The 52,525-nt window shown below is 34.7% G+C and overlaps 7 protein-coding genes across 8 annotated transcripts; 4 read left to right on the forward strand and 3 right to left on the reverse strand.

Annotated features, from left to right (window-relative positions):
* Positions 1-6,000: 6,000 nt before the first annotated feature.
* On the reverse strand, positions 6,001-8,435 carry LOC107632123 (uncharacterized). Its single transcript, XM_016335783.3, has 3 exons — positions 8,064-8,435; positions 7,449-7,600; positions 6,001-6,313 (listed from the first exon to the last, which is right to left on the reverse strand). The coding sequence occupies exons 1-2, from the start codon at positions 8,263-8,265 to the stop codon at positions 7,464-7,466; spliced, it is 339 nt and encodes a 112-aa protein (XP_016191269.1). The 5' UTR covers positions 8,266-8,435; the 3' UTR covers positions 6,001-6,313; positions 7,449-7,463.
* A 134-nt stretch (positions 8,436-8,569) lies between these two features.
* Positions 8,570-11,388, forward strand: FKBP13 (FK506-binding protein 13). Its single transcript, XM_016335782.3, has 5 exons — positions 8,570-8,914; positions 8,983-9,075; positions 9,146-9,206; positions 9,302-9,370; positions 11,201-11,388. Exons 1-5 carry the CDS (start codon positions 8,570-8,572, stop codon positions 11,263-11,265), a joined length of 633 nt encoding a protein of 210 aa, XP_016191268.1. The 3' UTR covers positions 11,266-11,388.
* A 6,902-nt stretch (positions 11,389-18,290) lies between these two features.
* On the forward strand, positions 18,291-22,533 carry GSO1 (Leucine-rich repeat transmembrane protein kinase). The gene is made up of 2 exons (XM_016335781.3): positions 18,291-21,879; positions 21,964-22,533. The coding sequence occupies exons 1-2, from the start codon at positions 18,447-18,449 to the stop codon at positions 22,338-22,340; spliced, it is 3,810 nt and encodes a 1,269-aa protein (XP_016191267.3). The 5' UTR covers positions 18,291-18,446; the 3' UTR covers positions 22,341-22,533.
* A 540-nt stretch (positions 22,534-23,073) lies between these two features.
* Positions 23,074-24,982, reverse strand: LOC107632120 (excitatory amino acid transporter). The gene is made up of 3 exons (XM_016335780.3): positions 24,822-24,982; positions 24,587-24,724; positions 23,074-23,358 (listed from the first exon to the last, which is right to left on the reverse strand). The coding sequence occupies exons 1-3, from the start codon at positions 24,910-24,912 to the stop codon at positions 23,342-23,344; spliced, it is 246 nt and encodes an 81-aa protein (XP_016191266.1). The 5' UTR covers positions 24,913-24,982; the 3' UTR covers positions 23,074-23,341.
* Positions 24,983-27,591: 2,609 nt separating this feature from the next.
* Positions 27,592-30,793, forward strand: LOC107634025 (uncharacterized). The gene is made up of 7 exons (XM_016337609.3): positions 27,592-28,221; positions 28,360-28,475; positions 28,582-29,169; positions 29,254-29,764; positions 29,882-30,038; positions 30,198-30,294; positions 30,398-30,793. Exons 1-7 carry the CDS (start codon positions 27,592-27,594, stop codon positions 30,510-30,512), a joined length of 2,214 nt encoding a protein of 737 aa, XP_016193095.1. The 3' UTR covers positions 30,513-30,793.
* A 2,753-nt stretch (positions 30,794-33,546) lies between these two features.
* LOC148572709 (uncharacterized) lies at positions 33,547-34,101 on the reverse strand. The gene has a single exon (XM_088507709.1). The coding sequence runs from the start codon at positions 34,099-34,101 to the stop codon at positions 33,547-33,549; it is 555 nt and encodes a 184-aa protein (XP_088363835.1).
* Positions 34,102-39,894: 5,793 nt separating this feature from the next.
* LOC107634024 (uncharacterized) lies at positions 39,895-52,060 on the forward strand. 2 transcript variants are annotated; one of them, XM_016337608.3, is made up of 15 exons: positions 39,895-40,015; positions 40,112-40,303; positions 40,571-41,119; positions 41,512-42,714; positions 42,868-43,195; positions 43,540-43,792; positions 43,874-44,090; positions 44,201-44,553; positions 44,631-45,158; positions 45,937-47,125; positions 47,203-47,556; positions 47,870-48,107; positions 48,604-51,215; positions 51,314-51,468; positions 51,589-52,060. In XM_016337608.3, the coding sequence occupies exons 2-15, from the start codon at positions 40,172-40,174 to the stop codon at positions 51,908-51,910; spliced, it is 8,433 nt and encodes a 2,810-aa protein (XP_016193094.1). In that variant the 5' UTR covers positions 39,895-40,015; positions 40,112-40,171; the 3' UTR covers positions 51,911-52,060. The 2 variants fall into 2 exon arrangements, with proteins under 2 accessions (XP_016193094.1, XP_020975609.1); XM_021119950.2 differs by lacking the exon at positions 39,895-40,015 and having other exon boundaries at positions 40,069-40,303.
* Positions 52,061-52,525: the final 465 nt, after the last annotated feature.

Raw genomic sequence — 52,525 nt, forward strand, 5'->3', positions numbered from 1 at the left:
GGACTTCGTTGATCACTATTGGTTGTTAATGACGGTAAAGAAACTAAAACTAACTATATTTTTCAATTGTAAATTTGTAATGATGGTAAATAACTAAATATATTATTAATTTATTATGTACTTACCGAATGAGATTGCACAAGGTACCGCAACACACAAGCACAGAACAAAGATGCAATCATGGGGAGGCCATCGCACTTACGGACTCAGTCTCATAAAGCTGTGTTGACAAGAACCAAGAAGACAACAAGCTAACAATGGTGGAAGAAAAAGTGTAGAATCGTTGAATAAAAATCTCAAAAAATGTAGAATACAATGGGTCAATGAGAGGTTTAGAGTAGTGGAAGAGTGGGAGAGAGCCAGAATTCAAAAAGAGGGGAGAGATAAGTAACCACTTAGGAAGTACAACAGAAATTGAAGAGTTTTTAGTGGGATTCGGGTTGGGCTAGCCAGGTCATCTCAAACCCGCAAATCTTCTTCTTCTGGATTGCCTTTTCTTTGACGCGGTGGAGACGACACGATTGTACGATTTTATGATCTTCCGCGGCGATTCCATGAATTCTAGCTTCACCAGGCGCGGAAGTAGAAATGGGAACGGGGATGACCTGCAAACCCGTAAAATCGTCCGTTTATACGAGTAAAGACGCGATTTTCGCTACCTTGATTACGACTCTCAATCGTTCTCAAACAGCCTCGTTGCCAACTTTCCTTCCAATCTCTACTAATCCAGGCAAAACCAACACAATCACCAATACTAGGATAACTTGTATCACAATTAATCTTAAAAGTACCCAACGAGGGGGAATCCATGAGCCACTAATGGTAGAGGGGATAGAAACTCGTTGCAACATAAAAATATTCCAAATCTCCTTTTCCAAGGACAAAGCCATACTAGTAACCTTTTTTAGGGGCCAAGACTCGTGTGGATGAAAGATCTCATTATTCCTGGAACGCCAAATCCACCATAGACCAGAAAAGAATCTAAAAGGATTTTTTTGCTATGAAGCAAGAACCAGTTCATCAAATTCAGAGGTTGATCAGAAATCTCTAAAGCCTACCAAGCTAGTTGAGTTTTCTGACAATTTCGAATACAATGAACAACCGATTCCTGACCAGAAAAATATCGTGGACAGCTGTCCGTTGGTGAGATGCCCCTCTTGAAACGAAAAGCAGTAGTGGGCAGAGTCTCCCTAAGACTAAGTTAGGCCAAGAATTTATGTTTTTTCAGAACAAGCTGACGCCAAAGTCAAAGCCAATTCCCCTAGTCTTTCCAACCAAACTTCTTTTTACTGAGCCACAAGTAACCACTAAGAGAGTCATAAATCTTTGACGTCGCACTAGACCAAAACTATCCTACCACTGAACCTACTTGCACATCCGAATTATAGGAAAGAATGTTGCCTTGCAAAAACTGGTTTAGAGGAGAATAGATATTCTGAAGGTGCCACTGTCCAGATGACCAAAGATCCAAGATCCGGAGATCCGAATCAGAAATGTGAACATAATCCATCTCCTGGCAAAGCTGCCCCCTCTTTTCTCCAATTAGAAAATCAAAAGTTTTGGTTTAGATCCCCAATACACCAAACAAAGCCATCCTTCAAGAGATCCCAAGTTTTACATATACTCTTCCAAACATAGGAGCCCGTGTCTCAAGACCGACTGAAATAGTCTCCAAGAGAGGAACGGTATTTTTCTGCCAACAATTGAACCCATAACTTGTTTGGATGATGAAAAAAATTGCCAGACTAGCTTCCCAAGAAGAGCAACATTAGCACAAAACATATCTCGAATTCCCAAACCACCAAACTTCTTTGGGGTGACCAACATCTTCTAACTAACCAGATTCATGCCTCTACCATCAGCTTGACCTTTTCAGAGAAAGCTCTGCATCAAGGATTCTATCTTATTGGATATCCTTTTAGGAAAAAAAAAAGATACTTGCATGGGATAAGAAAGAATTACATCCACTACTGAATTGATCAAGCATAGTCTTCCCGCCTTGTTAAGCAATCTCCCTTCCCAGCTGGCCAGTCTCCCCCGAATGTTATCCAAAACATCATTGAACACTGCTCACATCACCCGAGAGTGACTAAGGGTAACCCCTATATACTTGCCCAAGTTCTGGATGAAATTGATGGATGACACCCCAGTAAAAATATCTTTCCTTGTCGCTGAGACATTCTTGGAGTATAGCGCTTTAGATTACTCCACATTAACCTTCATCCTAGAGAATCTGCAAAAGTTATCCATACACAACACAAACAGATATAGTGACATCGGGTCTCCTTGCCTGAGTCATCGGCTAGGAGTGAAGCTATTTAATCTCTTCCCATTCCACAGGATAGACAACAAAGTGGCAGTAACAAAACGCATAATCAGTTTGATTGTAAGGGTAGGAAAGCCAAAAATCCCAAGGGTATGTTTTAGAAACCTCCAATCAACTCTGTCATAGGCTTTCTCCAGATCAATCTTAAAGGCCAAAGTGCTTTTCTTGGACTTTGTTTTCTTTATGAAGTGGAGAACCTCTTGCGCAATATTATGTTGTCAGAGGTTCCCCTTTTTGGAATAAAACCTCCTTGAAGGGGCCAACAATGTCTATGAGATGAGGACGAAGTCTATTGACCAGGACCTTCGTTATAACTTTGTAAACCACATTATAGAGACTGATAGGTCTGAAATCCTTCATGGAAACTGGCCTTTCTACCTTTGGAATAAGAATCAGGAGAGTTTCCATCATTCTTGGATCAATATCTATACTAGAGAACACTTGACTAACCATAGTCTAAACATCAAAACCAATAATCTCCTAATATTCTTTGAAGAAGAAAGCCTGAAACCATTAGGACCCAACGCCTTAGAAGAATGCATACTAAAAATAGTCGACTTAACTTCCTCCAATATAACTGGCATTGTAAGATTACAGCAAGCGTCCTCATTTAGGGAAGGAAGCGATACTTCACCAAGACATTCCAAATCCACATCCTCCTATTAACGGAATAAGATTTTAAAAAAGGACTCAGCTTTCCTTCAAAGGACATTCGAATTCGTTTCCCACACCCCATCCTAGAGAAAGAGACCATGGATTGGTTATGCTTCCTCCGCACCAGAGTATGAACATGAAAAAATTGGTATTTCTATCCCCGAATTTTATCCACTGCTCTTTGAATTTTTGAAACCACCGAAGTTCTTCTTGCACAAGAGTGTTATTGTAATCCTCAATCAACTGTCACTCTTTTTGCTGCATAGAAAAATCTTCCATCACTTCCAGCCGCTTCTGTAAGAAATTAATTTGGTGCTCCAACTCACTTTTCTTAACGAAAATGTTGTCGAACACTTTAGAATTAAACTCTAGAGAATTCTTATGCACTTTTGAAAGCTTGCCATGCACCTGTGTATAGCCAGACCACCACGATTCGGTCACAATATCTGTATACCCCGAATGGGTAGCCCAAGTCGCAATAAACTGAAAAGGCCTATTCTTTTTCGGTTAGGGCTGCCTTTTACAGTGAACTAGAATGGAACAATCATCAGATTGAAGTCTATTTAGTATTTCCGCATAAGCCTCAGGAAATAGAGATAAGCATCCACTATTGATACAAACCCAATTAAGCTTTTTTGCCACCTCAATATAATTTTTCACCCTTCTGTACCAAGAAAATCGTCTTCCGATAGTCTTTAAGTCAAATAGATCGCTATCCCCCTAATGAGGCAGCAAAGCAATTTGCGCGTCGACTTGAAAAAAGACAACCCTTAGATTCACGAGAAAACAGAATTTCATTAAAATCACCAATAATGATCTATGGCCCACGAAAAGATGAGGACTTAGTCACAAGATAATCCCACAGAAGAACTCTGGTATTAAAATGAGGACTACCATAAATATCGCTACACCTCCAAATCACATTATCTAACTGAACTTCCACCGTAACACACTGATTAAAAGCATTTACCCACTTGCAGCAAGCATCCGACACTGTAGAAAGGAACCATATACCCCCTTATACCCTGTTGCCTTCACTGTACCAATAGAATGATAACCAAGCCTTTCCCATAACAGTTTCAAATGTTGAAAAGGACAATGAATTTCAACCACAATAAAAAGACAAGTTTAAATTTCCTAACAAGCTCTTTGCAATTCACCCGGACTAACTTATTAGATGCACCCCTAATGTTCCAAACTATTATATTTAAACTATCCATAATATAAAGATAGAATAATAGAATAGCAGTGAATATAAAATTGGTTCACCAACCTCAAGATGAGACTTGAATCACAGGACAGACTCCCTCATCCTTGCCTTCCCTCATTGCATCATTCGACGGCGAAACTTCCATCCCCGGTGGTACTACCGCTGTAGCAACTTTTGCGGAAGCGTCCACTACCGTGCTTCCATTCTTCTCCGTCGACGAGCTTTGCAAGGACTACATTCTTAGCCGTTTCCGGAGGAAGGAGCCGCGGGGAGCTGGGGTCTAGTGAGAAGACGGCATCGCAGACACATCTCTATTCCTCACATGCGACCCATGCTTCTGGAGCATGGTTTGAGATCCGATCCTAGCTCGTGAAGAAGCGGATCCATCAGCAGAGGAGCATGCAACATGGCCTTGCTTTCCTATCCGAACCTTTGCTTGTGTATTCCCATCTTTGGGCCTAAATTTGCTTTTGGCTCAGCTTATATTTCCCCTTCCTTGATACTTGCTCCCAACCCACTTCTTCATTCTTGCATGCCTCTTCAACGTGAGTCTCATGCAAGTTATTAGTCAATGAATCATCATTCATATTAGGTCTGTGATCCTCGCCAACAACCACGCCTATCACAACATTATCAGTTGTATTTGATTTTTGAATTTTTTTTAATCATTAATTGATGTTGACTTTTCACCAACATGGGTCTTGGCGGCGCTAGGATCAACACTCTTCCCTTCCGTGGTGATCTACCCAAGCATTGTGCCTTATCATTACCATAACGTGCACAAGAAACACATATCATATTTAGACTTTCATACTCCACTGCATGAATTATCCCTTCCACAATAATATTCTTAATCATTGGCAATCCCAGATTTATTTAAACACATGTTCGGCATATCTCTCTCTCTACCAATTTAGTGGCCATGTCCACTTTGATCGGAACACCTATCGCAGAAGCAATACGCATCATAGCCTACTATTGGTAGCACCAGATTGGAAGCCCCAAACCCGAATCTATGCAAGCATTGACCCGAAGGACGTTTCACATGGCCAAAAATCTACATCCCATGATTTTACAACAACATAATGCCCCTTTATCAACCACGGTCCACCAAGCATGACTTTATCCCGATCCTCAACACCATCGAATTTCACTAGGAAATACCCAAATCCCACGTCTAGAATATCAAAGCCACTTTTGATGCGTCAGACCATCCGAAGCTTATATGAAAAAGTTGTATAATTGTAGTTCTTGTCGAAGACCTTGATCACTAAAGCATCTCTATAAGGTTCTACCAAGTAGAGCATTACTTTTTTTGTGGAGCTAACACACGAAAGTTAAGAATCACCTTGTTTACCTACCATCATTGCTATCCCATCCCTAGAAAGAGATCCAAGTGCAAAGGCCTTAAATTTTTCTATACCAATAACTTTATCTCTAAAGGAGACCCTTAAAAAATTCTTCCAAGAAGGACCTCCTTACCACCGGGTGCACACCCATCCTCACTCTCCCCCTTATCTCTTCCAACGACATGGCCGTCATCCTCGCTCCTGCTCTCTCCTTCACCCATTTTTTCCCCGAGTCCAGGAGTACATACTCCCGTTTCGCTCATGTTAAAACGACACTGCAACTGTTGTGAATTTTCATTTCATTTTTGGGTTGACACGTTGCTGTTTTAATTGCTTTTCGGGTCTTATTAGACATTTAGGTTATATTTGATTCCGAGAACATGTTGCTGTTTTAATTGCTTTTCGGGTCTTATTAGACATTTAGGTTATATTTGATTCCGAGAACATGACATGACAAAACATTGACAATAAAACTACAAGAATGATAAAATTCAACAATAGTAAAAGTAAACATCAAGTTCAACTTCCAAGAGCTTGGTAGGTCGGTTGGTACACAAATTGAATATCTACTTTCATGTTCACAACGAGTCTTAAACACTGACTACTACTACACACTAAATTGTATTGTTCCTCACTATTTGAGTGTATAGTTAATAAAAATGTCTAGAGCTCCGAAAGACGAGAGAAGTGAATTGTCTTCGTGCTTGTTCGATCAAAATTTTAGCAGTCTTTCTGAATAGAAAGCCACAGTAATTCTGACTAGACCACTGCAACCTACAAAATCGCATACCACAAGCATAGTAAGTAAACATTAAATCAAAAACAGAAAGAGTATCCGGATATTATGGTTTTAAGCAACTAACAAAAGACCACAAGGATTATAGATTCAGGAACTGGTTTAACAAAAGGGGTAGAGGATATGGTCAAAAGACCAGCCGGTGCCCACCCAGCTACATATCAATCTGTGCTGCTTTATCTGTGAATAACCTCAGGCAGCTGGTAACCTCTCGGCTCCCAGCTTCTTCATCGGGTAGAATTACCTATCAGGCACCAATAGAAGAAAAAGTATTTGGAAGGGCTCATCCTCCTTTTGAGTTTTGATGCATTTAGGCCTCAGGTCAGTCGGGTGACATGACATGAGATCAGGTCTTTTTGGAGATATAGGCATCACACAGGGCAGGATTGACTGACCCTGGACAAACTGGCGGGTGGACAAAGACTTGAAATAGTTAGTACCTGGACATAAACACCGCAAAATTCATTTATGTTTTGATAATTCACTTCTTATTAGACTCCCCTCTTGCAACATATTATCATCTTCGACGTGCCAATTATCGTTTAATACTTATGGTTTAAGGCAATAAGGAGGCCCTTGAGGTGATAATTTGGGATTATTTAGCAGTAGCCTACTAGATATTTTCTTTGTGTTGGGTTTTGGTTACAGGATTAATCTATAGTGAATCTTTTAAATTAAGGAATTGGGAGAATATCTACCCTTATATATTGCTCCCTCACATCTCACATCTCACATAACTATCAATGCTGACAAATTGGTACATTGAAAAACAGTGTATCTAACAAACAAATTGGTTTATTCAAATGGGCAGTTATTGTAGTAAACTATTCATGTCTGAAGGCTCATAGAATTTTAGAAGCTTGGCAACTAGGTTTCAGATTTTACATAAAGCCATTGAAGGTCTAAGAATGAAATCCTAGCTACTAAGCTATATCAATTTCTGGAAACTATAACGGTCATAATTATTTTGCTACTCAATGGATAAAGATGTTTATCACAGTACAATATTTGATTTTCTGAAATCAAAATAAAGATGTTTAAACAGGTGTATAACATGCAGTAGCAAGATACAATATACAAATTTGAGTTGGACTAAAAATGAGATATTATTACCATTCAGTATTCACATTATATGTGACGCTTTTTCTTTCCCTTGCCACGGCGCTTGCTCTTGGCAATCTTCAATTTCTTCTTGAATTTTTTACCTACTCCACCAACAGGCTTTAAGGAAGCTGTGCTTTGAGCGCCGTCAGCCATTTCCACATCTGACAAATGTAACATTTTATACAACACATTAGATCGTGCCATAGCAATTTTATTGTGCAACATTAACATAGTCTTCAGTCTTCACATAAATTTTCAGTTAAAAAACTTGGTGCTCTAAGTGAAATGGCAAATGATAAGCAGGGTAAAAACTAATGGAGACGCCATCTTTTAAACTTAGTTCCAAACAGCTTGCGGGGAGTGCAGTTAGCAAACTAAGTTATCTCCTTCAGAGTTTGGAAGGACTACTGACTTGAATTTGACTCTTCTGAAGTGAAAGCTAGTCTCTCATCGTCTCATCATTCAGGAAAACCACACTCACATATAGTATTGAGATTAATTAACTCCCAGTGTTATTGAAGCAGCATTAATGACAACAAACCCTAATCTACAGTCTGATCTGTTAGAAATCATGAACCAAACCCTAACTAAGATATATAGTGAGAGAGAAGATATGATAGATACCCATATTGGTGATGGTAGCTGAGGCGGTGGAGGCATCCATGGCGGAGTTTGAGGGTTGGCGAACCTCAAGCTTCGGTGCAGCAAGGGCAGCTTCTAGGGCTGCTTGCTTAGCAGCTTCTTTCTTTTCGTAGAGAGGCTCAACAATCTCCCTCCGAATAGCCCTAAGCCTCTTTTCCCTCTTTGACCTCAGCGACTTCGCCATTCTCTTCTCTTCTATTGGGCGCCGAAAGAGGTTGGGGTTTCGCTAGCCTGCTAGGTTATTTAGAACCAGAAATAGGAGTGCATTGTAAAATATTCTTGAAAGCGAGGGTAGAATAGTATTTTCGTTCTTGAACTAATTCTTCAGGCCCTTTCGTGTTCGATATCTGGGTTTGGCGTTTGGGCTTTTAGAGTCAGAAAGACGATGATTGACGGCCCAACCAAAAGAGGATAGCATCATCACATTTGATTGCTTGAGGAGAGAGAGAGAGAGAGAGGCATATCGACGTTAGATTTGTGATTTGTGGATGATGAGTTGTTCAGTAGCAGCAGCACACTCATCAGTTGGAACATGTACATGGATGCGGCTTCACCCGCAAAAGAGAACCCCAACCACTCTTGCACTCTCCTCCACTCATCACAAATGTTCGTACAAGCAACAACAACTAGAACTAGTAGTCACTCCTCCCCTCTTAAAGAGAAGAGATGCAATAGGCCTTGGGCTTGGGCTTCTCCATTCCTTCTTGCAGCCACAGTCCTCATCAGCAGCTGAATCAGCACCATGTGAATTAACAGTAGCTCCTTCTGGCCTTGCCTTCTGTGACAAACTTGTTGGAACTGGCCCTCAGGCCGTTAAAGGCCAGCTTATTAAGGTCAAACATGCATACCATATATCTATTTTCCATGAACTCGTAGATTTGAACTATGCCGGTGGGTGCAGGCACACTATGTTGGGAGACTGGAGAATGGCAAAGTTTTCGATAGCAGCTACAATCGCGGCAAGCCACTTACATTCCGCGTCGGCGTTGGAGAGGTAACATTAATCGATTAATTAAATTAAATGGTTTGAGTATGGATGACATAATAATTGATGAATCTCATAGGTCATCAAAGGATGGGATGAAGGCATTTTAGGAGGTGATGGAATTCCTCCAATGCTTCAAGGTGCCTGCTTCCTCTTCTTTAATTAACATTCTAATTAACAATATTATTCGAAGGTAAAGGATTTTTTGAATTTTCCTTTTTCCTAACATTATTAGGAGGGAAACGTACGTTGAAGCTTCCACCAGAACTCGGATATGGTTCAAGAGGAGCGGGTTGTAGAGGAGGCAAGTACTCCTTCTTTCTCTTGTTAAGTGTTTTATGTTTAAGTTAACTGCTATAAATAGTAACACTCATCACTCTAGGCACAAGTACTGCTTGCTGTATTTTCTGAATCTGCTTCACTTTCAATGCATCAAACTTGAGTCTATTGGCTGTGCCACTAGTTGAATTCATCCAAGGCAAATCCAAGAAGACTTCTTTTTGCATTATGCCTTGGATTTTGTAATATCCCATCCATCTTGTAATGGTTTTTTGCATTAGGTCTTCGACTCTGATATACCCCTCTTCATTTTACAATATTTGTCACTCTGGAATTTGGTATATTCATATCTCAATATATTTGGATAATGGCTTTTTTGCATTGTAAAAACATCTTCTGTTTCACAATATTTGTCATTTAAAAAATTTAGGGTAATTCACGCTAATAAATCGAATGTAGCCATTTACATGTAAATCGAATTCGCTTGCTTCGATTTACTAGTGGTACAGCATATACATAGTAAATCAAATTAGGCTGATTCAATTTACTACTTGTACAGATTATTGACATCTCAATTTACTATGTAAATGCTGTACCACTAGTAAGTAAATCGAAGCAAGTGAAAGTAGTAAATCGTATCAGCCTGATTCAATTTACTATGTATATACTGTACCACTAGTAAATCGAAGCAAGCTAATTCGATTTACTTGTAAATGGCTAAAATTGACTTAACTTGATTTGATTTATATAGATGTGTGCAGGACAGGGCGTGTAACCAATTCTGATTTAGGACATCTGCATAATTTTCAACTCCATTCATTTTATTAACGGGAATTACCCAAAAATTTACCTTATTACCTTAAACTCTTTCATATTTTACCTAATATGACCCATATCTTCTTCTTAGATTCTTATATATTTCCTTTAATGTTATCAGTAAGTAATGTTTTTTGATAATTGGTATCTTGATTATTGGATCTAACATAAATAAACAAGATTGAAACATAAAGTTATCTAATGTTTATAATATTCTATTCTGTCACTTTGAAAATTTAGTACATTCATGACTCAACACATCTAAATAATAGCATTTGTATTATCCCTTGGATTATGTAATGCTTTCTCCGTTTCACAATATTTGTCATTTTAAAAATTTGCCTAAAATTCATTTATATACCACTTAATATGTCCAGATCTTCGATCTTCTTGGCTTCTTAATTTCTCATAAATGTCCTTTTAAGTTATGCTTTTTAATGATCAATATGTTTCATGATTAGTATATCTTGATTATTGAAACTAATTCGAATAATCAAGATAAAACATAAAGTTATATAACTTTTTTAAGTGATCATGATTCATGTAATGCTTAAAAAAATTCTTATTCTTTTTATCCATGTATGGTTCTACAGTCAACATTTGCTCCTCCCACCTCTCATATTAAAACACTCCATTTTCCTTGATACACTCCCCACATGGCTACTAGCTAGTTCTTAATTTTATAGAGAATGGTGAAGGGACATTTGTACAAGAATCATGCCGAGGCATACTCATCTTTTGACACTAAATAACGTTGACCCATGAACACTAGAGAAAGATGAACATATAGCGAATACTGTGGAGAAGCTTGGACTAAGGACATTATATTAAGCTGTCTTAGATTCTGTTTTATTAATGAATACAAATTAGTACGATAGTCAGCACATGGTTATCTGTTTTCACATAATATTAGTAGTGTAAATAATTATGTATCTGCCTAATTTCCTTACATCATTGCGGTACCTTTTTTTTACTTGGCATGACTTTTTCTGTTACCATTTTGACTAATTAAGGAGAACCTTATCTTCATTTCATGCAGGTTCATGTGTCATTCCACCTGATTCAATACTCTTGTTTGATGTGGAATTTGTTAGCAAAGCATGATTTACAAAGCCATTAGCAGTAAAATTACATTCATTTTGGTGGAGCTTGATGCTTACATGTATATTGTTTATTGATAGATCATAAATCATTTCATTACTAAGTGATAATATTTCATCAGTCTAATCTATATATCTATCATGGATGAGCAAATCTAAATTTAATCATTCAAGTAACACTTGCCTCATAAGTGATAAGTTCATGACTGAGTAATACTAATTAGTATGTTGTGTATATGCATTCAGTTTTTAATTTGATAAACACTGTAACTCCAAAGTTCAAATGTAATAACCACATAAAGTAAACAGTCGGTAAAAAAAAAAAAAAAAAAGCTGTCAAAGCACTTTGCTTTTGAAAAGCAGGCAACCAGATATTATTGTTGTTCTTTTCCTTTTCCTTTTTTTTCCTTCTTTAAATTTTGTTAAACAAGCATTTTCAAGAGCCATAATCTTGTAATAAGGCAGTGAAATTGAATCTTAATAATAAGCTTAAGCTGTGTTACTTGTATCCACTATCAATTGACTCATCTCTGCAGTAAAGAATAAATACAAGTAATATACAGCTTAAAGTAACATATTAAAGCAACAAAGACCCCTTGAACACAAAAGTGAAGGCCAAATCATGTGTTCCATGCCTTACAAAATAACATCCATTATATTCGATATTGTATTTACCTAGTGAAACTGGGACCGTGCTACAAACACATCAAAATATGCAAAAAGACAAATTGTGATGATTAGTACTTTATAAATCTAGGTAGCATTGTCCCAAAATTTTGAAAGTCTGAACTAAACAAAACAACCAACAATCCTATACATACATCTACTATCTACTAGACAAAGTGGTGAAAAATTACCCCCCCATAATTATTCCAATTAAGTTTGTCAGTTTCTAATGTACTAGCACTATCTGACATAAAAGATAAACTGCATGGAGACGTGTATTAGAGTCAATGGTTTTGCTTCATTTTTAAAGGAAAGGGACAAAGGGTACTATTGGGATATCCAGAGAGAAATGATGAATGTGGTTTGGGATGTTAAGGGAAAATTGGTTACTATTATGATTATTGACACTACTAATGCCTTGGATGCCAAATCCTTATGAACCTTTTTCACGCAAAACAATGGTGTTTGTGGGAGGTTTCTTGTTCCTTTTTCTTCAACTCCAATAACAAAAGCAACCAAAAACGTTCATGTTGCAAAATTGAATAATCATGTTCCTTCATTTCCTTATTACTTTTTATCCAATAACATAGCACAACATAATTATGACAAATAGTATTGAACCTCATATATGCTCTCATGTTTAAATGATTGGTACATGATCATGATCATGATCATGGTCATGCTATAATCAGCAATTTGTGAAGATAACACAGTCTTCACTGATATCAAACTTCTCTGAAGCTTTAAAAGTCCAAATTACTCGTTATGCATAGTTTAGAAACTGTTTTATGATAGAAATACAGAGATATAAAGAGATCTAAATCTATTTGAAAAATAACTAAGATAGAAAAATAAATAAAAACAAAGACATAGCTTCAGTGTTGTATCTCTGTTTCAATCTCTTTATACTTTTATCTCAAGACACTTGTTAAACTCACCCCAAACCATATAAACAAAAACAAAAACAAAAAAGGAAGGAGAAAAAATAAATATAAAACCTGAAGCCAATAAGCCATAAACCACTCTAGAAGCTAATATTATAATTTTCTGTTTCTTCGTTCTTCTGTCACTGAATTTACTTATTTGAAATGGGATTTGGACCACTGGGAACTTCATGTTCACTGACATTGAAGAACCTGTTTCGCCGTTGCAATGGCGGCCGTGGAGCTCGCCAGCGCCCTTCCCTTGGACCCTGCACTTGAAGGCCTTTGCCACTTTCTCTTAGAGCCATGACCTTACTAGAACTCTGTGTACTACTTCTACCACCTTCTCTTGCTGAAGCAGCTACCATGGTGTTCTCCTTAGCACCCTCTTGGTTAGAACTCAAAGGAGTAGGGAAGCTGTGTTCTAACATGGCCATAGTGAAGTGAGAAACCAAGAGCAAAGAGAAGAAGAAGAAGATCATGCAAGTGGACAAGGAAGAAGAAGGATATGCTGCATCACAAGCCATGCAAAAAAGAAGAGAACTGTCTTATAATTAAAAAAAATCATCAAAGATTGGTGAATCTTTTTGGAGCTCAAGGTGACAAATAAAAAGAGAAAGTGAATTAAGTGTTGGGGGGAAGATGTTGTGGTTTATATAAATGAAGAAAAAGGTTCAGTTATGTATTTTAAGTGTATGAAAAAGGAAAGGAGGGATTGATGACAAGATCAGCATGGACATATTTAGCTTCTTTCTGATAATTGGAAAATGGTATCTACATTAAGCAGTACCAAGAAGGCACATCCTAGAAACAATGCACCACCAATTTAGGATGTTGGGACCATATATTCACAGCTTTTTTACCATGGAAATGTGTTATTTTGACTTTATATTTAAAATAAAAAGAGAGATATTCCTTAATTCACACTCTACTTTTTAACTTGTTTTTTTGCCATTGTATAAAATGAACTCTATTCCACTTTACTTCTTAATTCACACTTCACTTGCATAACGTTTTTTTTTTTCTTTCTCAACCTGTCACTCATTCACACAGTTTGTATTTTCTAAAGTCATAACTGCTACAGCAAGAGGAGGAGATGCATAACATTTTGATGCAACAATTTCAATCACTAATTTATATGAAAGAATAATAAGTATGATTCACAAGACCACAAGTACAAAGTAAAGAGTTTGTTTAAAGCATAACAGAGAATCATCAATCAGTAACCATTGACCCCTTCATCCTGGCCATTGAGAACTCCAACATTGCCAAGCTTTACCATTCACACAGCAAACTGGTGCTTGAAGCTAGTGCAGAAACAATGGGAGAAGTCTTAGGATCAGAATATTTATACTAACTTCTCTTATTATTATATTTTGTATTTTACAAATTACATAAGTATTGAGTATAATTTTGTCTAAATCACAAAGAGAGTTGATATGTAGTTTCAAATAGATATATAAGTGTAAGTAACAAAGTTTTGATTTAGTTAATAATAAGTCAAGGACATTGATGCCTTTGGATTGGAGAAACTCAAGCAAGGAAGTAATGTTTTCATGGGCCATGGGAACCAATTGATCAGGTTCAGTGGCAATGAAGAAGAATCCATGCATGTTTGCTTCCATAGGGAACTGGCCAATTGAACAGTGGCATTTCCATTGATGCATCTGTCAAGAAGTCTGCACATGACACTGTCTTGGGAAAATGCATCTCCAACTCTTCCTTTATATCATCAATCACTTCAAACCCTCTCATTCCTCTCACTTCCATCATGTCCCAAATAAATGATTACCTTATTTAGTTATGATGTACTCTCCCAGTTGTATTAAGATGCTATATTGTTTTAGTATTTACCCTGACAGAACAATCATGAAAATGCAACCACTTGAGAGCTGCATGCAGCTAATTGCTTGAGCTTGTTGTGGAGGATGGACTCAAATTGTGGACAGGTTTTGGTAGCACCAAAGGAAAGGAGATTATCCAAGTTGGTGTCATCCAATGAGGTTGAAGTTGAATGGTTGGACACAGAAGAAGACTATAAGAAATCAAATAAGTGACTAGTGAGAATTTTTTTTTTTTTTGGTTGAAGTAGATACCATCATAGCTAATTTGTTTGGACATGGAATTTTGGTGCTCGCTAATCAAGGTGGAATTCGAACCTCCGACACTTACTTAAGCGGACGAGTGAACTAACTACTCAGACCAGCCAAGTTGGTTTATACTCTATATATTTTAATCGGACGAGTGAACTAACCACTCAGACCAACTAAGTTGGTTTATACTCTATATATTTTAATCTAATAACCGAGTGATAGACTAAAATTTTATCAGTATCTAAAAAAATAAACATTGGACCAAGGCCCATTAATTAATAAAATCTTATTTCACGTAAATATAATCATAAAATACCAAAAAAACATAATCATAGAAGGCTTAAAAGAGAAACAAAATGAACAACATAACCAAGATCGCTAATTAGAGCCCAATTCAAGAACGCTTTCCTGACCAAACACCATACGAAGGCGAAATAAAAATCCTCTCTCTTTTGGACCAAAATGACTCCTTTTTTCTCCGGAAAACTTTTAACAAAAACGTTTCCATGACCAAAATAACAAAACGTTTTTAATTAATTTACGCGATGCAAGTTAAAACCAATATTGTATTTTTAAAATAATGTTACTGTATATTTTACCTAAAAAAAATAATGTTACTGTATTATCACAATTAAGCTATGCGAATGAGGTTCTCTTTTGGTAGGTGAGATGATAATACCAGCTTTATTTTGGATAAAATATTGAGATATTTTTTTTAATTATATATTTAATAAGAAGGGTCAAATTATTTCCAATAAATTAGTTTGTATATTATTATGTGAATAAACTTTCAATAGTCTATCACATTCTGATTGCTTATTTTAAGAAAGGATTTGTCATATTCTCTTGGATAAGCATCTAAAACGTACGGCTGGTTTATATTGAATCGATCATAAGTCATGTAATAATATGCAAAATTGCAATAATATTTTATTTATGTTCTCATGCATTATTAGTCAAATTGCGTGTAAAATTTTTTTAACATTACCTTGTATAATATTTTTCTCCTTAGTATATGACACCAATAATGTTTAAATTCATAAAACTATCCACCCATACAAAAATCAATTTCTAGTCACGGGAGAATATTTTGATATGGGGCGAGATAATCATATGTGTTCTATGACCAACCAAAATGTATATTCCACTGCCATGATTATACTAAAACAAGCCAAACCACCCATCCAATTTTTCTTGTGAAATGCTGAAAGGACGTTAAGGAGCTTTTGATTATTACACTGGTGTTGAACCATACCACAGAAAAAGACAAAATATACTACTTTACAATTAAGATATTTAATTGAACGCAATAATAATAAGCATACGCTCAAATACAGGATATAAAAACTGATATGATACAATGTTCCATACTTCAACTCTCTTTGCTGCAGATTCGTAATTAGCAGTTAATATGTATCATCACAATACTGATCATGTTAGCTATACCACCCATAGAAAGATCAATTGTGTTCCATTTCAAGTAAAACACGGTTTCACTATACACGTATAGTAACAATACTACCATTCGAAATTCCAATCCAATTTGGTTAGAAAAGATGGTTGATTATGTATTATATTAAAGATGACTGTATGTTGATATTTTCATACGGGAATAATTTTTGAAAATTATTAAATAACTTGACATATTTAATTAATTTATTTGTCATAATATATATTTATATTATATATTTCAGTTATAATTTTTATATAAAGATACTGAAAAATATTCAAGACTATTAGAATTTATTATTTTTAGTAATCTAATAATATATTTTTAATTCATATTCTTAAATATTAATAAATAAATATTAATTAAAATAATAAATTTTACTAATTTTTTAAAGATATTTTTATGTGAATAATCAACTTATATTAATATTACAAAGCTTAATTAATCTGAAAAAATATTAAAAAATTATCCAACTTTATTATTTTTAGGCATCATTTTTAATAATCAATTTAATTGTTTTAGTATAATAATTCAATAATATATTTTATTTTATATTTTTAAACATTGGTAGCTAATTGAAAGGTAAAGTATACTTTTTGTTCCTGAAATTTGGTAAAAGTTTCAAAAATACTCTTAAGTTTTATTTTGTTTCAATTTTGTCTCAAAGTTTTCGATTTGTATCAAATATAATTTCGACGGCTAAAATTTCAAAAAATTTAAAGTCAATCTAACAATAATGCATGAAAATTATGCTTGATTTGCTTGTGTTTAGAGTTGTTCTTTTGAAATTATTGTTGAATTGGTCTTAAATTTTTTGAAAAATTAATCATTAGAAATATATTTGATCTAAATTGAAAACTTCTATGGCAAAATTAAAACAAAATAAAATTTATGAATATTTTTAAAATTTTTATCGAATTTCAGAGACAAACAAAATATATTTTACCAAAAATACTAAATCCTGAGAATCTTCTTGTATTCTTCGTATTCTGAACCATCATTTAAACCAAAAAATTAAACCGGAATAATGAAAGTTCACACTCTAGCTATCCTGATTGATTAAAGAAACAAATGTCGTTTGACTTATGAAACCAAACCAAATTTAAAAATTCCTCGTAAGCTTTTGGATTGGCATGGGGTGACAGACATGAACAAAGCAAAAGAGTATAAGAAACATTAATGAACAATATCTTTATGATTAATTTGGACAAGAGTAACATTATTGAGTCACAAAAACAGAAAAAAAGCAGAGGTTTTGGAGTAGGCAAAATGGGTTACGTATTACGTGCAACCAATTAAAAAGACGAATCCCTGCATAAGGACACACCGATTTGGTAACTCACCAAAAATGATTGACAAGAAAACAGTACTACGTATAGTAGTATCCCATTAATATTATACATTTGATTTTATGTCTGAATAAGGAAAAGTGAGCGTTGGTTGAGAGAACTTAACAATTTATGACAACGCTGTTTGACTTTGTAAGAGATTATTAAAAGCTACAAATTTGAAACAAAGTTTTGGAATTTGGAATTGGAAAGAAAGGGAAATTGAACTGCTCACTTTCTTTTTGATTCATTTTGAGCTACGACACTTATAGCAATGCAATTGCAAGCAAACCCACTTCACCTGTTCCTCCTTGCCTCACCCAACCACTGTATATCCTCTTCTTCTAACCCCATATCTTCGTGACTTCATTATTACTATTTTTCAATTCAATATGGGTTCTTTTTGTGTTCTACTCTATTAAGTATCAAAATTAGTTGATAATTTAATGGTTTATTAAAAATTAATGCAGCAGTCAACTACTGTTCCATTGCATTGTTTCCGATATTTATTGGACTCTTTTTCTGGTACATTATATTTCCCATGCTGCTGTATGTTTGACTTTGTGGTCTTCATTAAAAGCTTCCTCTGCATGCTCCACCCATTCTTCATTCCAGTGCTTTCCAGTTTCTGCAAATGCATGCCATGCATCCATCGACATCCTCTGATCATAAACTTTAAGAACACATACAACCCTTTTTCTTTTACGTTGCAAGCTTGATTCAGGATGAGGAGGGTTTCAAGTGCTGTGATGATCCTCTTGTGGTTGTTTTCTTCCACCATGATCATAGGAAACTCATCATCATTGCACAGTGAAACCACTCTCAGAGTGCTTTTGGAAGTGAAGAAATCTTTCCAGCAAGACCCAGAAAACGTTCTGAGTGATTGGTCAGAGGAAAACAAAGATTATTGCAGTTGGAGAGGAGTAACATGCGGATCATCCATTAACTCTAACTCGGAATTGCAAGTGGTGAGTCTCAACCTTTCTGACTCGTCGCTCACCGGGTCAATATCACACTCACTCGCTCTCTTACGAAACCTGCACCACCTTGATCTCTCTTCCAACAACCTCAACGGTCCCATTCCACCTAATCTCTCTAACCTCACTTCATTGGAATCTTTGCTTCTCTTCTCTAACCAACTCACAGGTCATGTCCCCACTGAGTTGGGCTTGCTCACCAGTCTCCGAGTCATGCGACTCGGTGACAACGAACTAACGGGCATCATTCCCGCCTCTCTTGGAAACCTCGTCAACTTGGTCATCCTTGGTTTGGCTACCTGCAGACTCACCGGGTCGATTCCACCGCAACTCGGCCAACTCAGCAATATGGAGAATCTGATACTTAAGGACAACGAGTTAATGGGACCGATTCCGGCCGAGTTGGGAAACTGCACGAGCCTCACTGTCTTCACCGCAGCTAACAACAAGCTCAACGGGTCAATCCCGAGTGAACTGAGTCAACTCAAGACCCTTCAGATTCTCAACCTCGCCAACAACACCTTGTCAGGGGAGATACCGAGTCAACTCGGGGAGATGAGTGATCTCGTTTACCTCAATTTCATGGGGAACCAACTCGAGGGTGCTATTCCACCATCGTTATCTCAACTGGGGAACCTTCAAACTCTCGACTTGTCAATGAACAAGCTCAGTGGCGGAATCCCAGAAGAATTGGGGAACATGCGTGAGCTATCTTTTTTGGTTCTTTCTGGCAACAACAATCTTAGTGGTGTCATTCCAACAAACATATGTTCCAACGCAACAAAGTTGGAGCATATGTTTCTGTCTGATATTGGAATTCATGGTGAGATTCCATCTTCATTGGGCCAATGCCAGTCACTGAAACAACTTGACTTGTCCAACAACTCACTCAATGGGTCCATTCCCATTGAAATTTATGGATTGCTGTGGTTAACTGATCTCTTGCTCCACAACAACACGTTGGTTGGTTCAGTTTCTCCCTCAATTGGAAACCTCAGTAGCTTGCAGATACTTGCATTGTTCCACAACAATTTGCAGGGTCCTCTGCCTGAAGAGATTGGGATGCTTCGGGAGTTGGAAATCTTGTATCTTTATGATAATCAATTGTCAGGGGATATACCCATGGAGATTGGGAACTGTTCCAGCTTGCAAATGATTGATCTCTATGGGAATCATTTCAGTGGTGAAATTCCAAAATCCATTGGAAGGCTGAAAAAATTGAATTTCCTTCACCTAAGGCAGAATGACCTTGTTGGTGAAATTCCTGCCACACTTGGTAACTGTCATAAGCTGAATATTCTGGATTTAGCAGATAATCAACTCTCAGGTGGAATCCCTGCAACACTTGGATACCTCAAGTCATTGGAACAGTTGATGCTCTACAACAATTCTCTTGAAGGTAACCTCCCTCACCAACTCACAAATGTAGCAAACTTGACCAGAGTGAATCTTTCTAAGAACAGACTGAATGGTAGTATGACTGCATTGTGTAGCTCTAGATCGTTTCTTTCCTTCGATGTCACGAACAATGCCTTTGATGGTGAAATTCCTCCCCAATTAGGAAATTCACCCTCACTTGAGAGGCTAAGATTAGGTAACAATAGATTTTCTGGTGAAGTTCCAAGGACATTGGGAAAGATCCATGAGTTGACACTGTTAGACCTCTCAGGGAATGCACTCACTGGACCAATACCGGATGAGCTCTCTTTATGCAACAGACTGTCTCAAATTCATTTACACAATAATTCTATGTCTGGCCAAATACCAACTTGGGTTGGAAGTTTGCCTCAGCTTGGGGAGCTTACCCTTTCCTTCAATAATTTTTCTGGACCAATTCCATTAGGCTTATTCAGATGTTCCAAATTGCTGGTTCTTGACCTGAATGACAATTCTCTCAATGCTAGTCTCCCAGCTGAAGTTGGTGATCTTGCATCCCTTACCGTTCTCAGACTTGGCCGTAATAAGTTATCTGGACCGATCCCTGCAGCAATAGGCAAGTTGAGCAAGCTTTATGAGCTGCAGCTATCTAATAATAGCTTCAATGGTGAGATTCCAACAGAAATTGGAAAACTCCAAAATCTCCAGACCAGTTTAGACCTCGGTTACAACAATCTCTCAGGTGAAATCCCAGCTTCTCTTGGGAATCTGTTGAAATTGGAAGCACTTGATCTTTCCCACAATCAACTCACTGGAGAAGTCCCTCCACAAGTTGGTGACATGAGCAGTTTGGGAGTGCTTGATCTCTCCTACAACAACCTTCAAGGAAAATTGGACAGGAAATTCTCTCATTGGCCAGACGAGGCATTTGAAGGGAACCAACAGCTTTGTGGAAGCCCTCTTGATCACTGCAACAGTGATGATGCTTCCAGCAGAGATCAATCAGGCCTAAATGCACCATCAGTAGTGGTAATATCTGCCATTTCAACTCTAGCCGCAGTTGCGCTATTTATACTTGCATTCAGAGCCTTCTTCAGAAACAAACCAGAACATCTTAAGAGAGACAGTGAAGCGAATTATGTGTACTCCTCCTCTTCATCACAAGCACAGCGAAGGCCGCTGTTTCAACTCAACCCTGCTGGAAATCGAGATTTCAGGTGGGAAGATATCATGGATGCAACAAACAATCTAAGCGATGAATTCAAGATTGGTTCAGGGGGGTCAGGGACAATCTACAAAGCTGAATTGGCCAATGGAGATACAGTGGCTGTCAAGAAGATTTCAGCGAAAGATGATTTTCTGTTGAACAAAAGCTTCATAAGAGAAGTTAAGACACTTGGGAGGACAAGGCACAGGCATCTTGTGAAGCTTATAGGTTACTGTGGCAATAATGCAAACAAAGGAGCAGCTTGGAATCTGTTGATATATGAGTATATGGAGAATGGGAGTGTATGGGATTGGCTTCATGGGAAGCCAGCTACGGCCAGCAAAGTGAAGAGGAGCCTTGATTGGGAGACAAGGTTCAGAATTGCAGTGGGACTAGCTCAAGGAGTGGAGTACCTCCACCATGATTGTGTGCCAAAGATCATTCACAGGGATATCAAATCCAGCAACATATTGCTAGATTCCAAAATGGAAGCACACTTGGGAGATTTTGGACTTGCAAAAGCAATCTTCGAGAATTATGACTCCAGAACCGAGTCTAATTCTCTGTTTGCAGGATCTTACGGCTACATGGCTCCAGGTACTGAACCAAAAACTTATTTAAGAGTTGCTTCAATTATGTTTAATTTCCATCACTTATTTTGTTAGCATTGAATTGCTTCAGAGTACGCATACTCCCTACGTGCAACAGAAAAGAGTGATGTTTACAGCATGGGAATTGTGCTTATGGAGCTTGTTAGTGGTAAAACACCAACAGATGAAACTTTTGGAGCAGAGATGGATATGGTGAGATGGGTGGAGATGCACATGGATATGCATGGCGCTGCACGCGAGGAGGTGATAGATCCTGAGCTGAAACCTCTGTTGCCTGCTGAAGAGTTTGCGGCATTCCAAGTGCTTGAGGTAGCATTGCAGTGCACCAAAACTACACCACAGGAGAGGCCATCCTCCCGGAAAGTATGTGATCTTCTCCTCCATGTATTCAACAACAGGATGGCCCAGTTTGATAAGATGAATTTGGATCAGTACAAATTCAAGTGAAACTTGATTCCAAATATAATGCAGAGTATATGCCTCTGGATTTGGATCGTTGCTTTTAGTGCTTCGGGTTTTTTCCCCTTGTTTTCCTGTTTTTTTTTCCCCCTTATTGTTTAGATGCTCTAGATTTAACAGCCAGCAAAAACCGGTCACATACCGTTAAATTCTACTAATGATTTAGTTTTGCTTAACTTTAGTACTTAAACCAGATTGTTGCATTTAAAAAGCTAATTCCAAATTGGAAATTGGACATTTTGCATTATGTCATACTATTCTATTACGCAGCCTAATATCAATCTTGAAAGCAGAATACCCTTCGCATGATTGAAGTAAATGGAATTAATTTTGCTAAGAAAAACATCATCGGTTATATCAATTGCTTCAAAAAAGAAGAGAAGTGCAAATTAATCAATATCGACGTGGTCCAATTTTTCTTCTTAAAAGTTAAAACAACATCAAGGCAAGTGTTTACCATAACAGCAAAGACATTAACCAACTCCTACCTAGCATAATTTTTTAACCCAAGCCAACCAAAACTTCAAAAAATTACGAATTTAACGGTTTCTATGGCTTAAACAAAAGGGTTTGTCACGTGAGTTAGGAATAGCATATTATTGTAGAACATCTAATGCAGCTTAAAACATTATTTCAGTTCATCTTTTCCTTTTTAAATCCATATCAAGTGCCCTAAACTTGTTAGCAAGACGATTATCAAGAGTCAAATCACAGTAGCATATGGTATGAAAACATCAATGATAGATACTGAAGTCACAGTTACTATGATCCTTACAGCTAAGAAAGTTATTCCGATTGAATTTATTATTCACGAAACCTTCTTACAGGTTTGACTGCTTCCCAAACCTTCTACTCAAAACAGGTATACCAGCATGAAAAAGCTATAACAGCCTTAGAAATAAAGCAACATGAAATCATAAAACAAAGGGAACAGGTCCAACACATTTCTTCATTTTCTTCACAAAAACTCAGCAAACCTTAATGTTGCACTAGTCATCATCTGCATCTGCAATGTAATACCACAGATAAATAAATGCAGTGAGGAAATGACAATCCAGAAACACGGAACACATCATAAGAAGCACAAGAATATTGATTACACAATACGAATAAATGGAATTTCTTGCTGAATTAATCAGTTCTCTAAAACCTCAGACAAACTAGATAAACCAGTGAAAGTATTCTCCACTCTCCAGATTTTCTCCATGATTGAAACAACCACATGTTCAAAGTATCTTGCTTTCCTGTTGTGTCCTAACTCCTAATGTTGCATCCAGGATCTATTACAAAAGAAAAACTCCACAATATTCAAGCTACTATATCCCTAGGGTAATCAGATTCTTTTGCAAAGATGACTAATGTTCCATAATGAACAACATCATGCAGCATTAGCCATGCAAGTTTTAGATTTGCATTTAATTTGCATAATCTCATTTTGGTTTAACTATCTTTATAAATTGCCACACTGCACTGAGGTAATCTTTATCTGAGAGTATCTAAAACAAAAATTTCTTCCCCGGGAGTGTAGTAGTGTACAAAACATAATTCCTACATGAGTTAACTAAAAGGATTTAACATCTTCAAGAGTAACAGAATCCAAAAACCATTTCATACTTTCTTCAGTCGGTACCAAGAGGATCAGGAGGCTGATTCATTAGGATGATTTCAAAATTTTATCCAGATTCCAATAAGACTTTACTCAACATTCCATACCCGCTAAGACACCCCCAAAGTGGTTAGTTGCAGTACTCAAGAGATCAAATCCTTGAAGTCTTTACCTAATCACTAACCCAAGCTCAAAACTGTGGAAATTTACTCAAACCAAAAGAGAAAATAATAAATCAAAAAGAGACTAAAAATTATGGTGTGGAAAGAGGAGGGGGGGGGGGGGGGTTAGGGTTCCTATCTGTGACCCTCTCCACCCCATTGCCTTGAAATAGTTGGAGTTCCCTTTTCCAGTCACACAGCATCAATCCAAACAGCAATCATTATCACTTCAATTTACAAATCCCCTAGGAACAGCGCCACTAGTTCCCACAAATTCAACCCAAACAACAAACACAAATATAATTTAAAATAAAATAAAAAATAGAAGAGAGAATACAATCAAGAGAAAGAAACAACGCAACGAAATTGAAAACACAAATGGTGTATAAATTCAGGTTGGCGGAATGAAGAAAAAGAGGGGAAAACCCTAAATTGAATTGAATGATAATTGGAGGAGATTAAAATACCAATATAACGTCTTTCGTTAGCGGCCTTGGCCTTCTCGAGCATCTTATCGAGGTCTTGTTCGACCTTGGCCTCCCACTTGAAGAGCTGGTCTACAAACAAAACGCCCAGACCCATTCCCAACACGTGCTCCCATGGATCTACAACAACAAAAACAACAACAACAGAGTCGGTGAAAAAGGAAATTTTCTAGAGAGAGAAGGTTTTAGAGGAAAAGAGAGAGGAGAATGTTAATACGGCGCATGTAAGGGAGTTTGCGGAGGGCATTGGAGTACATCTGAGTGCCCAAACCCAATAGGGCTCCGATCGCCGTCGAGCTTAGCGGCATTCTTCTTCTCTTTCTCTGTCACTACTCTCTTCTCTACTTCCCTTTCCTTTGCCTTTCTTATTCTTGGCCACTCTATATTATTACCACTTTTTTCTAATTAGAAAAAAAAAATCAATTTTAATGCACTGTTACTTATGTTAAATCACATACTTTGGAAAAAATTTTAAGTGTATTCCAGTTGTATTAACCGTTGCTTTTAATTAATATATATTATATATTTTTTATAATTTAGATCAACAGTTAAAATAACTAGAATACCAATATTCTTAATACACGTAAAACTCTTCCCTTTTTTACTTGGGTGTTTATGGATCTGGTATGTATATACGTGATGTTTATCTGTAGATATAAAGTTAATCTATAAAGTTATCGAATTATATCCTATTTACGCATTAATAAGATCAAATTGCGAATTTTGTGTAGGTATTCGCATGCTATCCATAAAAGTAAAGAAATAAATAAGTAAATTTTTTTTATGTTTTTTTAAACTAATAATTATTATATATGTTGTATTATTTTAATTTATTATTTAAGAAATATATGTTTAATACTATTTTAAGAATAAACATATTTAAAAGAATAGAAAAACTGAATTTTATTGATATTTTTTAATAAAAATAAGTTTTTAAAAATATTTTTATGTTTTGTGGATATATCTGATATCCGATTCGCAAATATACGGATCGGATCCAAGCTTAAAACTGCGGATATTAGATCTGATCATCCGATCATTTTAATATGGATCGAATCAAAATTTTGGCTATATCCGATTCGATTCGATTCGATCTACATTCACTCCTAATTTTTACGTAAAATTAATAATTAAAAATTAAATTAAATTAATTAAATTATTTAATTATTTTTAAATATTAATTTTACATGAAGATCAATACATATAAATTTATCTTTTATATAATTATTATTTGTTAGTTATAAAAAAAAAACTATTTTTGCTATTGTCTTGAGAGCCATTTGTCTGCTCTCATTTGTTTTGATGATTGAGAGAAGTATTTTTTTAAAAGTAGAAAAATATTTTATACTTGAATATACTTATTAAAAATAATTTTTAATATAATAAATATATAAGTATTTCTTTTATATAACTATAATTATGATTCTGAATAAAAAATTTATTTTGCATATCATGACTATTTTTCAAATAGAAAAAATACAATTACTTTATTATACATGACTTATTAGTATAGAATAACATAATTACATAATTTTTAGTAGAAAAACTAACTATATTATCATTTTAATGATATTTTAATTAAAAATATTTATAACGTCAATGTTATTATTTCTTTCTTTAACTATTTTGCTTTTAATAGAAGCAAGTTCCTATCAATTTCTCAAAAAATTGTAAAAATTGATTATTTTCTGCTTTTCTTTTTTTTTTTTTGTAATACAAAAGAACAACTCAAAAAATAAAATAAATATTATTTTGAGAAGGAAATACTTTTTATTTTAGAAACACAAACGCATGCTGAGATTATTATTAATAATATTTGAGAGATAATAAAAAATTAACTAAAATAGAATAAAATTATCTTATTTAAAATTTAGTAATTGTTACTATAATTAATAAATATTAAATAAAATAAATTTTGGCTACTTTTTTTCTTTTTAGACCGAATTGTTATTTGGACATTAAAAACAAACAACTTATAAATATATAGTAGAAGAAGGAAAAATAAAAAATATAAAAAAAGGAGGAAAAACAACAAAAAAAGCTAATTGATAATAAATGTTAAGAAAAAAAAGTTTGCATTATAGACAGTTTGCTATATATATCATAAGATGTCTATTGATTTCTTAAACTTTTTAAATAATAGTTTTCTTTTTTATTTTTAGAATTTGATCATATCACATTGTTAGCATTTTTTTCCAATATAATAAGAAATATCAATGTATTTTTCATGTCATTATATGAAATTAACTTTTCTATAACTACTAAAAATAAAAGGTGATACAGAGACAAAATACGTTTATTTTACTATTGACAGTGTAAAATATCTTTCAAACTTTCACTAATCATATGATTCATATCCCTCAAAATTATTTCTCTTTATCTCACCCAAAAAAAAAAAGCAAATAATAGACCTACCTACAAAGTACAAACCATCCCAAAATCTCAAAAACACAAAGTCTGACAAACTAATAATAGGGTATTCGTTCAAAGTTCAACCAACATATATGCAAATAACTGTCCGCCAGCATTTCCTCTAATTTTAGGCAAAAGATGCACAAGTTACAACAATAATCAAAGTAAAAAACAAACAAATTAGAAACGAAGCTTGTTTCTTTCCTCTCTAATTTCTCTCTCTTAGCTCATACCCCGTGATGCATACTAAATATAACCATAGTAAACAAGAATGAGTTACACCCAGCTCTAAATTTAACCCTTAACCCCTATATGATGTTGTGGAAGAAACATCAATTCTCCATTACTCTATATACTCTAATACCTTCGTTCTCTCTGATTCAAGCCATTCAGAGTTTTAAGAAATCTTTTATACTGAAGAGATTGAAATAAATACATCTATACTTTCAATATTATTATTGCAATGGATTACCTCTCTTTCTTATAGGGACAAATTAATATAGCCTTTTGATCCTTGCTTCATCTTTGTTTGAAGGTTTAAATAAGGATCAAAGGGGTAAGGCTAAGACAAAAAGATGGCATCATCGCAAGTTCAATTTGCTGCTCCTTTTCAATTTGGTTGTGTTTCTCCTGGTGCTGCATGCCATGAGCACATCAAGAACTTTGAACAGGACAATCTTGATGATTCTTGGGTCTCAAGAGTTTCTAGGAACAACCTTGGAACTCTTGGTTTCTTAAAAAAGAATCATGTTTCAGTCAATGAAAAAGAAGATTCTTCGCTGTCTGCGCTGATGAGCCCAAGGCACTCAGCAACAGTTAAGGACCATCATCATAATAATCATCATAATGATAATCATAAGGAGAATCCTCTAAGGTGTTCAAGTTTTGTTTTGAGGTCCTCCAAATCTTGTGCTCCTAATGATGACTCTTCATCTGTAGCTGATATCTCGCACCTCGCGGCTTCTTCTCTTGTTCGGATATGGGAGAAAAGGCTCCACCATTACAACAATGAGGCTCAGGCTCAGGTTCAGGCTCAGGCTCAGGCTCAGGCTCCAGTATCTCCGGTCCCAGGTAGCCCGCGCATTAGGGGACGCCGCGCATTCAGTGATTTGTTGTTGCAGTTTGAGAATGATCGCTATAGAGAGCTTAAGGACCTTGCATTGAGGGCTCCAGTTTCCAAGTTCACACAAAGAGGTCGCATTCAGGTATATCTAAAAAACCAAAAAAAGAGTATCGTTCCATTGTTTATTGTTCGTTTGGTACTTGATTTTATTGCAAAAGAAGCAGGACAGTGTTATGATTTTTCCATTGCAATTTGTTTCCTTAAACTACTATCAATGCAGTCAGTGCTGAAACTAAGATTGTTACAACGCGGAGTAGCAGAAGCTTTTGATCAATCAGCAATATCTAAGATGAACAAGAACAACCAACCACAAGGATATGCAATTAAGGAGATAAGGTATGACAATCCCTTATCAAATGTTTTGATATTTTGTTGCATTCATGAACATCGTGAGATCCATAAATGAACTCTATAATTGTAATTGTTTCAAATGAAAATGCAGGGAAAGATTTGGCACAGGAATTAAGCATAAATCTCCAGCCCCAACAAGAGTTTCAGATCCAGGAATGAATCATAGAAATGTATCAACTAACATGACAGAACCTAAACAGAACGCAATCTTGCAGGCTAGTTCCAATAACAAGGAATTAGATCATTCAAGTTCATATCTCACATTCCAAGGACAGAGCTTGGATTCTCAAAATGATGATGATGAAGTTACAAAAGAAATTACTATCACGCCTTCACCAATGGTTGATTCAAATGCAAATAAATCTGATCATAACGTAGAGACAAGTGAACAGAAATATTCCCCTACTGCTAATACTAATACTACTGAAGCTTGTCACAATCATACATCAGAAAAGGAGAATGGAATTAACCAGCAGCAGTATACCGAAAACTGTTACGATGAAATCGAAGAGGAAGAGGAAGAGATCGATGACCAAACCTATGATGAAGATAGTAGTTATGATTGGATCAGTCCTATTTCTCGACCTAGAAGCTACTGGGAAGAACGTCGTCAAGAATGGTATAGGGAGATGCTTGGCTATGGTTCGGACAATGACGAAATCCGCAATCTCCTTCAAAGGTACACATAATTAAACTATGAAATTCATCACTATTTTTAATTCAATGAGATTAATGCATTCAAGTACCTTGTGTATGTTTGCAGAAAAACAGTTTCCACTTTCCTTTCTACCGCCGAGTTCCGCGAGAAGATAGATAGATTAATGATGTCTCGAACTGGATCGATATCACGAACACTTCAGGGTGACGACGGTGACGACGATGACTATGAAGAGAGAAGGCACCGTCGATTAATGGAGTTTTTCAAACAGCGCCTGAATTCGAGTGGCAGTCCTCAAGAAAGTGGCAGAGACGAGGAAGCGAGAGGTAATGAAGAAGAGAAGAGGATAAATAATCATCAAGAAGGAAAGGGAACGAGTATCATTAACAATGATTCGGATCATGAATCGAGTGATTGTTCAAGTAACTCTTCGCCAACGCTTCATACACCTTCCCCTGTGAGTTCATGGAGTTACAAAGACGGTGAATTAACCGGCGATGAGTATGATAGGGTTACATATATATCATCACAACCTCAACCACCGCCTCCTCAATCGGAGTGTTCTTGTCAGCATAGGCGCCAATTCTCTTCATCCTCCTCAACTCCATCTTCAATTGTGAGTCTTCAATCTTGCATAGTTAGTTAGTTATTATTAATTAATTGAATTAGGGTTAGTAGTTAAATCTCTTCTTGATGATGATGATGGATAACATGTTATTGTTGTCACTTGTAGGAAATGGATTTCTTGTATGATATGAGAGGGCAAATGGGTCAACTCTTTCGCGAAATATCTGAGCTGAGGAACTCCATTAACAGTTGCATCACTATGCAGATGCAGATGCAGATGCAGATGCAAATGCAACAATTCAAGAACCAGGATGTTTACTCTGGTTTGTGATTAACTTTTCCCCTGTGTTTGTAACAATGTCAATAAAAGTATCTATGATATTGCAACTCATTTGTGTTTGTTAAATATTATATGTATCCACCTCTCTCAATAATTAATTAAGGAACTGATGCAATGCTTTATATGTAACATGATTTTACAGCTAAGAAAGAAGAAGAGCAGAAACTCAACGATAATACCTCAAAGAAAGGCAAATGTCGCATTTGCAATGAGAGGAAAGTTGAGGCAGTTTTTTACAGGTATTTATTTATTTATTTGCTTATTTGCCGAAACTTAGTCTTTGTTTTTTCAAAGACAATATAGATATAATATAATAATTTTGCCTATAATTTATTTTTGCAGATGTGGACACATGTGTGCTTGTCTCAAGTGTGCAAATGAGTTGCAATGGAAAGGAGAAAATTGTCCTATTTGTATGAGCCCAGTCTTTGATGTTGTGCGAGTATATGACGAGTGATGTGACAAATTCAGGAATTAGAAGAGTCTACATTAATATATACGATGGGTAGAGTCTAGCACACACTAGATGACGACTAAGAATAACTAACTATATACTAGATGTTATAGGAGTAAATCTTCAACTACAAGTTGTGATTTCTCCATTACACATATACGTAATGTATATGATTTTTTCCAGGGAGAAACTCATTTGACACCACATTGGTGTAACTTGAAAGTTTGAAGTCTAGCCTTTTTGGTTTCTTGGTTTCTTCTATGTCTATGTGTTCTCTACCTACCTTAACAAAGGGTTATTAAACATGAATTTCATTAATTTTAGAAATGTCCATTTTGGATGATTATTCAAATTCGAATAGAAGACTGAAATTGCAAGACAAAAATAGTAACATTAGGAACAACTAAAAATGAATGATTTGAAATACTAGGAATTAGAATTCACTCGAGAATTGAATTCTAGTTCTTGCTTTGAAATAACTAAAAATGAATGATTTGAATTCTTTTGAGAATTTTAATTCCCATTTTTCCTTCATTTGTAAATCAGACCAAAAAGAGTAAAGCCATATATTAGTTGAATTATAAAAGGAAAGCCTTGACCAAGTTCATGTTCATTTGAATTTTTATTATATTACGAATAAAATTGTTTTTCTATTTTTTTTTTTTTTACAAAAAGGCAGGAAGCCAAGAAGGTAAGAAAAAACAAGAGAAAAACCCAAATCAGCCCCTGACAATTATCTCGAAAGACAACGAGGCCTTTGACAAAAAAAAAACTCCAATCCGGCCCCTAACAAAAAAAAACTCAACCCGACCCCTGACAATTACCTTGAAAGGACAACGAGGCCCCTGTGCCAACAAAAAATTAATGTTATTTTTTTTGGTACAGGGACTAATCAGTCCCAAAAAAAAATTATCAGGGGCCGGATTTGGTGTTTTTTTTTTTTTGGGTCTCGTTGTCCTTTTGAGATAATTATCAGGGGCCGGATGGAGTATTCACTCAAAAAACAAATATTAAGAGTTTGTGAAATTATGTAGATAACTCATGATCATATATATATGAAGACGATTTCTAGTGTTATGCTAGGGTGAAGTTGGTGTTCTAATTTGGTGAAATTTAATATTCTAATTGAATTTGATTCAATAGCTATACTAGTGGTGTATTGGTTGTGCTTCAAAGAGGAAAATTTGCGTTTTACAGAGTTAAGTCCCACTTTAATACCTGAGATTGACGAATTGCATTAATTTAATTCTTGAGATTCTAATTGCATTAATTTAATCTTTTAAATTAAAAAAAATGTATCATATTAGTCTTTTTCTCTTTTTCCATCACCGAAGCACTGACATAGCCAATTTTTATCACGCTGAACACAGTAACGAATAGATAATATGTGTAATCATTTATATTTACTTTATCTATTATTATTTGTGATTTTTTTTTTGTGTATGTCTTTCTATTTACTAAACCAAACATTTCAAAAAAGAAAGAAAAAATCACCCCGATAAAGTGATCACGTTTTAACAACAACTCATGCTTATATAATAAATAATAGTTAAAGTTAAGAGAGGCAAGTTAGTAACACTTATCTTTTAGTGTGCTCATGACACGCTAAAAATTGGGTTGTTACAAAAACTATTGCTGACTTCCTGTAGAGCTCCTTTCTCTAGAACTTTCCTTCCCTTAATAATGTTGCGGCAGCCCCACTATGGGTTGATCTCCACCTTTGCTTTCATGAAATTTGAATATCTATAGTACTTACTGTGCAAAATTTTGGCAACTAGAGAGTTAGGTCTTGCTAAGGGTCTCCAACCTTACTTTGCTAGTATTGCTAGGTTGAAAGCTTTTAGATATTTGAAATTAAGACCACCTTCTTCTTTTGACCTACATGAAATCCTCCACCCGATCCATTGTATTTTTCTTTTTGAGTTCCTTTGTTCCTACCAGAATTGCATAATTGTTCTTTAAAGTTCTTCAATTAAGGTTTCCAGGAGCTTAAAACAACTGAGACTATAGATCGAAATTGCTATAGCCACGACCTTGATCAACACTTGCCTTCCGCTTGTCGATAGTAGCGTTCTCTTTCAGTGACTCAGCTTTTGACACACCTTATCCTTGATGTAGTGAAAAGTAACCTTTTTTTTTTTATCTCTGAACCACCGCCGATAGTCCCAAGTATTTGTTTTGGTTACCAAAATGAGGAATTTAAAGAATGTGTGCTAGATTATACCCCACCCCTATAGGTGTGTTTTTACTGAAGAAGATCGATGATTTGTTTAGATTTACCTTCTGACCGCTGAGCTCCTTACACACTTGTAAAATCTAGATTAGATTCTGACACTTTTCTTCCGTAGCCTTGCTAAAGATAATTGAGTCATCTGCAAGGAATAAATGGCTTATCTTCGAGCATTTCTGATCCAGTCTTAAACCGGATATTTGCCGCCTCTGCTCTCCTCTGTGGAGCAAATGGTAGAGACTCTCTGCACAGAAAAGAAAAGGTAGAGAGATAGAGGATCATCTTGTCGTAACCCTTTACATGGCCTAAAATAGCCATGAGATTGACCATCCACAGTAACAGAGTAGAAAACTGTCGTACTCAATTTTTCACAAAAACCTAACTTCCTCATCACCGCCCAGACAAAATTCCATTCCACCCTGTCATACTCTTTACTCATGTCAAGTTTAAGAGTAAAATCATAATCACCATACTTCTTGCTTTTAAAAAAACTACATAAATTTATGAGTAATTAAGATGTTATCACTAATCAATTTTCCTTTAATAAAAACACTCTGTGAGTCACTAATGATTCTATTCATCGCTCTTTGAAGTCTATGCACCAGAATTTTCAAAATTATTTTGTAAAAGACAGAACTGAAGCTGATCCGCCTAACTTGTTTCATGCTACTAGTATTCAATACTTTTGGAATAAGGCAAATGTGTGAATGGTTAAAAGCTTTAAGAATTTTACCTCAAGAGAAGAAATTTTTTACTGCCTGAACCACATCTCCTTTTATTGTACTCCAAAAAAATTAAAAAAATTTTCTAGTGACCCTCATCCCCAGGAGCTAAAAATGGGTTAATGGAAAAAGTTGCTGCCTTGATCTTCTCCTCTGAAACAGTTCTGGTTAGTGCTTGGTTGGTGTTTGAGTTAATTTTGTTTGATATGCCATCTAGCTCTGCATTTGGGTCCTTTGGTTGACAAGTAGCAAAAAGGTCTTCAAAATACTGCTGGGCTACTGCTGCAATATCACTCGGTTTAGTCACCAACTCTCGCTCACTATTCTCTAACTCCTGGAGTTTGTTTTTCCTATTCCAAATTTGACATTTGGAATGAAGAAACTTGGTGTTTCTATCACCCCATTGCAACCATTGTATTCTAGACTTCTCTTTCCAATGCATGTCTTCTTGCTCAATAGCTTCATTTAGTTCCTCTAAAATCCGAATTGCATTTCTGTTTGCTTGCTGCCCTTTTGCAGCTTCTGTCTCGATCTGGATTTTGAGGTTGAGAATGTTTTGGTGTGAGTTGAAATAGGAGTGTTTCTGCCAGTCTACTATTTTATGCCCACAATGTTTCAAATTTTCTGCTAGTTCATACATTGGAGAGCCAGTAATATTAACAGATCATGCATTTTTTTTTACCAAATTAATGACTTTTTTCATTTTTGCATCATCTTTCTTGAAAGCAAAATCTCTGCTTTACTCTTCTTCCCTCCTTACCCAAACATAGCATTAAAGGTCTATCATCTGAGCCCGAATTATCTAGGTACATCAAAAAACTCAGGAAATTCGGTTCTCCAATAAGTTGTCACAAAGCCCTATCAAGTCTTTCTTTAATTAAATTACATCCAAACTGTTTGTTATTACAAGTGAATTTGTCTCCCTCAAAACCAATATCCATTCCTCCAATACTTGCAAAATTATATTGAATTGTGATTCCCTTACAGATTCTTCAATGTGCATATGAACTCCAATAACCTCCCAGTTTACACTAGTTTGCTGATCTTCTATTTTGAAGTGAATAAAAAAACATCACTATTCAAGATCTTAACATTAATTCCATCTCCCCAAGTTACCACTAATCCACCTGATAGATCTATTGGGTCAACCGTGAATACTGAATTAAAACTAACTCTCTTTAGAACTCCTCCCATAGTTGAGGAATTGTTCTTTGTCTCACACAAAAACAAAACCTCGGGGAATAGAATTTGTAAATCCCTTTTATGTTGTGAACTATCAGGGATTTTTTCAAACTACGACAGTTCCACATCATCATTTTCATCCCTCCTTGGGTGCTAGTTGACAGGTAGCACCCTCTCCTTCAGAATTCTCCTCCATATTCTCCTGACAATGTTTTTGTGCTAGAACATCCCCTTGTACCTCCAAACCTCCTTTTGACTTCTGTAGCAGGTTTATGAGAAAATTTGTTCTAGCTAACTGTTTTAGACTTTGCCGTTTACGTTCCCCCTTCCCTTCTACCTCTTCAATGGCACCAAATGAGAAAAAGGTTTCTGCAACATTGTCTTGCGCCGTGATAGCCGCTATCTTATGAGTGTTGTCTTTGCTTCCTGAAGGTTTCTCCCATTCCTTACTCCCCCCTTATTTCCTCCCAACTCCAACAATTTTATTAGGCTTTGGACTTCTTCCTCTTCGCTCTACTGTTGAGAATTCTTTTCTTGTAATAAAAGAGTAGAAAATTATCAAAGTAGGTTAACTGGGATTGGCTTCTTTTGTGTTGGGATGTCCTATTTTCTTGATTTTAGACAGTTATAATTGGTGTTTTCCTTCTACTTTTCCACTCTTCTTCTGAACTGTTCTGCTCTTAGCCATGCACCCCACCCTTCTTCCACCACTTCTCCCTTCGCCACCTTCTCTAGATGATCACTATAGTATCTGACTTTGTGACCCAAATAGCCACAACAATAACAGAAATTATCGATCCTTTTATATTTGAGATTCAGATCAATAATTGTATTATTACTACTTACGATCTTCATAACTCTTCTCAAGAGTTTTGTGATGTCTAGCATTACTTGGTTTTTTAAGATTTAAAACTCTTTTCCCCTCGTAACGAAAATACCCACATCCATCACTTCTCCTATCGATTCTCTAATCGTTTTGCCTAAACTTTTGGTCTTGCATTGCTCTGACAATCTCCAAAGTTGAATCTAGATAGGTACAAGGCCGAATTATTTCTTCTCATTTATACTTGAATCATCCTTCCATTTTTACAAATTCAAAATGTAATTCTTAAACAACTACAGAGTCCCTTTCTTAATTCTAATCACATCAATCTCATCATCAAAGAAGAATTGAAACAAATTACCTCTATGATCCTAAAATCTGAAACCCTTCGATTGCCTCTAAATAGCACTCATCAGATGTTCTATCATGCTTTTTGTGCATTTTTCCAAACCTTTCTTGATGTCATCATCTTCAAAAGAGAGTATCTAACTTTCTTCAGGCTCGATCTGTCTCCTATTCTCTTTTTGAGAGACAATAAACGCTGCCATGGTTGACTTTATGGTATTCAATGTGTTGACTTACAAAAAAAGAATTGCTAGAAACCAGTAGAAAAAATCCCAGTCGTAGATTCCAGCTCTTGTTTTAATTATTGTCTTAACAACTAACATACTACATATATTTTTTTATTTTATGTACATCTCTGTCTTTGTTACGTATGTTTTGGTGTTTAATAATATTTAGGAGACAATAAAAATCAGCACAAATAATTAAAAATTATTTTATTTAGTATTTATTAATTATTATTAGAATAATTATATAATTTTAGATATAATAAATATATAATTATAAATGTTATGTATATAAATTATGAATATTATATTATATAAGATAACTAACATAAAATAATAATATTCTAAAAAATAATATGATAAATATTTTAAATAAATATTTTTTTAACAACTAACCTGACTTCTTTTTATTTTATTAATTAAAATAATTTAAATATATAATTACTTAATAACATCCTGCATTTGATGTATAGACAGTATCATTAAAATTAGAGAAAATTTTACTCTCTTCTTCTGAGAGATACTAAAATGATATTTTTTTCTCTATTTATAAAATATACGTTCTCCTCCCTTATAATTTTAAAAAATTTTTTTTTTAATTTATTTTAAATTTTTTGTGTTAACTGATGTTAATTTTATCCATTTTAAAAAAAAATAAATTATTTTTATAAAAATATCCTTTAACAAAAATTTTATTTTTTATCATTAAATTTTGCTTACGAAAATATCTTTTAATAAATTATTTTTTATTAATTAAATTATATTTTTACCAAAAATATTTTTTTTAAAATTAATAATTAATTTTTTTTAAAATATCCTACAATAGTTTTTTAATTATTAAATTGTGATTTTACCAAAATTTTCGTTAATAATTATTTTTATATTTTACTATTAATTTTTCAATGTCAATATATATTATTTTAACTTTAAATAAAAAATATTACCACCTTTAATATATATAACAATTAATATATACTGATATCGAAAAATAATTTTACTAAGATTTTTTTATTTAATGTTAAAATAATATATATTGATATAAAAAAATTAATAGTAAAATATAACTATAATTGTTAACAAAAATTTTGGTAAAATTATAATTTAATAATTAAAAAATTATTGAAAGGTATCTTAGAAAAAATAATTTAATTATTAAATTTTTTTAAAATATATTTTGATAAAAATATAATTCAATCAATAAAAAAATAATTTATTTTTCTTAAAAAATGGATAAAATTAACATTAGTTAACACAAAAAATTTAAAATGGATTAAAGAGAAAATTTTTTAAAAGTTATAAAAGAAGAGAATATATATTTTACAAATAAAAAAAAGTGTCATTTTAATATCTCTCAGAAGATGAAAGTACAATTTTCTTTTAAAATTATTGTTATTCTACAAACAGAAGACAATAATTAAAACTTATATCTGAAGAGAGAAAAAAGATTCTATTAAATATAGAAATGCAACCAGAAGAACGTGGCTCGCACTAAAAAATAATGAAGTAATCAATTTTTAAAGATTAATAGTTAAATGGGTCTATAAAAAATATTTTTTTTAATTTATCTTAAAAAAAATTTATCACTTAAATTAATTTTTTAAAAAATATAAATTAATTATTTTTGTCCTTCTGTTACTTAATAAATAATTTTTGATGATTGATGATATAAAATATTAACTAACAGAACACTTAGCATGTTTAATTAAATTTTAAATAAATATATTTATAAAAAATTATCAATTTTTAGTCAATTTTTTTAATTATATAAATTTTAATTCTAATATAACCTAACGACACTTTGCACCAATATTTTTTTTAATTGAATTTTTATAATTTTTTTTCTTTTATTTGAGTTCCTTTACTAATTTTTTTTAGTTGAGTTCTTATATAATTAAACCAATTACTATCAAAAGAGATCTAGTTGAAAAAAAAAAAATTGGTGCAGGGATCTAATTAAAAAGAACAAAATATAAAGACCTAATTAAATATTTTGTGAAATTATAGGATCAACAGAATAATTAAACTTAATCTAAATTTTTTATTATAAAAAAGAAAAAATATTTTAAACTCGTAGAAGGGGAAGTTTAATGGCGTAAAAAGAACGACAGCATTGGACTCGCGTATGGGGAGGAGGGTGCTTCACCTCGTTGTGGGATCAGAGGAAGCAGTACTTGAAACCTGCGAGTTGTGTCCCTCAAAATGTAAAAAATAATTACCCTGAACAAGAAAAAACGTATGGTCCAAATTTCACGTTTGAGATTTCAAATTCCATCAGCTGCAAATCGGACTATGCGATTTGTGAAGCAAAATTTCATGACCAAAGAATTCGCATGGTTCGAGTTGTGTACTCTGAATTTTTTCAATTTTTTAACACAAATTAGACCCTTCGATTTATGTACTCTATTTTTTTTAACTTTTTAAACATAAATCGGAAGGTCTGATTTGTGTACTCTCACAATTTTAAAAAACATAAAAAATTATCATATTAAAATATATCATTCATTTTGCTTTCATATCAAAATTTTTTAGCCTAACCTTATTCGGAATGATATGAAGCACAAGAAACGAGCAACAATGTCGTCCATTTTCTGGATACAACGCAAGAAGCAAGGAAAGATAAAAGAAAAAGAATATATCAACTCCAACAAATTCTGGTGAGTTGCTTGCTCGATCATAATCAACACTAGAAAAATTAAATTGGCTTGACTCACGAACCGGCTCAAATAATAAAAACATAATATATAATTCTATATCAATATAATAAATTATAATATATATATATATATATATATATATATTAAAAATATTAAAAAAATAAATTTAATATATTATCTATTTATTAATTATAAATTTTTTATTTATGTCCTAAATCAAAATTATATATAAAAAATGACTATAAAATTTTAAACAATTAAGAACATTAATATATATTTAAAATTATATATTACTATTATATATATATATATATATATATATATATATATTAAATTATTAATACGTATATACATTTAATCTATACTTTTAATATTATATATATAATCGAGCTAGTTCATGAACTAATGAGATGAGTTTATCTAGGATTTGGATTTTCTAAAGTTTGAATTTCACTTTAGAGAATAAAGTGTTATCTCTCACCATTTATTTTATAAGTGAGACCAAGAATAAACATGAGAGAGAAATCATTCAAGGGTAGAAGATCACACTTTACCTTCTAAAGTACAAATTTAAAATTTAAAGAATCCAAATTCGTTTATCTAAACTCAAGTTCAACTCATTTAATTTATGAGTTTAAATCTAAATTCAAGCTCAGCTCACCAACTCACGAATTCAACTTATCGAATTATTAATGAGTGGAGCTCGAATTGGCTCATGAGTTCACTTGAATCACTTTCAGCCCTACTCATGAGACATGGTTTTTATCTATATTTTCTGGGTAAGACTATGTAGGGCTATTTTTGGGCTTGGGCCCATTAATGCTCGAAAAAGTATGTAAGAGAAGAGAAAGAGAGGACGATGACATTGGTCAAAGTAAGTCAAGAGTCCATGACAAAAAAAAAAAAAAAAAGAAAGTCAAGAGTCACTCCATGAGCGTGCTGATTAAGGAACCACCCCCGAACTGACCAGTTATTAAAACACAACAGAACACAATCAACAATACACTTTCAATCAATTTTCTCTCTCTTTCAAAAAATTTACTGTTTCTTTTTGGAATGGGTAAAAGACTTAAATAGGGAAATACTTTATATTTGTGTTGCTGATGATGATAAGTTTTAAATAATTATTACTAATTTATTACTACTTTCTAATTCTATTCTCACTGTTTTTCTGGAAAAAGAAATTACTTAATGTTGTGAAGAAACTAACTTTTGGATAAACTTTTATTGTTCTTTACTCCTTTTTCTCTTTGAGCTTAAAGGCACTCATGCTCATCAAAACATGATAATGGGGTGTCCTTAGTGCATGTACGAGAGAAAATAATTGTACGAGGATTTTTTTTTCTTGCCTTTCCTTTCTAGCTAAGAAAACCATTTTCTTTTGCTTATTCTTACTCACTCTAATGGCTTTGCATTTTGAAGGGTCTTTGTGTTTTTGATCAAGCATTCAGCACTCTATGCGCTACTGAAATACCTCGTTGCATGGGAGACATGTTGAATTGGAGGAGTTCAAGAAGAAAGAATGCCATTGATTATAGTGATCATGGCTTTATGGACACACTGTTTTCATGGTCCCTTGAAAACATTTCCAATGAAGATCTTTACAGGGACAAGGTTAAGATTTCAATATTACAAAATTACTATTTTTTTTTTAATTATTATTATTATTATTATTATTATTATTATTCATAAGTGATACAAGGTTTGATTTATCTTTTTTGTATCCACTATCACTACTTGTGTTGCAGTGTTGGTAACATGTTATTGGGATCAGAATGCCACAATTTGTATTTTAATTCAAGAGTTTGCATTCTTGTCATGCTAAACATGTTACGTGCGGATCCATTTTGAGTTATTTTCTTTGCTGTTTACACGTTACAGGTGAAACAAATTGATATGAGATTTAGCTCCATTGAACATTATTTTGGGTCATATGTGTACCCCTTGTTAGAAGAAACCAGAACACAGCTATGCTCAAGTATGGAAATCTTGTCCAGTGCACCTTTTGCAGAAGTAATCTCTCTTAAGGAGTTATATTCAACTGATAAGAAACTCTATGGTGTTAAGACTGGCATTTGGAAAAACAGGTTCTCCAATCATGGAAAAGAGCTATACAAAACGTTGTCCGGAGATGTTTTTCTTCTGGCTGATTTTAAACCGGAGACTTCAAATGATTTACAAAGGGTTGGAAGGATGTGGACCTTCGTATTGTCTGCTGGTATACCGGAGCAGGAACTTGAGGAAGACACTGATATTGTATCTTCTTTTAAGTTTACTGCATCTAAAGACATTGACGTTGATGAATTAAGGGAAAAATCTTTGTTTATGGTGTTTCTGACAAATATAATCCCCAACAGAAGAATATGGAAAGCATTGCACATGTCCCGGAATTCAAATCTGATCAAGAAAATTTTATGTGCTAGTGATGTGGTAAGACATTTAGTTTCATGTAATGGCTTTGTTCGCATTGTTTTCTATTTATAGGAATATATAATGTAGGAAAAAGATAAGTTGTTAATGTCAAAACACTCATATTATCATTATGTGCAAAGTATAACATTTTGTAATGAACTCAAGTAATTTAAAGATCTATTGCTGATTGTGTATGAGTCAAATAGTGTAATGTTGTTTTGCTATTGATATATGAGAAGATTCATGCCAATTAGCTTAATTGTTTGTGAAAATATAATTCTTTTTTATAATTATAAAAATGTAAATAACATTTTCTTATTAATTGTTATGTAACTATATTTCATCTCTAAATAAAATTTATTTTACCATCTGATTATTGCAACAACTTATGGATGTGTGATGCAATACAGGTTGAGGAAATTTGTGACTACTGCTCTTCAGAGATTGATGATCTAAGAAATGACACAACATATGAAAGTTTATTATCTGAGCTGAATGAGTCCCAATATAAGGCAATTTGTGCATGCCTTTCTTCCTCTCACTGCAATCATAAAGCTACTGTGGATCTCATTTGGGGTCCCCCAGGAACTGGGAAAACCAAGACTTTGGGAACACTTCTTTTTGCTCTATGGAAAATGAACTTTAGGATTCTTGTCTGTGCCCCAACAAATATTGCCATTAAAGAAGTGGCATCACGTTTCTTAAGTATCGTGAGAGAATCCTTTGATGGAAAATCTGATGATGTGTTCTGTTCATTAGGAGATATGCTCTTGTTTGGGAATCATGAGCGGCTCAAAGTTGGTGCAGACATTGAAGATATATATTTGGATTATCGGGTCAAGCAGCTCCTTACATGTGTTGATTGGAAATATTGTTTCGCTTCAATGATTGACCTTCTTGAAAATTGTGTTTCCAGTTATCATATATTTCTTGAGAATGAGTTGTTAAAGGAGCAAGGGCACGTTGATGATAAGTCTACTGATGAAACAAAAGATGGAAACTCATCAGATTGTAGTGAGGGGACACAGAAATCGTTTCTTGAGTTTATGAGAGAAAGGTTTCTTTCTTTGGCAACAGCACTCAGAAACCGTATTTCCATCTTATGTACTCATGTTGCCAGAAGTTACATTTTGGAGTATAACTTGGAAAACTTGGGCTGCCTTATTGAGTTACTTGATTCATTTGAAGATTTGCTGTTTCAAAATAATATCAACAGTGAAGTGTTGGAAGAGATTTTGTCACCTTCAGACATGTGCCACAGTTCTTCTGGGCCGTTTATGCGTGACGAAAGCTTATTGTACAAGAACAGAACTGAATGCTTGTCTTCTTTAAGAACCCTTAAAAGTTCTCTTGATGTACTCAACTTGCCAAATTTTTCAATCGAAACATCAATTAGAGAGTTCTGTTTCCAGACTTCCTCAATAATATTTTCCACTGCTTCTAGTTCTTCTAAGCTACATTCTGTTGCCATGGAGCCACTAAACATTTTGGTCATTGATGAGGCTGCACAGCTAAAGGAATGTGAATCAACAATTCCTTTGCAACTTCATGGCATAAATCATGCCATTCTTGTTGGAGATGAATGCCAGCTTCCAGCAATGGTTGAAAGTAAGGTACGTGAATGCTTCTTTGCTTTCATGCACATTATATAAATGTTAATACTTTAATTTGGTCAATTTTATATCTCTGGCCCCTGCAATCCACCATCTAAATCCTAGAATTTCCATCACAAATTAATATTTATGATTGTCGCTGTTCTCTCGAAGATTTCTTATGAAGCTGGTTTCGGAAGAAGCTTATTTGGGAGGCTGAGCTCATTGGGTCATCAAAATCACTTTCTCAATATACAGTATAGGATGCATCCAGCTATAAGTTACTTTCCAAATACACACTTCTATTTAAACCAAATTCTCGATGCTCCGAATGTGGGGAGAAAGAACTATAGAAAGAAGTATCTACCAGGGTCAATGTTCGGTCCTTACTCTTTCATAAACATAGTTGGTGGCAGAGAAGAATTTGATGATGCTGGACGCAGCAGAAAAAATATGGTTGAGGTGGCAATTGTGATGAAGATACTTAAAAATTGTTTCCAAGGTTTGTGGTTGTCTCTCCTCCTGTCTTTGTCCTCTTTTTCCTTTTTTGAATTCTCAGTAGTAATTTATAATATTATTGCATTTTATTATTTAATAGTCAGTAACAAAAAAAAAATTATTTTTGGAGTTTAAGACTTTGTTATGTCATTGTGTGTACCATTTCAGTGTTTAAATTATACAATTACAAATAGCCTAAAGAAAACAGTATGGTAATTTGGGAAACATACAAGATACATAAATCTGTTTAAAAAGTAACTACTTTCTTAGCATTTCTTTCCTTCAAAATAAACAATAAAAAATCTTCCCTTTATTTGAATATGTATGCTACTTTTTCTTGGTATGCAGGTTGGCTCGACTCGAAGGAGAATGTTAGTATAGGTATAGTGTCTCCATATGCTGCTCAAGTTGTTGCGATTCAGGATATGCTTGGACAGAAGTATAACAAGCATGATGGGTTTTATGTGAATGTGAAAACAATTGATGGCTTCCAAGGTGGAGAGCAAGACATTATTATATTATCAACAGTTAGAACTAATGGAGGCACTCTCCAGTTTATTTCATGTCCTCAGAGGACTAATGTTGCTCTTACAAGGGCTAGGTAGAACTTAATATCTAGCATTATTTTAAATTTGCATTGCTCTTTTGTCTGAAATTGTAATGTTGCTTTGATATCCAACAGACACTGTCTATGGATATTGGGGAGTGAAAGAGCCTTAGCAAGTCAAGATAATGTTTGGAAAGCTTTGGTGCTTGATGCTAAAAAGCGTCAATGTTTCTTTGATGCTGATGAAAATGAAGAATTGGCAAAAACTATTTGGGATGTCAGGAAAGAACTTGATCAATTTGATGATTTGCTGAATGCTGATAGTCTCCTTTTCAGAAATTCCATATGGAAGGTATTTGTGATTCTCAATCTTGTGGTTTTGACTTATTATTTCTGGCTTTGATATTCTCAGCATCAACTTAACCTTTGATTAACCACGGCCATTCTTCCATTGTTTTGCAGGTTCTTTTCAGTGATAACTTCCTTAAATCATTTAAAAAACTGCGATCAAAGAGAACCAAAAAGTCTGTTATAAGCCTCTTACTTAAACTTTCCAGTGGATGGAGACCCAAAAGGATGAAAGTGGATGTGCTTTGTGGGAATTCATCGCAGATGTTGAAGCAATTCAAGGTTGAAGGTCTCTATGTCATTTGTTCAACGGACATAGAAAAGGAATCAAGGTATATGCAAGTTTTAAAGATATGGGATGTACTGCCTCCAGAGGATATCCCTAAACTAGTGAGACGCCTTGATAACATATTTGGAAGCTATAGTGATGATTTTGTTAGTCGTTGCAATGAGAAATATTTTGAGGGGTAAGTATGTCAAGTTTGCATTTTATTGTACCTATGCTATTATGGCTAGTTGATGTCAATGTGTTTTGCTTTTGCAGGAAAATTGAGATTCCAATGAGCTGGGAAAAGTCAATTGAGATCATCAGATTTAAGAATCTTGATACTAGTGTAAATGATGCAGAATTAGGTCCTCAAGGTGATCAAAGACTTTATATTGAGAATTCAAACGTTGAAGAGAGTCTTTTGTTGATGAAATTCTACTCTCTATCCTCGGTTGTGGTCAATCACTTGCTTTCTGACTGTGACAACAATGAATTGGATCTTCCGTTTGAAGTAACAGACGAGGAACGAGAGATAATCCTCTTTCCTAAAAGCACCTTTGTGCTTGGTCGCTCTGGTACTGGAAAAACTACTGTTCTGACCATGAAGTTATTTCAAAAGGAGGACTTGCACCACAAGTCTGTTGAAGCGGCGTATGCAACTACTAGTTCAGCAGTTCCTTGTTTGAATCAGGATTACAAAGAGAGTTCTTCTGTCAATGACAGGCCTGTCTTACGTCAGTTATTTGTAACAGTGAGTCCCAAGTTATGTCAAGCAGTAAAATATCACGTTGTTCGTCTAAAAAGGTGTGTAACTTCTTTGATTCATCATCTCAGATGAATGGCAGGGTAAACATCTTTTTAATTTGAAATATGCGTACTATTTTTGTTGTAATCTGTTTTGAAGTCCATCATATCGTTATCCATCCATGTTTATCTTCGTAACATTTTATGCATTGAAACTTTGGAAATGTGATAGTTTTAAAAAAAAAATGTTATTTTGTTGATTCCAGACGTAGCTTCCATTTGTATGAATATATTCATGGATTACTTTGTTGTATTAATGGAGGAAATATAGTCCCCAGTGGTTAAATCTGGATTTTCAAATGGATTTAAGTTTATCATTTAAGTATAGCTACATTTTTTTCATGCATATTTGTTTAGAAACTGTTTAGAAGCAAATATTTTTCAACCTGACAGGTGTATTCAAAGAAAAATAGTTCACTTTCTGCTCCAGTCAAAATATGAAATATGCCAACTGTCATCCCTTTCAGTTTGGATATGATAAATATATTGCCAGTGTGTTCCGACTTCTGTTTTCATGAACCATAGAAGAAACATATTTGTTGCTTTGTAGTGAATTACATGTAAAGTTTCTTAGTGTTGCCTTTCTAAGAAACTTTGTCATAAGTTCACACTCTCTTAGCTCCTTAATTCGTTTTCCTCATTATGAGTCTAGCATGTCAAAGTCATTTAAGTTAATTTGGTCCTCATGTGCTTTGTAAGTTTCTTAAATTTCATCTGTGTCACATATTTTGTGCATGATTTGGTTTATAACTAATATTATCAGACATTGTGCTAACAGATCTATATGTGGTGGCAATGTTTCTGCTGAGAGGAATCCTATGGATGAAGATATTGATGTTAATGCATTGCAATTCAAGAATATTGCAGATTCTTTTATTGATTTGCCTACAGATGCTTACCCACTTGTCATAACATTTCAGAAGTTTTTACTGATGCTTGATGGAACTTTGGGGAATTCCTTTTTTGGAAGATTCAGTAACCTTGATTCTAATAGTCAAAATCTTGGTGTCAGTTCTGTTGCTTTAGAGACCTTCATAAGAAATAAGGAGGTGACTTATGATAGGTTTGCTGCATTATATTGGCCTCATTTCAATCTCCAACACACTAAGAAGCTTGATTGCTCTAGAGTATTCATTGAAATCATATCACATATAAAAGGTGGTATCCAAGCTATGGAGCCTGGTGAGGGTAAGCTAAGCCGAAACGATTATCTCCTGCTGTCTGAAAATCGTGCTTCAAGCTTAACTAAACAGAAAAGAGAGATGATATATGATGTTTATCTAAGTTATGAAAAACTGAAGCTAGATAAAGGAGAGTTTGATATGGCTGATATTGTAGTAGACTTGCATCGTCGACTCAGAAGTAAAAGATATGAGGGTGATGAAATGCATTTTGTATATATTGATGAGGTGCAAGATCTAACAATGAGTCAAATTGCTTTGTTTAGATATGTGTGCCAAAATGTAGAAGAGGGGTTTGTTTTTTCTGGAGATACAGCACAAACTATAGCAAGGGGAATTGATTTTAGGTTCCAGGATATAAAATCTCTCTTCTACAAAAAGTTTGTGTTAGAGTCAAGGAGAAACACATACAATTATGGAAAAGAGAAAATTTCAGATATTTTCTTATTGAACCAGAATTTTCGCACCCATGCTGGAGTGCTGAAGTTATCCCAAAGTACCATTGAGCTTCTTTTTCGCTTTTTCCCTTATTCTATTGATGTCTTGAAGCCGGAAACCAGTTTGATATTTGGTGAAGCTCCCGTGGTTCTTGAATGTGGAAATAAAGAAAATGCAATTGTAACTATATTTGGAAATAGTGGACATATGACAGGAAAAATTGTTGGTTTTGGAGCTGAACAAGTAATTTTGGTACGAGATGATTTTGTTCGAAGGGAAGTTCTGGATTATGTGGGGAAACAGGCACTTGTATTAACCATTTTGGAGTGCAAAGGTCTAGAATTTCAGGTTATCTCATAACTATCCCATTTAGTTTATTTATGCTATGTTATATCTTTTTAATGGTCTTTTGTGCTATTTTCCAGGATGTATTGCTCTACAACTTTTTTGGCTCTTCGCCCTTGAAAAATCAATGGAGGGTGGTATATGAATATATGAAGGAACAAGATATGTTGGAACCTAAAGAACTTAAGGCTTATCCAAGTTTTAATGAATCAAAACACAATATTCTGTGTTCTGAACTCAAGCAGCTGTATGTGGCCATAACCCGTACAAGGCAGAGATTGTGGATTTGTGAGAATACAGAAGAATTCTCGAGACCCATGTTTGACTATTGGAAAAAGAAATGTCTTGTCCAGTTCAAAGAATTGGATGATTCACTTGCTCAAGCAATGAAAGTTGCAAGCAGTCCAGAAGAATGGAAGTCGCGTGGCATAAAGGTTCTTTTTGTTCTCGAGCATTATTTTCGTTGTGTTTCCTTAAAAAAGAATTAACATATCCATTATTCAGTATACTACTTTTGAATTTAGATTGACTCATTATTTATTGGTGTCATGTCATGGTAGTTCATTATAATTTGTTTAGCCATATAGAAGTAATATTTGTATAGCTATTAAATGCTCTCATGGTATATCACAGTTCTCTCATATAGGTCTATAATATGTGAACCATAGAGAAAATTGTTGCGAACAATTTTGTTTGACAATTCTTTTTCCAAACCAAGATTATATCATTATGATTCTTCCTTTGCAGCTTTATAATCAAAATAACTATGAGATGGCGACAATGTGTTTTGAAAGAGCAGGGGACTCCTACTGGGAGAAAAAGTCTAAGGCTGCTGGTCTTAGGGCAACTGCAAACCGTTTGCGTGATTTGAATCCTGAAGATGCGCATGAAATTCTTAGGCAAGCTGCTGAAATTTTTGAAGGAATAGGAATGATTGATACTGCAGCTCAATGTTTTTCAGATTTGGGGGATCATGAAAAAGCTGGTATAAATTTGAAGTTTAGCTTCTATATCTATGCTTATCATCTGTTATTAGTTACTTCTCCACATTTTTTTTTCTCTTTTCTTGTTTTAAAGATTTTCTGATTTGACATTAAGAAATTAATGACTAGGCCTGTTGGGCTAAGTTACCCAGGTTGCTGAATTAAACACATTTAAAAAGAGAACAAGTTGAAACCCATAAATAGAAGCTCTTCTACGGTAGCACTAACAGTTAATATCTAACAGCAGTATCATATTTGACATTTCTATGTCCCCTATTAAACATGCATTATTGTGTGATTCATCATAAACCAAGCTCTTCCATTCATATCAAGATAGTAACAATATTTTGGATCATAAAATATCCTAATCCTTCCATTATTTTACTTTCTGTTTCATTTTTAATATATTAGAATATTTATATATCTTGAAAATGTATATGATCACTTTAAGATTTGTAAACTTCTCTACTTAGAAGATTTATTTTCTTTTGCTATTAGGGAAACTTTATTTGGAGAAGTGTGAGGAGCCTGATTTTAAAAGAGCAGGAGATTGTTTTTATCTAGCTGGATGTTGTGAAATGGCAGCTCAAGTGTATGCTAAAGGCAAGTTTTTCTCAGATTGTTTGAGTGTTTGTGCAAAAGGAGGGCTTTTTGACCTTGGCTTATACTACATTCAGCATTGGAAGCATAATGAGTCTGCTGGCCCCATTATGGCTAGAAGTCATGAACTATACACAATGGAGCAAAAGTTTCTTGAAAGTTGTGCTCATCATTATTATGATCGTAAAGATACCAGATCCATGATGAAATTTGTTCGAGCTTTCGATTCCATTGAATCGAAACGTGAGTTCTTACGTTCGTTAAGTTTACTTACTGAGCTCCTCTTGTTGGAAGAGGAATTAGGAAACTTTGCGGAGGCAGCAGACATTGCTAAGATGATGGGTGACATTTTGTGTGAGGCTGATTTGCTAGCCAAAGCTTGTAAGTTTGTTGAAGCTTATGAACGTATTCTTTTCTACGTTGTTGCGAATTCTCTTTGGTCTTCGGGGAGCAAAGGATGGCCCTTGAAACAGTTTGCAGAGAAGGTCGAGCTTTTGAATAGAGCCTTGTCATTTGCTAAGGAAACATCTAGCAGCTTTCATGAGCGTGCTTCTACTGAGGCTGAAATATTATCACGTGAGGATAGTAATATCTTCAAAATAATGATTCATTTAAAATCTTCTCGAATGCATGGAAGTATCAGAGGTGAAATATTGTGTTTGTGGAAACTTTTGGATGTACATTTTCAGATGAACACCTCAAAGTATTTCTGGAAAAATAATGTGTTTGATGATTCTGTGGAAGGAATGATTGTGAAGAATCAGCTTTCTGTGGAGACTTTGTTTTACTGTTGGACAAGTTGGAAGGATAACATTCTCCGTGTATTGGAATATCTTCCAAGTTTCAAATGCCAAGAAATTCAGCAGCATAACAGCTATGGATTGTTTGCATTGGATTATTTGGGTGTTCAAAAACAGAATGACATGTACCTTCTACTTGTCCCTGATGCTAATTGGGTGATAAAATTGGGTGACAAATTTCTGAAGAAGAATGGGAGGCTAGTATCTGTTGATGTTCATGCTTTAGTCTCTGCAGCAGAGAGTTATTGGTGTTCAGAGCTATTTTCTGTTGGTATGGATGTCTTGCACAACCTTGATGCACTTTACAAATATTCAGTTAACAAGGTTATTTCAGAATTTTGTCAACTCAGGTGTTTGATGCTTATCTATGATGTTGCGAATTTTCTGTGCAAATCCAAGTGTTTTAGCTGCAGCCATGGTTACATGAAAACACTGGAGAAATTTTCCAGATATCCAATTGATGTTTTCCCGCGTTATATAGCTCTTCTAAATGGGAAGTTATTAACAAAAGACATGTTTTCTCTTAAGGAAACTGGGACTTATCGGGATTTGGTGGAAAAGGTGGTCTTTGAGAACCTTAAACAATATAGGTTGACTTATGGTCAAATTGGAAGAGTGGTAGTTATGATTCTTGGTACACCTAAATTTAATAGGGAACTATTTGTGGAAATTGTGACAAAATGGGAAGGTAATCTACCTTGGCAAGAATTCATTAAGAGCTTGTATCGGAATTCAACAAAGGAATCTTCGAAGTTCAATGAAGCAAGTGAAGAGCTGCTTCACATGCGTAAGTTTTATGAAGCTGTGCAGTATACTTACCATGTCAATTGGGAGATTGAAATTGACTATATTTCTCCCGGTTGTTTTATATATCTCACTGAACACCTTTTTCTCTTAGCATCCCGTTGGAGGGGTTTGGTTGTTGCCACAAAGTCATCTTTGGTTGAATGGCTCATTTACCAGGAAGGAAACTCCCCTAAAGATTTGAGTTCAAAGGATGGTGTACCACAAATTGTTGAAGATGTCCATAGGTTCATTTACAAAGTCATCCGCGTGCTTCTTAGTGAACCAATTACAGTAAAAAAGTGGATTAGAAAATCAAACATGAATGTGGACCATTATTATCCATTGTTTGTTCTAAGATTGGTTGTCTTACTATGTTTGCTTCATCTCAGCTCTGGGCTCTATCTAGATTTACTTCATGATTTGTTCCGGAAGAACAGCAGCATATCTGCTCAATGTGCACACCTGCCTCGGGAATTTCTTGATGTTCTTCGCAAAGGAAAGAATAGCCTGGGCTTGAAAGTATATGCTGAGGCATTTAAAGTGATTGATGATCCCTTGGTAATTGTCAATTTACGAAAGAATGCTTCGAAATTTGTGTCCCCAGATGCTACCATTATTGATTTAATGACATGCCAGAAACAAGAGCTCATGTTAAAAGTATTGCTTGAAAAACAAGTAGATGATACTGCCGCAGTTATAACAGAAGCTTCTGACACAAAATCTAATGTGTTTCCTTCAACAAATTGTTCAGATCTCCCAAATAGAAGTTCTGTTCTTGTTTCGGATCAGCCATCGAACAGTGGGGGAATTAGACATAATGAGTCTATGAATGTTCTCGGCTTCTGGGATGTGTTGGAGAAGTTACAGTTGGCTGTAGATGAATCATGTATGGTTAAGGTTTCGCATTATTCCATCCTGATACAGGTATGCTTCTTCCTTCATTGTTTTCGTGTTTAGAGTCTAAGATGGGCCTTATATCTTTGAAAAATAATTATGTGCTTCTCCCCTTTCACACTCTTCAGGAGAATTTCCTTGACCCTTGCATTGAGCTGCTAATTTCTTCAATATGGGGAAGCTTACCGAAAAACCCTGTAAACCTTGAAAACAAAAATGAAATGGGAGAGGTGTTGAGCTTGCTTGATGAACTGAAGCAGCTTTCTTCATCATTGATTGCAACGTAAGTTACAGAAATATTCTCTCTTACTGAATTTTATTTTGGACTTGTACTATCAAATCAGTAAGTTATAGAAGTATTTTTAACTTTCTGCGGGAACTTTGTGATTGTCTTCTCCTTTAGTGATTTGAAGAACCAACTTCCGGTTATTGGTGAACTTTCTAAGAAAATTCTTTCGAGACAACCGAAAGTATCACATATCTTGGATCAGCTGTTTCTGCTGTGCGAGAAGAAAGTTGTTGTTGACTATGGTGTAGCTTCAGAAGCGAGCACAGCAGCATTGGACAATCATGACCTGGGGCAAAGTGCTCTGGAGGAATCAAAAGACAAAATGTCCAAGAATTCTCCAGTCAACATCAATTCAGGATCTGGAAATACCAAGGGGAATGGAAAAGGGAAGAAAAACAATTCTAAGAAAAAGAAGGGAGGCAGAAAAGGGAAGTGAAAGTACTTACTTCCCTTGGTGAGAACTGTTGTCAGCTTTTGTGTAGACATAGATGTAGTAATTAAATATGCTTGAACTGTGTGGTTTTGTTTGTTCTGATTGTGTATATCCTTTGCAGTAAATAAAACTTTAATCAGTAATTTCCCCAAACCCAAGATTTGGCTCCTGCATTTCTTAGCCATCACACATCTGCTGATTGCAGCTGTGATAGATTGCTTAATGAAAGCCATTTACTCTCTCATTTTAAACACACCTACACTGCTCACACGACAACCAAATGCACAACAAACGCTAATTCAGATTTTAAATGTGAAATTTGCAGAAATCTTATCCCGTATACTCAACCATTGTGTTCTTTGTATTTTGGAATTTGTTAATCAAGATTGAATAATATTTGTCTGAAAAATAAACAAAATATCCTTCGTAGTTTCTCTAACGCTTGAATTCAGTTGTCAGAATCTTAGTTTCTCTAACAATTTCTTTAGATAAACCCAAAGTTAGTCTTCATTATAAACTCTTATAATACAACATCGACTAATACATTTTCATGTTGTTATTTCATTTGAACAGAAGTTTACTAATACTAATATAATAGTTCATGTAAAATGGCTGTTG

Source organism: Arachis ipaensis, chromosome B3 (genome assembly GCF_059453495.1).
Source record: "Arachis ipaensis isolate K30076 ecotype BB chromosome B3, ASM5945349v1, whole genome shotgun sequence".
In the NCBI taxonomy this organism is placed as follows: domain Eukaryota; kingdom Viridiplantae; phylum Streptophyta; class Magnoliopsida; order Fabales; family Fabaceae; genus Arachis; species Arachis ipaensis.

Coding starts and splice junctions, on each gene's coding strand:
- LOC107634024 (XM_016337608.3), top strand. CDS start 40,172: ATGGGAGACATGTTGAATTGGAGGAGTTCAAGAAGAAAGAATGCCATT. Junction 41,120..41,511: donor TTTTATGTGCTAGTGATGTG/GTAAGACATTTA, acceptor GATGCAATACAG/GTTGAGGAAATTTGTGACTA. Junction 44,554..44,630: donor AATGAGAAATATTTTGAGGG/GTAAGTATGTCA, acceptor TTGCTTTTGCAG/GAAAATTGAGATTCCAATGA.
- LOC107634025 (XM_016337609.3), top strand. CDS start 27,592: ATGGCATCATCGCAAGTTCAATTTGCTGCTCCTTTTCAATTTGGTTGT. Junction 28,222..28,359: donor CACAAAGAGGTCGCATTCAG/GTATATCTAAAA, acceptor CTATCAATGCAG/TCAGTGCTGAAACTAAGATT. Junction 29,765..29,881: donor CCTCAACTCCATCTTCAATT/GTGAGTCTTCAA, acceptor TGTCACTTGTAG/GAAATGGATTTCTTGTATGA.
- LOC107632123 (XM_016335783.3), bottom strand. CDS start 8,265: ATGGCGAAGTCGCTGAGGTCAAAGAGGGAAAAGAGGCTTAGGGCTATT. Junction 7,601..8,063: donor AGCTACCATCACCAATATGG/GTATCTATCATA, acceptor TACATTTGTCAG/ATGTGGAAATGGCTGACGGC.
- GSO1 (XM_016335781.3), top strand. CDS start 18,447: ATGAGGAGGGTTTCAAGTGCTGTGATGATCCTCTTGTGGTTGTTTTCT. Junction 21,880..21,963: donor TTACGGCTACATGGCTCCAG/GTACTGAACCAA, acceptor GAATTGCTTCAG/AGTACGCATACTCCCTACGT.
- LOC107632120 (XM_016335780.3), bottom strand. CDS start 24,912: ATGCCGCTAAGCTCGACGGCGATCGGAGCCCTATTGGGTTTGGGCACT. Junction 24,725..24,821: donor CAAACTCCCTTACATGCGCC/GTATTAACATTC, acceptor TTGTTGTTGTAG/ATCCATGGGAGCACGTGTTG.
- FKBP13 (XM_016335782.3), top strand. CDS start 8,570: ATGATGAGTTGTTCAGTAGCAGCAGCACACTCATCAGTTGGAACATGT. Junction 9,207..9,301: donor AATTCCTCCAATGCTTCAAG/GTGCCTGCTTCC, acceptor TAACATTATTAG/GAGGGAAACGTACGTTGAAG. Junction 9,371..11,200: donor AGGAGCGGGTTGTAGAGGAG/GCAAGTACTCCT, acceptor CATTTCATGCAG/GTTCATGTGTCATTCCACCT.
- LOC148572709 (XM_088507709.1), bottom strand. CDS start 34,101: ATGTATGAACTAGCAGAAAATTTGAAACATTGTGGGCATAAAATAGTA.